Source organism: Camelus ferus, chromosome 3, assembly GCF_009834535.1.
Source record: "Camelus ferus isolate YT-003-E chromosome 3, BCGSAC_Cfer_1.0, whole genome shotgun sequence".
NCBI lineage: Eukaryota > Metazoa > Chordata > Mammalia > Artiodactyla > Camelidae > Camelus > Camelus ferus.
The window spans coordinates 13,003,638-13,075,726 of NC_045698.1; positions in this window are offsets into that span (position 1 = coordinate 13,003,638).

Genomic DNA, 72,089 nt, shown 5'->3' on the forward strand with positions numbered 1-72,089 from the left:
GACAATACTCCTGATCTTTTTTGACAGGGAATTTTGCCAAGCTTTGCAAGACAAAAATGATCTCTATTTGTTTGGGGGAATATCTAAGATGAAAATATCATTGTAATTCCAATGAAAATAAGCTTTCCTGGTGCTCATCTCTCTAACATTGAAAACTTGAGCAATTTTAGTGACCTTCCCGTTGTTAAATCTCACATTCTGAGTAAACGTATGTAGTATTACCCTGCTTATGTCTGTCATGGACACAGTATCACTCTCATCTTTCTGTATTTTTTTAGTGCATGTATGGTCATAGGGAGAGTTTTTCTCATAGAAATAAAAGAATCAAGTGAGTCTGTTCCTATATTTATGGTGTTTCCTCCCACTGTCTACAGTTTAATTATGTGAACGTCCATGAGATGGTTTCCTTGGTAACCAAAAGGAGCTCAGATCTGAGTGGCTATACCATAGGCTCACACTTTCAGGCATCGATTGCTTTTAAAAATTAACTGTTCAGTGGAATATTCAGTAGAACACATGAAAAAACTGAATACCCATTTTGCTATAGAATTAACATCTTGCTAGTGTTTTTCCTTTTGAGCATTTTAGCATCTTGCTCCATGCTAATTAGTTACAATTTGGCGGAAATTGTTATTTATTATAGATGCCATTTGAGAAAGCTATGGTAGTGAGGCAGTTCCCGTTTCCAAATCCATTTACAATTAATTGCAATATTCCATAACTATCATCTGAATAACATCTAACGCTCAGATGTTTAATGATACCAAATCACAGAATAAACAAAACGAAACTCAGTGTGCCATCACACGCCACGCCGCCACAGGCAAAGGCTAAATAAATGTCAGAGGTAATGACAAATTGACTGATTTTAGTAGAATCAAATATGTTGTAAACAGCAGCTGGTTATCATTGTTCATTATGAAATAGTAGCAAAATGTCTTCATTCTGATTTCTAGCTTATCTCTGTGGCCTTATTCCCTGTTAAAACTGTAAACAGTATCTCCTGCTGAATTCACTTCTGTTGAACTGTCATTTCTCTTTTATCCGGCTGTACTCCTGACTCTCCCAGGCCCCTTTTGTCCCACTATGTTTGTTATCTGAAATATTTGATTTTAATGACATTTTCTGTGCAATGCATGTAGCACTCTGGGAAACAATTTGTCACATTTTTAAATGAGGAAATATAGCTTACTACAGGAGCTGACCAAAGGATGAAGAGAGGCTAGTGGGTGGAAACTGATAATAGCCTATTTATGTGAAACTTCTCTGGCATCTTAGTGATCATTTTAATAAATATGTTATTTTTTTTCTATTCAGCCTCAACATTTCTGTGAGATTTAGGTAGTGAGTGATAACACTCTGTCAAGTTCATAGCCTCCTGTTTTTTCTGGATAGTTTCTCTAAAATCTAATCAAATTGACTCTATATCCCTCGCCAGGAAAGCTGGAATGACAGCTCATGTGGTGTTTCTACTGCATCATCAGTTTCTCCTCCCACCTCTATCCTTCCCAGGCAATGCCGTGTTCCTGGCACGCTTTGAGTAGCTCTGTCAAAATGACTGAGTCACTTTGTCCTAGTCTCTTCCTCTATCACTGAATTAAATGCTTAAAGCTCTGCTTTCCTCCTGTAGCACTCACTACTCACATTATCTGCCACTGCCTTTGGAGATTAACCATCGGAAAGTAAAAGATGGAGCAAACTCTCGTTCAACTAAACATCTTTTCTGACTCCAGGTCTTTCACTGCTGATTTTTTTTTTCTTCTTTTCTTTTCTTTCCTTCTTTCCTTCCTTTTCTTTCCTTCTTTCCTTCCTTCTTTCTTTCCTTCCTTTCTTTTTCTTTCTTTCTTTCTTTCTTTCTTTCTTTCTTTCTTTCTTTCTTTCTTTCTTTCTTTCTTTCTTTCTTTCTTTCTTTTCCTTGCTTTGTTTCTTTCTTTCTTGCTTGCTTTCTTTCTTGCTTTCTTTCTTGCTTTCTTTCTTTTCCTTCCTTCCTTCCTTCCTCTCTATCTGGTACATTGAAATTATGCTTAATACTGGCAAAGATACACTCTCACCTTGTACATCCCCTCAAATTTGAAATTCTGTGGAAAAGATGTAGTATTTCACTTATTTACCAAATAATAGCTTTTGAGTTAGTGCATGTAAAAGCAGATTCCTTTTCCTTGATTATGTAAGATCCAAATGCTGAGGCAGATCTCATCTGCTAGGATCTGGCAGAAACTTAGTGGCCAGGTAGTTTCCTTCCTTTTTTTTTTTTTTTTTTTTTTTTTGCTGACATATCAAAAAAATTAAAATACTGGCATATTCTGAGATATATTTCAAGAAGTCTGCAAATTCTATGCATTGAGTTAAAAGGCAGTCACCTAGATGATCCAGACTACTATGACATAATTTCACCTAGAATGGCCTTATCTCTGAATTCTGTCAGTGCTCATGTTGGCAATGGGTTTCAAATGACTGTATATAGCAGAATTAAGGAGAAGGATAGTATTCTTGAAAGCATTTGGCTCAAAGAGACAGAGATTTTTTGTTGTTGTTGCCCTAGGGGAGAAAAAAGAGGAAGAAATAGTTTAAAAGAGGTAACTGAGAACAAGGAGAACAGTTTCCACATTTTCTATCCTTGTGGCATTAAAGACCATGGAAGAAAACAAATCAAACAGAAAATTCAGATTCATACAGTAAAAGACAGTTTTCAGTTAGCATACAAAAATGGTGCAAATAAGATGGGATCAAAGATATAAGGACCTTTACTAGTAATAGTTACCATTTGCATTTGTTTTCTGATTTGATTATCATAATCATCCAACAAGGTAGAAGCCAGGATTGTCTCTATTTTACAAGTGAGGAACGCAAAGCACTAAAACGTTGAATAACTTTCCCAAGGTCACCTATCTAGTAAACATTGTTGCCAGTACTTAAAATCACTCTGTATGACTTCAGATTCTGAGCTGCAAGGCCATCTGTCCCCCAAAATTGAAAGACTGACTTTGATCTGGGAGTATATGCTACCAAAAGAGGGTAGCATTGGGAATGATGACGGATGAATGGAGAGGATAACTTTAGGGCAGCAATCAAAGTACTCAACATGTGAGATCTGATAGTTTGATCCTCAATTAGAGGAGATGAATGCAATTAGTTCTACAACAGTGGTTGAAAATGCATTTCATTGTGGCAAGGATGCTTCTGGAATAGTCACTTTGTAAGTTGCACATATGGGTGACAATCACAGAAACATGGGTAAAATTTGTGTAGAGCGTAGTAGACATTCTAGTTCCACAAATATCTGGTTCTCCCTTCCTCATTGGCCATAGAAAAGAAAGAAAGAAAAAGGAAATATACTTCCAGGATACTTGAAGTTAGGTATAGAGATGATTAATTCTGGCCAAAGAAAAGTGAGAAGAAGTAGGAATGCATGATTCTTCTAAGCTAAGGCAGTTGAAAGTCCTCAAGCAATTCTCCAGGTTTTTTCTTCCAATGTCATGGTGAAAATGGAGGTCTCAATGGTCAACTGACCTAGCGGCAAGAGAGAATTAGTTGAATTGCACGGTGGTTACTAGCGTGAAACGCCGCAGGAAGGACAGTTGCCCTGGAAAGTCACTTCCTCTGGCAGGAGAGTTATGGTGTTAAGTCACTGATACAGTCTAACTGATCTTCAAAACCAGAGAGAGTGAGATGAGGGACCAGATGCAGAGAATAACATGGCAAAGGCATCATGCTTAGAATGAGAAAGTAGACCTTGTCTAAAATTCAGTAGAAAAGATTTTTCTAACTCAATGCTTCTAACTTTATTTCTTCTCGTATTACCTGCAAGTGTAATGTACATTGGAAATCTATTAACACGTGAGTTTTTTGAAGCTTTTTTTCCCCCATGGAACACTTCACATCTCTAGAACTTATAATTCGGGAAAAGCTTTTCTAAATCTCATTTTTAAATGTGTTCAGTTATTTTATTAACTATAACCACTGCTCTTAATTATCCACTCTTATGTCAGCTAGATAAATTTATCCACCCAGAGATGTGGTGAACACTGGTGAGGAAGATATGAGAATAGTTCATTTTTTAAAAAAAATTCTGTCTCAGGAGATTCAAACTACTTCAGGGAGAATTTCAACTCATCCATCCATTAATTCATGCATGTATACTGACTGACTGAGTTACTCGATCACAGAAATAAAAGGATGCTTGAGTAAGTTGCTTCTCAAGGAATTTCAGGGAAAATTGCACTATAATGGTATGGCTTCTGATTTTATATAGTAGGAAGTCCTCCAATGATATAGTGAAAATTATTCCTACCAATAAGTGTGTTTTTGGTTGACAATCATAGTGATTAAATTTATAATTTTAACATCTGTTTATGAATCTCACCAGTACTCAATTTACAGAACCCTACAGAAATAAAAACACACAAGCAAAAGTACCTACTCAGGCAGACATAATAGTTTCTTGCTTATAATAAGTTTATATTGTTTTTAGGAAAAGTTTAACACATGGAAGTTAAATTGTGTTAAATGAGTTGCCTCAAGACCTGTTAGTGAATTCCAAAGAAAGGCCAAGAAAAGGGAATGTGTCTTTCTTCTCTCATGTCAGTCTCACTGCGACTTGACTGTTTGGTAAGAGAGAAGGACTTGCTAACATTCTTAGCCAGAGATGCACAAATGGATTTGAAAGAAATTGCAAGTAGAAATAATCTATTTCTGTGCTCCAAGGAATATTGAATCTCTATTCTCCTGCATTTTTTTCCTGTATATGACTTCTCACATTTTCTGCTCCCCATACCACAAAGATATCTAAAAATTGGTATCTGTCTTTCTGTTTTTTACCTCCTCTGAGTAGTAAAACAAGTTTGAATCTCCCCAGTAAGGCCAGTCCTCTCTCATTATCTCCTCCTTTTTCTCTCTGTTTTTGGCAGTGTAGGATTTGGAGATTCCTGGAAACGTGGTCACGGTTCTGTCTTGGTCTTTAACCTCTAAAATGAACAGGCAACAAATCGTCACGGCTTTGAGACATTCACTGCTGACTGGAATCGCAGGGAAGCATTCAATGATGAATGGAAGATGAGCATTGTTTTGGAGGAGGATAGGCAAATAGGAGGTGGGAGCGTTTTTTAAGATACAGAGCCAGAAGTGAAACTAGGTAATTAAAGTAGACACAGAAGCAGAAAAATGCCTGACACAGTTTTTGGGGCCCTGTAGAGAACAGGGTGAAGAAATATTGAAAAATATAATTTGGAGGTGAAATGCGAGTGAGCTATAAGCATTGTAGTCACTGGAGAACTTTGTGCTGGACAATGAATTTGTACTCCTTTTGGTAGTGTGCACTCCAACTCCTGTACGATTTCACTTCATGTGCATCAAAATTTTTTTCAGGAAAGTTTTTTTATACTCACTCTCTCTATTTTTTTATTTCTCATCCACTTTTCAGCCCACAAGTTCTAGCCTTTCTTCTTATTGTCCCATCAGATGGTCACTTGACCTCAGTGGTCCCAATTCCTCCTATGATGTGATCTCATCCTTATCTCAACCTTTATTATTCTTAAAACACTCTGCCCTCTGGAGTTGTTAGATAGATCCTTGTTTTATCTGCTAATTTAATGATCCTCTCCTTTCTCAAAGTTCTGCAATGGCGCATCTTATGTTACTTGGCTTCTAAGGGTTGAAATTGCTGGCACTGGGTCTAGGATCACATACTCTTTTGTATCTACCTTCTTGCCCATTCTTCTATACACTAAACATTTTTAAATATGTGTCTCAGCTCAGACTTTGGCACTTCTGACTTTAATGTCCGACTTCTTACATTGTGTCTCCATTTTGTTTTACCAATACCTAAACCTACTTATCTCACATTAATCATCATCTTACCCAGACGCTCAAGTTAACATGCAGGAATTACCCTTGATTCCTCATTTTTTAAAGGCCATACTGATTAACCATTTCTTAGTTTTACTTCCAAAAAACATCTTAATTCCACTAAGTGCGTCTATCTCCATGGCCAGGACGTTATTGAAAGCCTGATTATCTTTCAGCCAGGACTTCTGAAATAGCCATCTATGCAGTCTCTTTAGATCCACTCCAGTCCTCCTATAATTCTTCACAAAATGTCTCCAGTTGTGCTTTTAAACATCCATCAGATAGTGTCTTTTTTTTTCTGCTTAAAAGTCTCCATTAGTTTCCCATTAGAATAAATTCAAAGCCCATTTAAATGCCTACCAGGCTCTGTTCAGTCTCCCTCAACCTTCACCTCATAGCATCGCCATGTTTTGCTCTCAGCTTGGGTCATACCCCGGCTTTTCAAATAGTCCCAATCCTTTCCTGCCTCAGATCTCTTGCTGCTCTCTGGGTCTAGAGTCGCACAAGCCCAGTACTATAGCCTCTTATATACTTCCTTTATAGTGCCTATAATTTTCAGAACTTAATTCATGTGAAGCTTACTGCATATGAAACTAACATTTGTTGTTTATTTTCCACATTAAAATGTAAGCTCAAGGAGTGCAGGGACCTCACTAGTCTTTATTTGTCACCTTATTCTTAGAGCCTAGAAAATTGCCTGGCAGATGGTCAAATCAATAGTTCTTGAATGAATGATTAGTTCTTGAACAGGCAATAACTCATAAGGCGGATTGTCGAGCAAAGCATTTTCAAAAAGAACCATCAATTCATAGTTAAAATTTCCAATTTTTCTTTTTTGAGAAGTTAAAGTTAAATAAATGCCAAACTTGTGACTGCTGTTTATATACATTTTTATTTTTGCTTTCAGTTTATTTGGCATTTTATTTTTAAAGCACCATTTTTATTAATATGTTATTCTGTCACTCATCCATTTATTGGATCTTCAGTAATACTGTGGTCAACAGTATTCACAAATGGGTAGAGAGGATAAAAATTTGCATCAGATACGAGGTTGAGAGTCCAATAAATAGTCTGTATTAACTGTTGCTCTTTCCCTAAAAGCAATTAGATATTTATGAGATTTGCTTGAAGCCTGATGAGTATTAATGCTTCTTTTCACTTTTTGTGACTTCTTAAACATGAATTTGAGTACAAGCCTTCTGTGTTAAACAGATAAATAAAACAAATTTTTGAAACTTCGGGAAAAGCATCACTTCAAAATGTAAAATTAAATCCATATATATGTATGTGTGTAAAATGTATACGTACACATACATTACACACATACATATATATGAAGAAATAGGATTCAGGGTTTCAAAGGCTGGTAAAATAGATGACTTTTCAGGTCCTTTCAAATCTTGAAATACAGCAGCTGTTGAATTTTACCTGTTGTCTTAGAGTGATCTGAAATCACTGTGATCAAGTGGACATTTTCACTTGTTTGATTCAATTGATTCTGTTTTACAAGCAGATTGAAATTCAGCAAATCCACTCAACTGTATGGATGCCTGCTGCATGCCAGGCTGGATGCCAGGGAGTCAGGATTCCAAGATGAAGGAAGCATATGTCATGCCCTAGGGCTTTTTATAATCTTGTAAATGAGATTGCCATAGCAAACAAAATATGCACTGTATCTGTAATACGAAAAACATCTAAGGTTCAGACATAATAGCTGAAAAGAAATCTATGGAGAATTTCTTTGCCTGTGTGGTAAGGAAATGTTATCAGAGAAGCTTACTTAATGCAGCAAAACCAGGTAATACTCTAATTGTAACCACTGGGGACTTTCACCCCTCAAGTCAGTTAAAAAACATGCTCCTTTTTACAGTCATATCTATCAGTCTAACTATTATTTTCCCAAGGATCTGGGGTTTTGACTATCATTCCCTTCCTCCTCCACTTCTGTTCAATGTCACCAGTGGATGCAGTCTGTAAACAAGGCTCAGTGGTGTCTTGGAAGCCCCTTTCACACCAGCGATGGATAGGTTAATCTTGCTGTGCCAAAATCCATACCCAGTGCTCTGCGAAGCTGAACAGAAGCAAAGCTTCAGTCTTTTGCTTTAATCCACCGGCATTATTTTGGTCCATGTGACAATACTTCCGGTTGAGTTATCTCTTTACTCTACAGTTCCTTTTTGAGACAAGAGACCTCTTATTATGAGAAATCCATTTGCTTATGTCCAGATAGATTTTCTAACTCTTTCCAGTAATCTCCTTAATGACAACCTTATTCCCAGAATTCTCAGCATCTGTTTTATTCCTAAAATTATGGGATACCAGAATAAAACAGCATTTTCAACTTAACTTAAGCATCTCTACTTCTAGGAAGGTCTGTTTAACACTCTACAGTATCTTGTTTCCATTTGAATGTCACAGAATTTACTGGATTCATTTAAATATCAAGTTCAAGGTAAAGTCCACACATTCTAGGACATTATTTTGATGTATTGGTCATCATGACGTAAACAGTTGAACAGTCCTAACCCTGACTCTTTTCTTGACTTTTTTTTCTTTTCCTCTGATCTGCCTCTAAGTTTCCAACATACCCAAACAGCTGTGTATGTGTCTGTAACAAGACGCATCCCAAAGGAACTGTTTTAGGCATTGTTGGGTAAGAAAAACAGAGTACTATTTAATTACTAATTTAAAATTCACTCTATTAGGTCAAACTACGTTAAATAATTCGTATGTTCAATATATTTTCAGTTTATGAACACAATAATAAGGTTTGAATATAAAAAACAAGTTGTAGTCTTTGTTGTGTTTAAAAGTGATAACTTGACCTTTTGGAAATTTGTAAAACTTCCTGTGTTCATAGACATCAAATAGGTTGTAAGCAAGGTTTTTTGGGATATGTGTTTATCCTGTGTTTTGGTTACCACATCCTAATACCTAATGTGTTCTGAGCACTAATGATGTTTTGAAATTTCCATCAAGATGCCATCTTGTTTGAGCACCTACCTAAGCAAGGAATGGAAACGTGGTGTGAAATAATGGAAAGGACATCAGGTGTGCTGTCGTGAAGGTCTTTGATCTTTTCTGACTACTCAGGGATTCTTAATTATTTGAAGGTTACATATCTTTTAGAGAAGTTAATAAAAATATAGATTCTCTACCCCATATAAATATCTATAGTCTGTGGTAATTTTTTTTTACTTTCTATTATTTAAAAATTTATTGCTTTTTTAAAACTTTTTTTATTGAGTTAAAGTCATTTTACAGTGTTGTGTCAAATTCCAGTGTAGAGCACAATTTTCCGGTTGTACATGAACATACATATATTCATTGTCACATTTTTTTTTTCACTGTGAGCTACCACAAGATCTTGTATGTATTTCCCTGTGCTATACAGTATAATCTTGTTTATCTATTCTGCATATGCTTGTCGGTATCTACAAATTTTGAAATCCCAGTCTTTCCCTTCCCACCCCTTGCCCCTTTGGCAACCACAAGTTTGTATTCTATGTCTATGAGTCTGTTTCTGTTTTGCATTTATGTTTTTTTGTTTTTGTTGTTTTTTTTTGTTTGTTTGTTTTTTTAGATTCCACATACGAGCAATCTCATATGGTATTTTTCTTTCTCTTTCTGGCTTACTTCACTTAGAATGACATAATCCAGGAGCATCCATGTTGCTGCAAATGGCATTATATTGTCAGCTTTTATGGCTGAATAGTATTCCATTGTGTAAATATAACACAGCTTCTTTATCCAGTCATCTGTTGATGGACATTTAGGCTGTTTCCATATCTTGGCTATTGTAAATAGTGCTGCTATGAACATTGGGGTGCAGCTGTCTTTTTGAAGTAGGGTTCCTTCTGGATATATGCCCAGGAGTGGGATTCCTGGGTCATAAGGTAAGTCTATTCCTAGTCTTTTGAGGAATCTCCATTACTGTTTTCCACAGTGGCTGCACCAAACTGCATTCCCACCAGCAGTGTAGGAGGGTTCCCTTTTCTCCACAGCCTCTCCAGCATTTGTCATTTGTGGACTTTTGAATGATGGCCATTCTGACTGATGTGAGGTCATACCTCATTGTAGCTTTGATTTGCATTTCTCTGATAATTAGTGATATTGAGCATTTTTTCATGTGCCTATTGATCATTTGCATTTCTTCCTTGGAGAATTGCTTGTTTAGGTCTTCTGCCCGTTTTTGGATTGGGTTGTTTGTTTTTTTCTTATTAAGTCGTATGAGCTGCCTATATATTCTGGAGATCAAGCCTTTGTCGGTTTCATTTGGAAAAATTTTCTCCCATTTCATAAGTTGTCATTTTTTACTTATGGTTTTCTTTGCTGTGCAGAATTTTGTGAGTTTAACTAGGTCCCATTTGTTTATTTTTGCTTTTATTTCTATTGTTTGGGTAGACTGCCCTAGGAGAACAGTTTTGAGATGTATGTCAGATAATGTTTTGCCTATATTTTCTTCTAAGAGGTTTCTTGTATCTTGTCTGATGTTTAAGTCTTTGATCCATTTTGAGTTTATCTTTGTGTATGGTGTAAGGGAGTGTTCATTGATTTACATGAACATGTCCAGTTTTCCCAACACCATTTGCTGAAGAGACTGTCTTTATTCCATTGTATATTCTTGCCTCCTTTGTCGAAGATTAGTTGACCAAAAGTTTGTGGGTTCTTTTCTGGGCTCTCTATTCTGTTCTATTGGTCCATATGTCTGCTTTTGTACCAATGCCATGCTGTTTTGATGACTGTAGCTCTATAGTATTGTCTGAAGTCTGGGAGAGTTATTCCTCCAGCCTCTTTCTTTCTCTTCAGTAATGCTTTGGCAATTCTAGGTCTTTTGTGGTTCCATATAAATTTTATTATGAGTTGTTCTAGTTCTGTGAAATATGTCCTGGGTAATTTGATAGAGATTGCATTAAATCTGTAGATTGCCTTGGGCAGTGTGACCATTTTAACAGTATTGATTCTTCCAATCCAGGAGCATGGGATATCTTTCCATTTTTTAAAGTCTTCTTTAATTTCCTTAATCAGTGTTTTATAGTTTTCCATGTAAAAGTCTTTCACCTCCTTGGTTAGATTTATTCCTAGGTATTTTATTACTTTGGGTGCTATTTTAAAGCAGATTATTTCTTTACTTTCTTTTTCTGTTGATTCATTGTTAGTGTAAAGAAATGCAACTGATTTTTGAGTGTTAATCTTGTAACCTGCTACCTTGCTGAATTCTTCAATTATTTCTAGTAGTTTTTGTGTGGACCTTTTAGGGTTTACTATATATGGTATCATGCCATCTGCATATAGTGACACTTTTACCTCTTCTTTTCCAATTAGGATCCCTTTTATTTCTCTCTCTTGCCTGATTACTGTGTGTGGCAATTCTTAAGTCATTGTCTCTCAGCTTCAACTCCATTCTCTCCACTCTGCTTGCTGATCCTGGAGCTGGAACTCAGAATTGCATTTCTGCCCTGTCAACAGTCTTTCCATTTGGCTCTGCCAATAAAAGGTATGAGAGGAAGGTCGCAAGGCTGGAGGAGGAAGAGACTTGTTCCTTCCTGTCTGCCTTACATGAGCTTCCTGTCTGCTTGTACTTCATGTGAGCATCACTGCTACATTTCCTCACCCCCAGGGCAACAGTTATTTCCATAGCAGAGGCTGAATTGAATCAGCAATTTTGCCAACAGTTGCAGAATCAGCCTCGCCATTCTTTCCATCCAGGGACACCAATTCAGTCCCTCCTGAGAGATTTGCGTTTCATATCCCAGAGGCCCCTCCTTTAAGTTTCTAAGATTTTTGCCATTGCTCTCTCGTTTCCTGGGCATGTCTGCTGATGGTTGTTTCACATAGTTGCTACCTCCATGATAGATACCTTAGCATTTCCTTTTCCCCCTTTTTACTTAGTCAATGATTTCTTAATTCTCTCCATTTAAGTAGCTGGTGTGGTTTCAGTCAAATTGTCCCTGGCTGATAAATACTTTCACACAAACAAAGATTTTTCTTTAATTCTCAGGAGGTTAACTGATCACAGGTTAAGAAGTGCTTAATCAGTGGATCTCTAAATTTATGTCTGTTCTAAAATTCAGTGATTTTTAAGGATATGTGATCAGGGACATAATAAAGACAGAAAATGATCAATGAAAATATTAGTGAAAATGTGAGAAATAATTGTGAAGATGTAAAACAATCATCAAGACTATTCTGTACCTATTTTGAACCAGGAATGGATTATAAACAGAAGTGATTATTTATAGGGAAGTAGAGGAGAAAAAGGAACATTTGTATGGGATGGAAGTGGGGGAGTAGTCTTGGCATATGGTCCGTAGGAATAGAAGACAGATTTTGACCAGCTGAAGGCAACAGGAAGCAGATGAGTTAAAAAAAAACAAAACACATCTTTACCAAAATATATTTTTTTATAAGTGCATGTACTAGAACTACGAAGAAAATTTTTAAAAATAACCACATACCTGTGGAGTCACTCTTGATATGCCACAGTATTTCTTATCACAGAAATACAGTTGTTCAAATTTAGCACCCAAAAGAGATTTGCGGCAAGATTCTGGCAGTCATTTCTGCACATCCATAACTGTCAGTGGAGTAATTGCATTGTCACTATTAGGAGGTGGTTATCGGCATGTTGCTTTTATAACAGAGGAGCTCCTATTTGTGACATCTCAATTCTCCCACTCCCTTCTTTTTTTCTGACAATAGAAAAAAAGTCACCATACATATCTGGGGTTAGGGGCCAGAGATTGCAAAAAAGCGAAAAACCCAGCCCCTTCCCCTGAGGGTCTGATTTCAAGTAAGGGAGACCTAATCAAATGTAATAAGACTTGAGTAAGCCACGTAAGAAAGTAAAGGGAGAAATGAGTGCTAGCACTCAAGGTGGTCCAGGACACAGTAATGACTGGTCGTTCTCATTGTCTTTCCAAATATGGTCTCCTGTCTGCAGACAAGAGATAAGTCGCATCTTAGAAACATCCTTTCACTGTTGCAACTCATTGCATGAAGTCTATTGTTTCAGACTGTGTAACATTCAATAGGGTAAGAAAAAGAAAAAAAATAATTTGGAACATCTTATTCTGCCCTTTAGTCCAGGACACTGGAGATGGGGCTGAGTGATAAGAAGCCCTGTGGGACCATCCTTAGGGCAACACAATTCAAAGTGACTGCTACTCCCTTAACTGCTACTCCTGTAAAAAAAGAAAAAACACACCAAAAGGAGAAGTGTTTAGAAGGGAAACCTAATCAGTTTATACATTACCCCAAAGAAAATGCTCCACTCCTTCCTATGTGAAATGGAGAAGATAATGAGCTAGTTTTATTATATTAGAGACTGGTTAATTTAATTTAATTTAATTTTGCCCCCAATGATTGGGGAGCAGGCGGTGTCATCACCTTTCTAATCATACTTTGCATCCCTTCCTGTCCCCTTTAGTCAACTCTCTTGAGCCAACAGCGTAGGTCCACGCACAGCAAGGTCCAGGCTGTCAGGTTCAGCGTGGTAGCCTCGGACCTCTTGTAATTATTGAAATTTAAGTTGATTTAATGAAAAGCATTTTTAAAGAAGATTTTAGCTTTTTGCTTCATTGAACTGGCCAATTTTCAAGTGTTCAATAGTCACATGTGACCCGTGGCTGCATCTTAGATAATACAACATTCAGCAGCTTGGTGTTCCAAAGAACGCTTCTATCATTTCAGAAATGTAGAAGTGTAGACTCTAAAGCATCGACCTAATAACTATTCTGTGAAAGTGTCTTTCTTCCATTTTTCATCCTTATTAACCCAGTGTGATAAAAAAAAATTAGTGCTTGTAACAGATAATGTTTTTCCAATTGCCACAGTAGTAATTGTTGTGGAAGAGATGGAAGACTTAATAATGCCTCCAGTAGCATATTCAAAGCATTATAGCTGAAGCGTTACACTGCAGAATGACAGACAACGTGTTTTCCAAAGACTTGAAACAGAAGATTTGGGACTCATTTGCAGGGACTTGCCTTATGAAGTAGCAGTGCCACCAAGTGTTGGGTGAAAGAGGTTAAATCTTTGAAACTCCTATATATAAAATAGATAAACAGCAAGGACCTACTGTATAGCACAGGGAACTATATTCAGCATTCTGTAATAACCTAGAATGAAAAAGAAAAAAATACGCATATATATATATATATGACTGAATCACTATGCTGTACACCAGAAATTAATGCACCATTGTAAATCAACTATGCTTCAATTAAAAATAAGTAAATAAAAATAAAATAAAATAAAATTTGCTAAGCTTTAAAAACAATTTTTGAAAGATATATGATAACATTCTGATTTAAAAGAATTAAGAAAATTAGTCATATTGGCTATTAAGCCTTATAGAATCACAATTCAAAGCCTTATATATCATTATTCATTTATCACTGATTTTAGAACATAGTAAGATTGGATATAGTTACAAATATACTGCACTTATTATCCCTTTTATTCAGATAAAAGAGAGATACAGCATAGCAATTTGGATTGGCTTGATGATTTTCTCCTTTGGTTGGCTCATGTTTAGATACTCTGAAACATACAACCCTCAACTGCAATTCCATGTGACGTGCATCTAAGGATGAATTCTTAAATCAGTGGCATTGCCTGTGATCTTCTACATCTTTCTGGTTCTTTTTCATTTTCCCAGTCCTCACAACCTAACTTCCCTTCCTGCACATTTGCAGATCACAGTCTGTCTCTGTGGAAATTTCCATCCAAATGATGACTTGCATTTTAAGACTGGAAAAACCATAGGCAGAAAAATGGTGGTTTTTATTTCCTGGGTTGTCTTTATCACAGATTGAAGGAGGAAAGTCCAGGGCTTCTCCATCTTTTTTTTTTATAACTGCAGCAAAAGCCTATTTCACTTGTCCTCTGTTGCCATGGTTACAAGCTTTCCCATTCCAACAGGTCAATACAAGCTTTCAGTTTACATAAGGTCATGGGTAATTCATCTCAGCATTGCGCTAACAAAAACCCAGCTCTTCTCTCCTCATGTAAGAGGATAATCTATCAAGCCCCTGAAAGCACAATTAGTTCTGATTTCCATAATTTATTATTCTCAGTCTCATTCTCTTGTTTGTGGCTTTGTGCTAATGTTCAAGTACTTCAAATAAAAGACAGGTTTTGGTACTATAGCAACCTTAACAGTTCCCTATACCACTAAAGCTCTAAATTGGCTATTTTGCTAGCAACACTCCATTTATTTTATAATGAATATATTTAATAAAGCTATTATTTAATTAGGCATCACTTAAAAAGTATAATACAGGTCAAGTGGGAGAAATTTTGGCCAAGTATTAAGACATCTACTGATACATTGTTCTCATTGTTCACCAGCGACAGGTATGTTGTTGGCTTTTAAATGCCCAGTAAGAGCAAATAATGGAAATCAAGATATTAACTTCATTGAAGGTATGGTCAGATGGAATTCTGTTTCTTCGGGGCAGAACAAAAGATTTTGAGCTCGGGTAGTGGCAGGGAATGAATGAGAATCCTTGTAATGAGAGGCAGAGGAAAGATTATCCATTATATATGAGAACAGATTTTATGTGAATAGATTGAAAAAAGCACACATGCATGTACACACATAAGCACACAATATATCCAGCCTTTTCTTAGAAAGGGATGGTTTTCTATTCATATTTTTATTTGCATAAAATATGGATCAGGAAGGTAACAAAAAGGTGAACACTAAGGAGTGGTGAGGACTTTGGTGAACTGAAAGGCCCGATTCATATAAAAGTGTTCCCCCCGACGTTTTTCAACTTTTCGGTAACTGTAAACCGTATAGGTAGTATAACCATACATCCTCATATGCCTGGGACTGTCAGGTTTCATGTCCATGGTCATTTTCTAAAGCATCTTCATTTAGGTGGCAGATCACATGGTCACCCTACAAACACAACATAGAAGTGGAGCTCATTTATATCTGGGTGCCAGTTTGGAATCTCTTGTACTAAGGTTTCCCCAAACAGTGTGCTACATGATGACAGGTTAGTAGAAATCTTGTCCTAAAATGAAAGGAGGTTGTAAAAACAATTTTCAATTAATGGAAGAAATGTGATTTCTCTGATAAAAGGAAGCAGTGTCAATAGCATTGCTTTACTGAGAATTAAATTTTTCAAATGTTCTTACAATTGATAGCATTTGTAAATTTTTCAATGATTTGCCTAAGCTGGTTAAAACAGAGCTTTCACATACATAAAGTGCAAGTATCTTCTGGACACCCCTATGTGTAATTATTCCTGCTTTATCTTCTTGGATTAATTCAGTAACTTTCACACTCTTTTTAGCCATTGAAACTCCTTTTACAATAAATATTAGACAGACTCCCACTGTATAGTAGCAGAGAAGCTGTGACTGAAGTCTAAGAAGGTAGTGGAATGGAGGCATCTGAGCTGTTCTTGTTCTGCATCCCTTTGTCTACTCTGCATCCTTCCACCAAGGTGGCCCTAAGAACACTCTGTAGAACTCTAGCACTCTGAAAACATGATCTCAAAGAAACACCAGTCTAGTGGGAAAAATATGGACTTTAAAGTCAGACTTTGACCAGAATCCTCACTCAACGTTTAGAAATGGTGTGTCCCTGGATGTAGCTTAAACTGGGTTACTCTCTGATAAACTTGAGATGTAGGGACGAAGTACAGAATTCATGATGTAATTAAATAGTATTTCTGATGCCTGTGGACCATTCTCAAGGTTTACCTTTCTGCTGTCTAGATTCTCACCCTGCCTGTGAATCTGAATCACTGGGGATCTTTTTTTAAATAGACATGTCATTTTCTACTCAAAACCTACTGATGGAGGATCCTCAGTGTTTGGACCCATGAATCTGATTGTAAAACTGCCCAGTTGGCCACTGTTAAGAACGACTGCACTGTATTCTCTTATACAAGTATTTTTTACCTCTGTCCAAAGTCTATGCATCCATCATCTCCCACTCTTCCCTTACGCCTGACTTGAAATATTTATCTGTGGATGGTAAATTGGATGACAGCACAATCTCTTATAGCCAAGATGTCCATGTTCCAGCCCTGGTGCTACCAGTGATGAGCTAACACTGGACACTTTACATCTTTGGGCTCCAGTTGCTGTATCTGAAAAATGGGCTTGTGGCAAGCAGCAAATCAACATTTAGACTGGTGCCTAAAACATAGTAAGTAGTTCAAAATATTAATGCTCATTACCAAAATTACTTGGGTATTCTTTTCTCTATCATTTTAAATCCAGCCTTGAACTCATTTTTTCTTTTCTTAAAAACAAAATAAAAAACACAAAAAGTCAAACACCCTTCAATTTGCATAATTTTTAAAAATGAATAGCATTCTCTGAGTAATGCAGATTAAAAATTTTGGAGACATTTTATCCTTCCCTATTTGGCTTTTATGTGCCATAAGAGATGTGCTCTTGAACCTAGCATCTATAGTACAGAAATATCCAATTGACAAGGGCTTTTATCTTTTTATCTTTAATTCCATTCTTCAAATCTCTTTCTGAATAATATTCCTTGGTATCTATTTTATGATTATATCACTTCTTAAATCAAAGAGTATTTAAAATATTTCCAGTGCCTAACAAACAAAATACAGTGTCCTTAGCATGGATTTCAAATATAATCCTGATAAATGATTCAAAGAAGTAGAGGATGCCATGAGTGGAGCAGCCTTGCCATTGGTGGGCAATCTGAAATTGAACATTTTATAAAGTTGTAATTCTTGATACCTTAGGAGAGCATTAACAGGTTTCTTATGTCAGCAATAAGTGAGATGTTTGTCTCTTTGATATGTAATCAGAATTGTTTTTACTTTTATCTACTACTCAAGTTTTGCCTACTCACAAAGTGGGTCTGTTCAGTGCTTCTCCAGTTATCTTGTCAATGGATATGTAGAAGTAGGTGGTGTTTCTAATTCCACTATTCTCTCCCTCTAGCACAATGTCGGATTCATCATAATCTTTGCAAAACTGTTTGTTGAATGAATACATGGATGAATGTAAGAGCAATCGTCACTCTTTATTGAAATTAACAGACATAATTTAACTCTATTCTGTACATTTTTAGGTGAGGGCACTGATGTATTATTCTATATAGCTAGTATAGGAATCATGGCTTTGAGACGTGTTTAGTATTAATGATGCTGAGAAAAATTTTCCCCTTCATTGTACTTTAACTGAATAACTGTTTTGTATACAAAGCATTTAAGGTACAAGTGTAGATACAGATAACAGTCCATGCATTTCTTGATAAGCTGAGGTCTAATTATAAGCCTTTTGCAGGTTAAGTGCATTGAGCATTCTCCATATGAATGTATGTATATGTCTTACACATAAGAAAACAGACTCATACATATACATTTGTAGGTATGTATGAGTGCATGATAGATGTATATAACAACACTAATAAAATTGTAATTAAAATTATTATCATTATGAAGTACATAATAGTTCTAGACTGGACCAAAGGAAAATTATTACTTATTTTCTTCTTATGTTTAAATGCAGAATTCTTACAGATACAAAAATTCTTTTGCTATAAATATGGTTCCAAAATACACAGAAGTCTTCCTCTTATAAAAGTGTACCTAAACTGTACAGAAAACTATGATGTCAGTTAAAAAAAATTGAAGACAACACAAACAATTGAAAAGATATACTGGGCTCATGAACTGGAAGAATTAATATTGTTAAAATGACCATAATCTCCAAGGCAATCTACAGATTCAATGCAATCCCTATCAAAATACCAATGGCATTTTTCACACAACTGAAAAAAGAATTCTAAAATTTGTATGGAAATGTAAAATACCCTTAACAGCCAAAACAATCTTGAGAAAGAAGAACAAAGCTGGAGGTATCATGCTCTCTGATTTCAAACTAGATTACAGGGTATAGCCATCAAAACAGTATGATATGAGCACAAAAACAAATACAGAGATCAATGGAACAGAATAGAGAGCCCAGAAATGAACCCACATTTACATGGTCAATTAATCTACAACAAAGATGGCAAGAATATACAATGGTAGAAAAGATAGCCTCTTCCTACTGCTTTGTTCATTGCAGCATTATTCATAATAACCAGTATGGAAGCAACCTAAGTGCCCATCCATAGATGAATGAATAAAGATGTGAGATAAATATATATGTGTATATATATACAAACACACACACATATATATATCACTTCTTAAATCAAAGAGTATTTAAAATGTATAATATATAATGGAATATTATTCAGCTATATAAAAGAATGGAATCTTGCCATTTGAGACAACATGGATGGGCCTAAAGGGTATTATGCTAAGTAAAATAATTCTAAGACAAATACCTTATGATTTCACTTATATGTGAAATCTAAAATGAATACAAATGAACAAAGATAACAAAATAGAAGCAGAGTCATAGATACAGAGAACAAACAGATAGTTGCCAGAGGGGAGGAGGGAGAGGGGAGGAAAGAAAAAGATGAAGGAGAGGAAGTACAAACTTGCAGTTACAAAATAAATGAGTCACAGGAATGAAATGTGCTTTGTCAATATAGTCAAAAACTGTTTAACAAATTTTATGTGATGTTGCAACTAGACCTACAGTGACCATTTTGAAATATATAGAAATGTCGAATCACAATGTCATGTAACAGGAACTAACGTGGTGTTGTAGGAAGACTATACTTCAAAACAAACAAGCAAGCAAACAAACTCGTAGGAAAAGAGATCAGATTTGTGGTTACCAGAGGCAGGGGTGGAGTGGGGGGGATTGGATGAAGGTGGTCAAAAGGTACAAAATTCCACTTATACGTTAAGTAAGTACTAGAGATGTAATATAAAACATGGTTAATATAATTAACACTGCTGCATGTTATATAGGAAAGTTGTTAAGAGAATAAATCCTAAGAGTTCTTATCAGCGGAAAAAAATTTTTTTTCTTTTATTTTATATTTATGAGATGATGGATGTTCACTAAATTTATTGTAGTCACAATTTCATGATGTAAGTCAAATCATTATTCTGAACACCTTAAATTGATACAGTGTTTTCAATAAAATTTCAATAAAACTGAAAGAAAACAAATTAAAAAAAAAGAAAAGCTAAAAATGATACTAAATAGAAGTTCAATAATGAAAAGGGCAATTGAAAGTTTTAATATGTATAACTCGGATTAGTATTCTAACTTAAACATGCAAGATTAGACTTGCTAAATAATACTTTTCCTCTACTTGAGCTGTAAGGCAAAGCATTTTAATGTTAATCTATCATTTTTAACCAGCTTTACTTTTGGGATATTTAAAAATTTCTAACATGTTTGTTTTCCCTTGTGTTCTTTTTGCTCTTCAATCCTTTATTTTTCTTCCAATTATATTAGCCAGATGGCTTACAAGGATCCAGTTCTCAACCTTATGATGCCTTCAGTTGCTCACTTGATCCAAATTTCTGATATTTAAGGGAAAAAAATCTAGTAAGAATAAAGATCAGATAATTATGTTTCACATTTAAATTAGTTATTTCTAAATACTTAACAAGCCACATATAAAAATAAGTATCAAATAATTGACTAATATTGGAGTTAAAATTTTATTTAGGGTCAAATGTCTTCAAGTGGACTTAAATTTAATGAATCATTATATATCCAGAAGTCAATATAAACTTTTTTTCTTAGATTGATTTTGTTGTAAATGTAAGCATAATCAGAGTAGATGTTGGCCTAAACTCCTAATCAATTCTTCCTATAAAATTGCTTGATTAATCAATCCAATCCCACTGATATTATTAGGTTTCTCTTACATTTATTAAATAGAAACATAGCCTCTATCTGAGTTATCAATTCTGAGATATTGATTATCTTGTCTCACCTATAACACATTAATTAATGTGCTTTTAAAAAAATATGTGTTAATATTTTCCAAGGCAGGGTTATTGACACACATTTCATTTTCATTATGTCTTTCTTTGAAACTGTTTCTTTAATTGAACCTTAGATAGTTCATGAAATTTTTAAATAATGGATTTTGCTTATAATTTCATTAGCTATTATTAGCATGGGGATATGATATATTACATTATTCAAGTTTCTGATTTAGAATCATGAATATGTATTTACTTAGTCAAAACTCCTTTCATATAACATATAAATTTTATAGTTTTAACTTCTTTTGTTGCACTTATTTCTTGTAATAGTTATGTTAACATTTTTAATGTATATTTTTATTGAAGTATAGTCAGTTTACAATGTTACACTGAAGTCAGACTCATCTCTCCTCCTGACTGCTGCCTGATTCTTGGACCAATGTGGAGTTCAGTCATTAGACAACAGGGAATTGCCTGTTAAGTAAGCAATCAGTCCCTGTCAACACTTGTCTCTTTGTCTAGCATTTCTGGGCAGAATTTATGCAATTCATGAAAAATAGAGCCCTCAGATTTTTCCAAGATCTTACTATATTTGACAAAATTGATTTGGTTTTCTTTTAATATGAATGGTATGAGTGCTATAAGATGGAACAAAGTACAAAATAATATGCAGAAAAAATACATATGCATATTTGTTTACACAGGAAACAAGCCCATGAATACAAAAACGGTGGGGTAGGAGGGCTGTTAGTTCAGATGTAATTAACATAATCTCATCTCTTGCCCCATGAGGTGCTCCCTACGTCTTTTGAATGGATTGAGTTGGAGGATAGGAATTCTACTTGCAATAGACTTACAGGAGAGGCTGTGTATTATTTTCCAAGGCAACAGTCTTAGGTCGGATTTCCCTCAAGCAGGCCCTGAAACACGGATTTATGTGAAAGTATTTACTGAGACATTTCCAGAAAAAACAGTAGGGGAATGGAGAAGTGGAAGCACACATTGGAAAGAAGTCAAACAAGGGAGTGTTTTCAAGCTGAGTCCCACAGAGGGAAGTTCTGGCTCAATCCCGCTGGAGAAATCTGGATTAAAGTCCAGTATCAGAGATGTCTAGACCAGGGAAGGGTAACTAGGGTTCCTAGCCCACTACACTCCCCAGTTTTAATAAAAAATGTGCTGGCAGGAGGAAGGCACACGCTCCCAGTCACTGTGCTTCTCGGTTCACCTCGGAAAAGTGACATCCGAGGACAACTTTGCCATAAAGAGATCCGGGTGCCAGCTTTGGGAAGTGGTACACACCAGAGAGAAAATACTAAGGTTAACAAAGCACATGTGGGATTAGTACTAACAGATTTGAGCAGCAACTGGCGGTCACAGGATGAGGATTACCCTTCCCTTTAAGACGGTGGTCTGGGACGGAACGCACAGTACCTCCGAGTACACCTGCGCTCGGTCTCCTTCCCATTCCACACCATGCCGTCACCGTTGTACCTTGTACGCACGTCTAATATCATTCCTATATTTATTGTGTTACATAGCACCCTTAAAAATACTTGTTTATATTTATGTCTGTTTCTGCTGCCGGCTTGTAAAATGTCTTCATGCAAAGATGGTGTCTTAATGATTTGGAATCTCATTTCTAGAAAAATGTATCATGCATAGCAAATCTCAGAAAACGTGTATCGAAAGAAGGCGTAATTATGAATCAATAAATTAATAAACTAACGACTGAAATGTAACTTTAGAAAACCTGCCTGAGATAAACCAAGTTATGGCTTTATAAAAAAATTTTGCCATAGCTGGTCTCAAATTTCAGTGATTTCATAATTTACCCAGCTAACACTAGCATATACCCCATATGAAAAATACTCTGCTTGGTGGAACAATTTCAGATCTGTTGGGATAAAAAAGCATTAACATGTTGACATATATTTATTTTTATCTTTATAATACTTTGTAGTAAAATTTTCCATATTATTTGTTCACATTATTGAATCACCTTTTCACCTTATTGAATTTCACTGTGTCTATATGCTTTTATTTCCTTTTAAAAAATATTTTGAATGTCTTAATATTGTTATGGTGTTGTACATAACACAAACTGAAAACAACTTATTCAAATTATGAATCAAAGAAGTCAGACAAGATTAACCAGAGACAGAAGATTTCACATAAGAGACAAAGACAAACATACAGAGTTAACTCTCACTCCTGCTCTATACTCGTCCTCTCTCAGAATAAGTAAAAGAATAACTTTGGCTCCCATCAGACAGTAGATAATAAACAAAACCATCAGGCAGTAATTTGAAAAAATTATTTGGGAAATTTTAGATTTTTAGAGAGTCTTCCAATTTATATATATATATTATATATATATTTTATATATATATATTATATTATATATATATATATTCTTTTTTAAAATGAATGTTAGTAATTAGTTAAGATGAGTGCTTTGGTTGAACTCAAGGTCTAAAGAAAGAAGAAAATATTCATACTTATATGGCTATTATAACTTGGGGGCCAAAAGCTGACAAATACAGCCTTTATTCATCATCACTTGTGAACAATTCTAAGGTCACGTGAAGTTTTTGAAAAGCAATTCCATCCTTACCCCCAAATTTTTTTTTCTCCCAGATGCACAAATTATTTAATATTAAGAAATATATTAACGGATTTTATTAAGGATAATAGTTATAAGAGAAAATAAAACATGTAACCATCCTAACATATGATTAAAAGACACTTTTGTGAAAGATACATAAAAAATATTAATGGTGGTTTTCTTTTGTGGATAAAGTGATTTTTACTTATACATTTTTTGTTGACCTGCTATATGTCTTGTTTTTTAACAAAGATTTTCATTACTGTTAGTAGCAGAATAAAAATAATGATATAAGAAAAATATCCTACAAAGAGCTACTTATTTGAATCTTGCTCTTAAACACAGGCTGGTTCAGGTGAGGCTTAGAGCCACCAGGGGCCACATAAAGTTGCTAGAACTTTAGGTGAACCAAAGAGGGGTATCCTGTAAGTCCGTCCAAGGTAGCATTGCAAAATTTAAGGACCAAAATCAATACAAAGAAGTAAGCTAGTCAATTTATAAATGATTTGCCCTGCCATCCCCATTCATCTTGCTCATTTTTTAGTCTTCAATATCACTTGTAAAGAAAGAAAATATTGCTGACCACTCTATCCATTATATGGTTTTCAATAAGCAGTTGGAACCACGCAGCTTTGCTTTTTGTCATTTGTAGCATTAACCACAGTTTGACATTTATTTATTAAAAATTGGATGAATGTTAGACGGAAAAAGTGAATGGATAAATACATAGATGAAGTCAAAATAGAGGGCCATGGGAAAAATGGATGGAACGGGAATAAAAAGAGAAACTGGTGTCTGAGACAGACATAGTTATGAGAAACAGTTCAACATAACATTCATTACTGAAAGAATAAAACAATAAACCTTGGGGAACTTCTCTTCAGTAGAATCCCGTGAATTTTATATAAAAATTTGGCAGCTTATAAGAACTCATCAAGCTGGAAAGAAAATCAAGCAACAGTATATACTTCAAGTCATTTGGTTAAGGCACAGGATAAGATCAAGGTAGAAATTGCTGGATGTCTAAAAAGCTGCAATATAATTAGTTGATATGTTCTTGTTGATGACTGTTGCCTCTGAAAGCTTAATGTTTTAAAAAATGACTAAAGCTAAGATCAAGTATCTTCCAGAACATAAAGTAAATTTATTATTAGATTTCCTAATAAATCAAACCTATTATTTAACCATATGTTTGATGAAATATTCCTTTCTATTCCTTCTTAGGAGTGGTATCACAAATTGTTGGTGAATATAATTGAAAGAATTGTCCATGTATTAGTTGGATCGTGATGTTTTTCTTCTTTAGTTAATGTGTTAAATTATCTAAGATGTAAGTCTTACCTTGAATTCCTGGGGTAACTCCAACTTTGCCTTTATGCTTGATCTGCTTTCTTAATTGTTAGTTCCTTTTAAAATAGGCTCAATTCTAAGTCTGATATTATAAAAACTAGTAGCGTAAAAACACAAATTTAGTAAACATATTACTTATAAAGGCTTTCCGACAGACTACAAATCATGTGTAAAGAACCACCCACCAATCAACTATTGATGAAATAAAAAGGGGTCATGTGCAACTTTCATGAAGAGTATCACCACCACAAAGCTAGATTCTGGGGAATGGCTTTTTGGGGGAGATATGGTTTTTTATATTTGTTTTGGTAATGCAGAATTAAAACAAAATAAAAATAACCATGATGAGCTTAAATTGTTTACATTTTATGTGAGAAAGAACATTTTTTACTGACTTTTGCTCTGACTTGCAACTTCTCACAAAAGCAATGTGAGCATTTACACTTTAAGACAAGAATGCCACCAAAGCTCTTCCAAGGAACGTGTAAGCTTTTTTTCTGAGTAATATAAGTAACAATTGCTGAACAGATTCTCCACTACTAATTGTAATGACAGTTAATTTATTTCCTCTTTTGTCTGGACCTAAAGTTGTATAATTCATACTAATAGCACATAATGAAATCTACACCAATACTCTCTGAAGGAGTGGTACTATCCGGGGAACGGCTTTGACTAGAAAATCTAGGTGGTACTTCAGCATCCCATTATCCTAGTCAGTATCCTCAAATACATATCACGTTGTAAATGCTTACTAATTTTTCAATTTTGTAAAATGCAAAAGTGAAATAACCTAAGAACAGACAAGAAAAGGGTAAAAGAGTTTTTCTATGCAAGTCATACATAAGAAAATGGCTACCAGCAGGAAAACCTTATTCATCACATTTTTGTGTGAGTTTAAACAACGTATATTAAGTCTTTCTTTTTTTAAAGAATAACCCTTTAATGGGAGAATCAAAGACAAATGATTTTACTTGTTTGAAAACCTACTTTTGTCCATTTGTAAAGAAGAGAAAAATTTATGAATTTTTAGACACCAGTATTTGTATAATTTTACAGGCATTCAACATTTTTCACTCTTACACTGTAAATTTATTTTAATGCAAATTAGTTAATATATCAGCTCTGAAACCATATCCGTTATTTGAAACATCCCTTTCCCCTAGTTCTTTCTTTAAAATCTTATGCCACTTCTGTTGCCTGAGCTTAATTTAAAATCTGTGCTTGTTCGTCCTCCCAATATTGTACAGCCAATTCCTAACCCCCTGGGTTTTTACCATTCTTCCCCCAACCCCGACCCCAGTCTTCTACGTTATTTTCTCCAGGAGTGAATACATTGATGGAAAGGCTTTCCTTTAATTATTGACCTTGAACTGTGGAATGCATTAGAGAATGAGAGAAAAGCTTATTCGTCTGAAATGTTGCCCAGCTGTCATTTTCTGTAGGCTAAATTAATGAGCATTGTTGTTTAGACACCTGGGTTATAGTTCCTGCTCTACAGCCAACTAGCTGAGTGACATTGATCCAAGCCCCCTTGGGACCTCAGTGCCTTCATCTCTAACATTAAAGATTTGTACTAAATTATCTCTAAGATCCTTAAATTTTTAATGGTTTTAATTATCAACTTCATTCATTTTTTAACTTCCCCTCTTTTGTCTGCCTTGGGGATGTTGACACCTCCATTTCTGTGTAAATATCCTGTAGGATAATAAATAAAACTCAAATTTATAATTTTTGCTGCTCAGGGAGCTATGGTAAATAGCACTGAGTGTGGAGAATATTGAAATTAATGAGTAAAGTAGACTTTGCATTATCTATGGATTTCATTTATTAAAGCTAATTCCTGCTTGTAATGCCAGATCTTGACTGTAAAGTTACTGTACTATATTAGATACATGTAATTGCTCAGTTTATGATGAATGCCTTACCGTAAAACTAAATTAGCAATATGAGGATTGAGGTCTTTGTTTGTGATTTAGGCATTTATGAAAAAAACAATAAAACCTTTATCTCACCTCTCCATATAGGTGCTGCCTTTGTATTTTGCTTTGTGTACTTATGTTAGCAATTACCATATTACATGACAGTTGTCCAATTTCCTCTTATCTCCCTTGACTAGATTGAAATCCTCAATGGTAGGAACTATGTCTTATAAATCTTTGTTTCCTCAATGTCTAGGGGAGTGTCTAGTTGAAACTGGGAGCTTAAGACATGTTTTTTGAATGGGTGAATGAAAATCCACTTCATAAAATAATTCAATTACACAATCCTAGTCTTATTTCAAATATACAGTGAAAATACACATGCATGTCAGCTTGATTTTTTATGGTCTGTTCCATCAACAGAATACTCAAGTGGAACGTTATTATTATTGTTGGTGGTGGTGGTGGTTAATCTGTAGCAGTGGAGAATACGACTATTAGTTCAAATTTGTTCTTCTGTTTTGATTTGTGGTTAAGGGACCAGAAGTTTTACCCACCATTGTTTCTGTATCATCAGAGCAATGCCAATTCAATGAAATAGGGAAATAACACATCGATACTGCTATGAGAATAGTTCTGACTTTGGAGACCCCATGGATGCATCTTGAGAAGCTTCAGGGGTTGAGAGCTGCTTGTCAAGTCATTAATCAAAGGTCACATGCATAGTAAAAGCGGTACTTAAGAATATAAACTTGGCTTTATATGCCAGCCCTGTGTCTTAATTACTGTGTGGACATAGGCAAATTTCTCCAAGATTCAAATTCTAATTTGCCAAATGAGAATGAGTGTTAAATCTATGTGTAGTGAATGTATGTCATATATTTGGCTCCAGAAATCTTTTTATTAACTGAGATATGATTGACATAAACATTGTATTAGTTTAGGGGTACAACACAATGATCTGATATCTGAAGGCTAGAGGTGTCCACAATCATACAGGTTGCCTGATAGATAGTGTGCGCCAGATTCCTTGCTGATGAGTCTGGGACGTGGGGGCATCCAGGTAGTCCTCATTCTGGAACTCCCTGGCCAGTATGAAGAAACTCCAGGATCCCTGGAGATCAGGCTTCCTCTAGGAAGAGCAGGTGGGGCTGCAGCTCCTGGGACCTGACTGTGTCATTCTCTGAGTTCAGCATATCCCAGCCCATCCTCTCCCTGCCCTTCCATCAGGACCTGCACTAACTCCCCCCACACACCCAAGGTTTCACATAGTGCACCCTGCGGGCTCCAACTGTCCCCTGTTTGCCTTCCTGGGAAATCCCACACACCACCTACCTGAATCAGGTACGAGCTCTGTTCCCTAAGGTTAAAGGGGAAAGAAAGGGAAAGAAAGAAAGAAAACAAAAACTGAGAGCTTGACTTCTTATTGTGATGAAGAAACAGAAGTCTCCTTGGGGAACACAGAATGCCTTTCTATAGTAGCTGGAAATGCTAGATTTTTTTTCCCCACTTACTCAGTCTCCCTTTCAACTAGACCAGTGGCATCTAATGTATACATTTCTGATCAGTTTACCTGTTCCAGATTTCAACTGTGCAGATAGTGATGGGGGAAAGGAATTGGAAGCCTCACTCTGGGACAGGAGACGTAGTGCTGGGATAAGGCTGCAAGGTAGAGTTCCCGACACAGAGGTGAAGGACTTGGCTCTTGTAAATAGTGCTGTTGTGAACACTGGGGTGTGTGGGTCTCTTCCAATTAGAGTTTCCTCCGGATATATGTCCAGGAGTGGGATTGCTGGATCATATGATGAACCTAGTTTTAGTTTTTTAAGGAAACTCTATGCTGCTTTCCATATTGGCTGCCCCAAACTACATTCCCACCAAGAGTGTAAGAGGGTTCCCTTTTCTCCACATCGTCTATACTAAAAAAAAAATATGAAAAGGAATATAAATATACATGTATATGTAAATACATATAAAACTGAAGAACTATGCTGTACACTAGAAACTAACATTGTAAATTGACTAATTTTAAAAACTAAAAGTGGAATTAACAGAAAAAAAGGGAAGGACTTTTATGTTGATGTGGGTAGAAGTTGCAAATATACTGAAGTTGCTGATGTAAAATTGTATAACTGCAGCTTCTAATGCTCGACTACATCAGTTCTTTCTTCATCAGTGAGCTCTGCTCATAATTTAGGGAATTATTCTTGGAAGTTCAGGCCTTGAGTCTGCTCTCCAGCTCTCCCAGCAATTCAGAAAGCTACTGGGTGTCCTTAAACAGTGTCTGCATCTGCTGCTTGTAATCACATCCTGGGGAGTAAGACATCTCAGACAGTTGTGAACTTAAATGAGATAAACTGTGGAAGAAATCCGGGAGAATTTCTGATTCGTAGATAAATGAACAAATCCATGTTGGGGACCTAAAGCTGGGCCTCTTTATTCCTTTGCTGCCCTTTATTTTTTCCAACACGCCATACTGCTCCTACCAGGACAAATGGCAAAGTGGGTAAAGAATGATGAATCCTTATTCTGTTTGTATCTAGTTGTCTACTATACAGAATAATCTCAAACCACAGGCATCCATTTAGCAGTACGTGGACCTTTATAACTTAAATTCTCTAGAACAGGGAGAAGACTAGATGTTAAATATTACAGTAAGTCCTGGTGACAATGACTAATGGCTCAAAGGAAAGAGCATAATTCTTTGTTCACTGGCAAGAAGATAAGTTCTTTCTCTCTCTCTCTCTCTTTTTGGAAAATGGATATAAATAAAAGTCTAGCCGTTTCTACTATAAAAGCAAAGAAATGCAGGCTATAGAGCACAGAAAAGAGAAATATGGCCAAAAATGAAAACAGATGAAAGAAATGATTAAGGAGGAAAAAACAGAAAAGCGCCAAAAAATGGAAAAATGTTATTTATCTGCCCTTAGTCCACGAATGTATATTTGGATCCTCCAGGAGTGCTGGCCCTTGCCAGTGGGCACGTCTAGTTTCCCATGTGTAGGAGGTCCTTGAATTCTGTACTTTTGACCTTCAAACAGCCTGAATATTAGGATAATGAACATTGACTCTCAAAATGTATTCAGTACGCCTACTTAGACTACTTTGATCCGTCCTCTGTGGACCTGCTCTAACAGTTAACAGTTCCACATGGAAGTTCTGCCATCTTGGAATAGTGAGGTTTCTGTAAGCCTATATTTCAATATTTCTTTGCAGATCATTTCTTACTGGTTTCTTTGTAGCCTCGTGATTCTGCAAAGTCCCTCAAAGACATCCAAGGGGGCCACGGAGAGAAGATGACAGAGGTTCCATTTATGTCCATAGTATATGTTGTCTCTCCAGATCATGTTTGGATTGAAGAATGCGTTCTACTAAAAGGTTGGAATAGTGTCTTATCATATTCTCTTCATTATTTTATGAAAATCAAGGAGTGACAAAACAGCAAAAATTAAAAAAGTGACCCACAAATTGATGTCCACTGAGAAAATCTGGGAATCACTGAAACTGAAAAAAAAAAAAAAAAAAAAACCAAGATTTTATTCTCAGCAAAATGATCAATAGATATAAACTGTTGAATGGTTTTTAACTGTCAAGGAAATATCTCAAATTAAAGAATGTGTTCAAATACTGGGAATGTTTTGGCAATATTGAGCATTAAATTTCAAGTGTGATTAGAGCCTTACTGGTATTTTTTAACCTCCTTGAGAACATAAATTATTTCCATAACTTGTGAGTCTTTTTGGACTTTTGGACTTTGAAATTAGTTTGTGTTTCCAGAAAGAAGCCATGTAAGAAAACGGACAACACACACTGCTGATTTCTCCCTCTTTGGTGTGTACCACTGAATACACCCTATAGTCTACTGTTCTGAGACGCTGTGGCATTATCTTATTCATTTTTATATTCCATTTAAAATCTAATGAGTGCTTAGACCATGGATAGCATTCAACAAATGTTCTTACAGTGACATACATTTAAAGGTAAGACAGATCATGAAAGGATCACATACTAAATAAACATTCTAATAATGAAGTTGTCCCCAAAGAAGCATTAACCAAAAATTCTATTCTGTTCATTTAAAAAAAAATTTGAGTGGGGGAGGTAGTTAGGTTTATTTACTTATTTATGTATATTTTAATGGAGGTACAAGGTATTGAACTCAGGACCTCCTGCATAGTAAGCATGTGCTCTACCACTGAGCTATACCCTCCCCCCACCAAAAACTCTAAATATGTGAAGTCACTGTGCTAAGACCTTTGACCTTTGGTGGCTGGAATAGATGTTAGTGGGGAAAAGTGAACAATTGGGAAGCAAGAGGTTTGGTTTGGGAATACAGATTTTGAATTTAGGTAGGATTGAGTGCAAATCCTCCTTGTTATCTCTTAAACTTTGGACAATTTCCATAAAATTGCTAAATCTCTCTTTTTCAAATTGTAAAATGTGAATAATGAGATGTGTCTATATCAGAGACTGATATATTTCCTTTTTAAAAGAGCTGATTTAAAATTTAGGTATTTGTGCTCCTAAATTATTCCATAATTTAATTTCATGATTACATTATAATTAAATTTATTAAATTAACTTAAAAGTGTACATAAATTTGATAACAAAAGTAGTGGAGGGAAATATCAACTAAAAAGTAAGAGTCTCCTTTGCTTTGCTCAAACCTAGCCCCAAAACCCAATCTTTGAGGTGTTCCAATTTTAAACATTTCTGTCATATTTTTTTCCTAGTGGTTCTCTTCCTAAGCGTAAATTTTATGCTTATGTCTCTATTTCATGATTTATCAAGTTTCAACAATAACTATGAACTCACCTATGAAATATGAGGACTCTGGTTCACATAAACTGACTTCTGCCTCATCCTTCACTCTCTGTTAGTTCGCATGTTTACTTTTAGTTATTCTCTTGGTTATATTTATTGATCTACTTATGTACTTGATTCTTTATTTTCTTTATTCATCAACATTAGACTTTATGTCCTGACTCGCCCCCATGTTAGATGAAGTATTCCTGTGTCATCTCCTTTTCTCCTTCTTCAGACTCCTAAGTCCCATACCATTATTTTTATACTGCCAAGCTTTAAAATACTCTTTTCTACAACTATAGCCTGCTATGGTTGTCAATTTATAGATTAAGCACGGAAGACGGATGCAGGTTGGACACATTGTACTTCTTATAGTATAGAAACTTCCATTTTGTAACATGCTTTGTTCTTCATTAGATAATGAGTTTATTGAGATCAGAAATCATCTACACTTATTTCAGTGAATATCCTCACTATCTGGCACAGTTACTGGTTTGTGCAAAGCACTGAAAGACTTGACTGGGATGGCAGTCAGTATCGACAAGGTGAGCAGTAGGGCACAAGGCCCTGATCGGCGGATGACTTAGTACTTTAATCCCAGATGCATTGGCAAAAATAAAGCTGGGAACTGGCCTTTAGAGAACTGGGTTATTCAGTGGCTTGTTGAGTCAGAGAAATGTTAACAGGCAATAAAGCAGACCAAGTGACTGGAACGCGTGTGGTAGATGGTTCAAAGGGGAAGTTTACTTCCAAGGAAAGGGAGAGAGAGGACAGCACCCAGCGTTGGATGCCAGGTGGGAACAGACACAGTAGCAGTGCAGGCAGATGCTGGTCTCCAGTCCAGCTGAACCACTACTCTCATTCTGCTGCTCATCTGCGGGAGTGACTGGAAGCTTAGGAAAGGCAAGCTGTTGATGAGAAAGTGATGCTTTCTTCTCTTTCAGATAGAAAACTGTTCTATTTTAGTGCTGATGCTTTCCCGCAACCTGCATAAATAGCAAGATCTCATTTAAAATATTACTTTAATATAAAAATTGTTGCAGTGCTAAATGAGCATAATTATGTGAAGTTTTAATTTTATTTTAAGAGGTTCCTACTCTTTCTCTAAAACTTCAGTAAATTCCCACATAGATAAAAGTAATAATAGATTGAGAATTATTTCAATTCCATTTTTATTGTCTTTCATTGAGAAATGAGAAAAATTATCTTTCTACTACTCATTGTTGTATACCTGTTGTCAATATATTATGAATGTCACAATATTGTGATGTAAGTTACACGTTTGTCTTTATAAAGTGTTAGAAAATGTATTAAAACTCAGTATTTTCTTAGACAAAATAAACTTTAAAAACATGAATATCAGTATGTGTCTATGACAATATATAAATAAAACAATTTTTCTCCAAATAACAGTTATCAAGAGATATTGAATATACCTTTTTGTGAGTGTCTTGTATACAACAAATTAAGCTTATAAGATCGTATACTTCATCACAAGTTTGAAAACAGGACTTCTTCATATCAGCTACTTACATACCCTGATATCAAAGTCCTCTGTTCCTGCCTGATCTTGCTCTACTCAACTGGAAGACCAAAATCTGAAGACTCAGAATTTTCTGTTTTCATTTAATTATTTCCTCATATGTTTGATTGAAAAATAATTTATTACATGCTGGCTAGATCACCAGGATTTGGTTCCTCTTATTCTGTTTTTTAACATCTGCTTTCTTCTCCAAGTATTGGCATCCCAAATCCCCCAGTTCACATATTTTAAGTTTGGCAAACCCAGACAGAAAAAAAATAAATGCAGCTCTCTGAAGGATTTCAACATGTTTGGGCATCGTGTCTCACTGGCTGGCTTAGCTCAATGGGCCTGCCCCTCAGTCCAGTGCTGGGACAGTGCAGTAGCATATGGCCAAGAGGCCTGTAGGAGAGAATATACGATCGCCCACTCTAGGGTCACAGGTCCAGACTGGTGTCCAGAAGGTAGGCTTGACCATGTCTAAAGCACTTGCGTTCAGTACAGGGAAAGTTGTTCCTTAAAGGAAAGTCAAGATGCTGCTACCAGAAGGAAGTGAATGGATCTTGGACCATGTCCCAAACTCACAGACGTCCGCTGCACTGCATATGTACCCTGGAGTTAGAATTTGGCTCTCAACCCTTTATTAATACAAGCTTTAATAATACAGAATCGATGGTAATACAGACATATTCTCTACGAAAGAACACATATAAATAGCATAAAAATAATTTCAGATGAAAGCATATATTAGTCAAATATTTATATTATTTTAAACATTTTCAAAGCAGGTGATAAAATTGATTAGCCAATCACAAATAAATCTATTCATCAATCTTATTTATTCATCAAACCATATAAACTTAAACCCCCTTTACTAGGCAATACTTTTTACCTGAAATAAGTTGTGCTTAATATATGAAGATTTTTCAGATATAAAATTTGAAAGCTAATAAAATTCATTAAGTAGTTTCTGTGATTTGGACTATTGGTTAAAGACACAGACTACATCCAAATCCAGACTTTATCACCTGCCAGCTGTGTGACCTTGAGGAAGTTACTTAACCTCTCTGTTCTTTACTTCCCTAACTTGTGAAATGAGGCTAATTTATAACTGCTCCTGCCTCATAAAAATATTGTGAGAATTAGTAAAAAGTAATATATTTAAAGTGCTTAAAATGGTATCTAGGACCTAGCAAATGCTAGATCAGTTTTAGACTTATAATTACTGTTTTGATAGAAATATATACTGAGCACATTTTCATTCTTGGGCTCCATAAGCTTTATAAATATTTTGATAAAAATTCTAGGAAATTTACATCTTCTTTTCATCAATTATTTAGCAAAGTAAAGCAATTTTCCAGAATTCAGGCATCTTTTAAGTGGCAAAGCCAGAATTAAAAGCCAATATTCTCTAACGCCAAAGTTTGTGGTCATACCAATTATAATATTCTGCCTTTGAAGTAAGTAATATAGCGTGACAATCTCTATCAAGTCCCCTGGGATACAAAGACATATTCCAGCCCTCTTAGTATTACATTCCCAATCTAAGTTTTCACAGAATTTTTTTTTCTGAAACAGTAAAAATAATTCCAAAATTAAAAAGTGATATCTGAAAAATATCATACACAAAATCTAAAACCTGTGTGTGTGATAAAGCATCATACCGTTAAAAGCACATTGAAATGTTATACCGGTGTTCACCTCTAGGTGGTGGAGGCATTTCTTCTTTGTAAATGTGTTTTTCCAATCCTAAGAGGAAGAAACAGATAATTGAAAGAGAATCGAGTGGGAGGAGAGCAAGGCCATGGAGGTGTGGGACCAGCCCTAGTGCTGGAATGCTGATGCGTGGAGCCATGGTGAGCTTTCCCCCCGGGAGTCTAATTCCCTAAGAATTAGCCAGAGTCAAGGATATGAGTCAGATTCTTAGGGTCCCAACACATCATGTTAGAAAAGAAAAACTTTGCTTATTTAATGTAAAAGCATCCTCTGTTGTCATTGTTTGAAGCTTTCTCCTTTCAGAGCTTCCAAATCCTCCCCTGGGTAGTTGAGGTGCTAGCTCATATACAGGAAATGTTTTAAATGAAAGAGTGCTGTGAATTTCTGTTGCCAGGATATGTAAATCACACACACGCTCTCTCACACACACACATACTCAGTGGTGGGGTGGAGAGTGGACAGCTTGGCAGATCAGAACAGCTTGTATGGGGGTGGCCTCACATTTCAAGTCAAGGCTGCTCAAGTGGGGAAGATGACAAATGGGGAAAACAGATTGTGAAATCTAAGCTCAAGGGAGAAGAATTTTTCAGTAAGGGAATAAAATCAAATATCCAGCTTATGGTTTCCGGCTTGGAAAGAACATTAAAGATGATCTCTTCCAATATTTTCATTTCAAAAATTAGAGAATAGGATAAAGTTAAGTGACCTCTTCAAGGTCACACTGAAAAGAAAGAACTAAACTTTAGGTTTGTAGCACTAAGAGTCTCCCCTCTACTAACGCATTTGGCCCCACTGAGTTTAAATGTGAAACAAACGCAATTCTGTTGGAGAGTGATACGTATTTAGTTCAGTAGTTGGGATTAGATAGAAGAATTTTCCCATAAAACATTTCTGTAATAAAAGAGAGAATACGTAAATTCTTAGATTCTTATCAGAAAGAATATAGCTTTCTAAAATGATGATGTCTATCATTATTTGTACTTTTGTCTGTCCTGGTGGCAGCCAAATGTGAGTCAGTGTTGCTTTCTTATAAAGTAAGCAATTCTAAAATCAAGAATATTTTGTCTAATTTAGAATAGAATTCAAGAATCCTCCAGTTGAGCAAAAGAGATATTTCTCTCTTTCCAGTGTAGATACACTACAATGTTAGTAAATGCTAGTAGCACTGGTGGATATGGTACTGTTCGTAGATGTTGCAGTGTTAGTAGACACTGTGGTGTCAGCAAATAGCATTGTGTTAGATACTGTAGTGTTGGTAGATATCACAGTGGTGGTAATTACGGTAATCTTGGTAGATACAGTGTTGTTAATAGGTATGGTAGGTACAGTATTGTCAGCAGATAGACCAGTGTCGGTAGAAATGGTAGCATTTATAATACCACAGTGTTGTCTAGCCTCCTTACTTCCTGGTATGTGTATATCTTGAGAGCAGACCCCAATACAATCTCCCTCTCAAAGTCTGTTTCCAGTGATGCCATTCTAAGGCCACTGATCCTAGGAATGGTTCTAAGAAGTTGACGATAAAGTGGGATTTTACTGATGCAACACCTACATTACTGACAGCAGACTGAAAATGAATAATTGCATGACATGCTGTAATTATGCAATTGTTAAAATGTTCACCCATAGAGAACTGGGGTAGGGTACTGTCAAAGAGGATGCTTTAGCTTGTGTACTATCTCTGGTCCTGGAGAAGAAGGAGGGAAACTGTAACTATAAGACTCTGGAATAGGGTACCTGTTTTGGGGGTCACTGATTCCTTGAAAAGAGACATGGTAGGCAGAATTTCTAAAATGGTCCCCCAGACATGTACAAGAACCTATGGATATGAACAGATACCACTCTCATCATTATGCCATATTATACTGCACAGCTGACTCTAAGACGGAGGGTCATCTGACAATTCAGATGATACAATTACATGAGCCCTTAAAAGCAGCTTCTGATGGTAAAAGAAGTCATGGAGATTTGAGACTGGATAGGACTCGATGTGCCATTGCCCGCTTGGAAGATGGACAGGACCATGAGAAAAGGAGGGGAGGCAGTCTTACAGAGCTAAGAGTCTCCTAGCTGATGGCCAGGAAGGAAATAAGAATGTTAATCCTACAATCACAAGGAGCTGAAATTTGCCAAAAGTTTGCATGAGCTTTGAAAACAGATTTTTATTCCCCTAGAGCCTGTAGGTATGAGACTAGCCCAGCTCACATAGTGATTTTGTCACTGTGAGGCCCTAAGACCACTGGACACTGGACCTACAGAGCTGGCTGTTGTCTTAAGTTGCAAAGTTTGTGATAATTTGCTCCAGGAGTGACAGGAAACTAATGCAAGAGATAGCAAGAGGATCAGGGTGTTTAACCATCAATTTACTTTAGGTAAATGTGCCCGCTTTCTCCATATTTTTCATAACCAGTGAATCAGACACACAAACTCACAGATTCCTGTGTCTGTAACTCAAGAGTTATTTTCTCCATTTGTTATTACAGATAATTTTTCAAGCAGAAAATTTCCATAAATGTTAAATTCTACTTCTTCTGTAGCTCCCCTCCCCACCCACAGCTAGACTGGATCAATAAGTATACTGTGAATTGGACCCAAGTGAAATTTTCCTGCATCAAGATTTCAGATTTTTAGCTCAAAATTCCATCTCTCTGTCTCTTTTCCAGAATGTACTGTGCTTCTTGGTAGGTATTACAGTGCAAAATAGGAACATTGTTCCCTAGAGTTGCTGGATGTGTGTTCTATTGCTTTCATAAACTTGACAGAGATAACCATACCTACAGAATGATAAAATTCTGCTTTTAAGTTATTTGAGCATCAGGGGCATATTCTGATATGTGTCCAGGGTCTGTTTGGTGTAGCTAACTCCTTAAGCGTTCCAGAGACAGATGTCTGAAGATCATTTCCAAGCCCTGTCACATAGCCTGCATCTTAATGACACATTTGAATGAGGAGCCATATGTAAATTCTGCACCAGTTAAAGGACTATGACTTGAAATGAAAGTGAATAAATGGTCTAACACAGCAGAAAGAATTAAGATTTCATTATGAAGTCTGTTAAACCCTATATATAGGAGGAAGTCTATTTTTCTTTCTGTTTTCAAGGAATCAGACTATCTTTAAAAAAACTTTACTGTATGTGAAGTGTATCAGTTAGACATTTCTAGCCCTTCTATGACTTTTTTCTTTGGCTTATTTGTTTCATACATTAAAAAAAATCCTTTGTGGCCTGTGCTTTAGAATTCACTGGTCATACTCAGGCCAATCAATGCCTTTTGCTGTGATAGCGTTGCTCCTGATCCTCACAATATGCAGGGCCACTCTCTGTTAGAGCAGTGTTTGACGAGTTAAAAATAAGTGTTCAGAATTAAATGCAAAAGCGTTACTTCTAATCATACGCAAATTGCTACTGGAGTGTCAGAGATGACTTCTTACCAATATCAGGGAATTCTAGCTAAGGTTATTAAAAGAAGATCTACCATGATTTTTTTTTTAAACTGTTTGACTTACATTACAGAAGAACTATACTATTAATTGGGACATTTTAAACATTTTGATAGGGTGCAAAATCTGCTTTCTGAGTAAATTTAAGGTTTTATTTCCTGCACCAAAGTCCTGTGGACATAAAACTTCATTTAAATGTTCCACCTCTATATATGTACATATTTTTCAGTATCTTTGTAATATGGTTTTGTAATATTATGTATAGCTGTTCAATAAACATTTTCTTTTTCAGACTTCTATCCTCAACCTTGATTAAAAAAAAAACAAAATTAGAAAAGGCATATTTTCACTAAGAGGGTTAAATTAAAAATATCTTCCTTTTTAGATTTTAATATTTTCCTCCATATGGATTATCTCCACACTTATTCCCAGTAAGAGAAAATATCATATTTAATCCTTGTAGCTTGGTTTTTCCACGTTGAAATGCATACCACTGTTACAATCTCACTTTCCTTTAGGCACAAATAGACTGTTACTAATTATGATACAAAATCTGTTTAATCAACATTAGAAATATCAGTTATACAGAAGACACCAAGTAAAAATCAACTAACTTTTCCTTTTTCCATTTAGGCTCACACTAAATAAATATCTCATTTTGGAAATATTATACTCTAAGAAAACTTTCTTAGAGTTTTGTTTTTTTTTTTAATGTCATTTAAGCATGATGGTTTGAAGTAGATTGCCATATAGGCTCAAAGTTTCAGTTTTTTGTTACCCTTATTTAACCTGATGAATCTATGGGGTCAGTCTTTTTCATTCGTATTACTCTAGCTATGCATTAATTTTCACAGGGAGGACTTAAGCAACAGGTGGGATTATAAGAAGTTCTCTAGGACTCCCATCCTTTAGGGTCCACCTCCTATAGCCCCATATGAGTGTGGACTAGTACTGTGACGATGGTGGAAATCACTCCCATATCAACAACATAATATGGCTATGGTTAAGACATATTTAAAGATGTAATTAAGGTCTCTAATCAGTAGATTTTAAAGTTAATCAAAGGAAACATAATCCTGGGTCTGAGGTCAGAAACATCTTGCTCCTCCTGGCCTTGAAGAAGCAATCAACCATGAGTTCCAGAGCTGCTTGTGAGTGAATTCTGCCATCAACCCTTTGAGCTTGGGATCAGCCTCTGGCCTCGAAAGCAACTTGATGGCAGCTGTTTGAGACCCCGTGCAGGGGACTCAACTAAGCTGTGCCTGAACTCCTAACCCATGAAAAATGTGAAATAAGTGGGGTTTGTTTTAAACTGTCAAACTTTTGGTAACTTGTTACACAGGAACAGAAAACTAACATACTCCGTGTCCCTCCTCTTACTTCGGATAACAGAATTCCACTTTACAATATGGAAATCATTTTGTATGATTTGAGCGGGGCTGATCTTAAGTTGATCCTTAACAGCACACCCTACACCTCTGAGTATAATGACAGGTTCAGAGAAAAATGAACTAAGTTTGATCAGTCAGCACCTTTCTAGGCCTTTTGTGTCAACCTTGGTAAAAAGAAATTTCTCTTCCCAACATATTTAGTATCATGTGATCATTAGTTGTCAATATCCATATGGTCTATCTTCCTTATTCGTAGAGCCTGTTGGTGTACATGGTTGGTTGGCTAACTGAATACCCCTTCCCAAGCTCTTTTTCCTTTAGAAAGGCTGAACGATAGCTGCTTTCGTGATGTTTCTTATCATTATGTAAGTGTATGTGACATGGTTCTAGCCAACCAGATGTTAATGTATAATTGCTAGGAGGCTTCTGGGAAAGCTTTTATATTTTCCTTAAAAAGAAGTCATGTCACTGGACTCGTTTTCCCTCCCATTCTTTAGTTCTAGAATATAGATCTAATATCCAGGCTCAGCTCCCATCTTGAGGTCATGTCCTGACATTCTGAGCCAGTGGTTTATTGCCTTTTACTTTCTTATCACATGAGATGTCGTATGTATGTTATGTATTGAACTACTGCAGGTGAATATGCTTTTACTTGCATCTGAAAGTCTTTATGTATGATGGAAGGACCATATGAAATATAGAAAGAGGCAGAGTGTTACTGACATCATCAAAGCCCTGTTATCTGGCTGTGTGCAAAATCAGCTTTATCCCGGGGCTTTTCAGTTTAATGAGCCTCCCACTTCCTATTTTGTTTAACTTGTATTAGTTTCTATTCATTCAATTGCAATTACAGAATCCCAATGAACACAGAAGTTGCTAGGTGGAACTGCTTTTGTTTTGTTTTTTGTTTGCTCGTTTGTTTTGTTTTTGGCAGGGTGGGCAATGGAAGAGGCAGACACTAAGAATGACACTCTGAAATGTAGGAAATTTTCTGAGCTGAGTATTAGTGTGGGGTGCTAATACATTTCTCATTCCTACCTAGGAAATTATTCATTCTTATTATGTGGTGCCAAAGTACTTGATTTAGATAAATCCTGATTCAGGCCGTGGTTGTTTACCAAGGCTAGAGCTTTAAGGAACAAAGTGGAAAATTTTCAGAGTTTTGTAAATTTTGCCTACTTCATTTTGCAGTTAGCTCCTGCCGTAAAAGGACATGCTTCAAACCAAGGAGGATGTCAAAGTAAATCATTCATAAATAGCTTTCTGCTGCACTTAAGATTCAGGGACACCAAGACTTACTTTTATTTATGGTAATTCCAATTTCAAGAGGATGAACAAGTACATTTATTACCTTACAAAAACAAATCTCAAAATTTGGGAAGCAGTGTGAATTTAAGAAAATCTTAGTAAATTAAGAGCTGAATGTTTTATATCACCTGATATTAATTTTAATATCATAAATTTATGTATTTACTCTTATAACTTATTTGATTATCAAAATATTTTCAAATCATATATAACAATTCATATAAAAGCATCTTTGGTAAGCATAACAAAATAGAAACTACAAAATTCATTAAGATAGAGGAAGTTTATCAGCTTTTGATTAGGTGTCAAGAAATTAAGGAACTATGATTTTCGTACAAATGAACCAAAGGAAACAAAGAATGTGCTAATTTCTTTCACCCACAATCAGGCTGGGACCGACACTGTATTTCATTGCCTGCTGTTCTGCTGTTCACATTCTAGAATGTCCGAGATGGAAATGACTATGCACTGAACAGAATGGGAGAAGTCAAATTCTCTGCTTTACACTAAAGAGTGTTTAAGCACATTATCAAATCCAGCCAACCACCTAATTTTGTGCGTAAAATTTTATTGGAACACATCCACACCCATTCTTTCCATGTGGTCCATAGACCACTTCAGTCCTATTATGGCGGAACTGAACGGCTGTGACAGAGATCATCTGGACCCTACAGACAAAAATATTTACTCTCTGGCCCTTTAAAAAACACCTGACAACCCCTAAACTAGAGGAATGCCACACACTCTATCAAAACAGAGCAAACTGCCCACTTTGTGAGAAGTCAAGAGCCTGAAAGCAGGAGCAGATTATCCTGCCCTATTTCCATGGCTCGTGTGAAACAGAATCCAAGAAGCAGATAAACCAAGCATCAGGAGAACAGAAAGAAAGATCACCCACCATTCTTTTAAGAGACAGAAATCTTAAGGCTGGGATCCAAACTCAAGGACCATAACTCGCAAGTTATCTTTTTAATCTTCCTTACTGAAACATGAAGTCTCAAGTATATAAAATGCTAGTCAACCCATTTGGGTTTTAATTACCAAAGGGAAAAGCACTGAAGATGTGAGACAGAGTTGCTGGTGATATTCCAACCCCTAGGGCAATTCTTAGGCCTCCAAACCACTCCAAAAGTAAGTGGGATGTTTTACTGGTTCTGAGTCTGGGAAGGAAATTCTTGCCAAAGTCACTCTGAGATGTGAGAATAGAAGTCAATAAAAAGGAAAGTGGAATTTCTCTCCCAAGTTCCCTCATCCCTTTTCCTGTACTTCCTGTGTGCGGTAGGGAGGTGGGCTCTCGCTCCACTGATGGAAATTTTTAGACCAATGGCCACAGAGAGAATTTACCCTTTCCTTGTTTTACATAAATGTGTTTATTAAAGCAGTCTATCTTCCATTAATATTTCTATTTAGAATTGGGGGTGTTCATGACTTGGGATCATTAGCAGCCATACTTAACTATATTTTACAAATCTATTTAAAAACTATTTGCCCATAAATATTGAGGATGTCTGCTAATTGGATTTCTTTTAGATTATGGGTTTATGTAGAACTTTGTGGTCTTTTATTCATTTGTCCAGCAAACATTGGTCACCTCTTTTGTGCCAGGCACTGTTCTGGGCAACTCTGAATGTCAATGAACAAAATGAACATCTCTCTGAGTGGAGCTTCTTACACTCTATTGAGGTGATGTGGATAATAGACAACAAACTTAGTAAATAACTAAAGCTTAAATATTAGAAATTGGAAAGTACTGGGAAAAATGGAAAAGAAATTGGAAAAAAACATGATAAGAAGACTGGAATGTTAAGTGTCCAGTACGTTTTTAAATAGCATGATCAGATTAGACCCCACTGGGCAGGTAACACTTGAGCAAACACTTAAAGGACCAGCCATGAAAGCAGGGCTGTCTGCTCCATTACCATGGCTGCAGTGACACCTTAGTGGAAACCCTACCAATGCTATTTCAGCATTTCAATTTTAGTTCTGAAGGGTTTCATAGGACTATCTCTCTTAAGGTTGTTTGAAAAGCTGCTATTGTATTTCTCATGACACTTTAACAATGATGGGAAGAAATCTAAATTAGTGCCTTCATTTTTTTTTTGGAAGAGGAATGTATAATGTGTTGTATGGGAAACCAAAGGAATGATTTTATGTATCTTGACATAACTGAGCTTTGAAGATTTTCCACTATTGAAAAATATGTAGTTTTTGATAATGCAAAGTATAACTGAGATGTAGAAAACCCATCTGAAGGACCCATTATTTCTTAATTAATAAAAAGGGAGACTGGAATCCATTTGTCTGACTTTTGTATATTTATCAAAGTTAATGCTGTAGAAGTATTAATTAACATACTTATATACCAGACTTGAGTAAATTTGGCAGCTCACTACAGTTGACACTGGGCTTTTAGTTATTTAATGGGGCAATTGTAACTGGGAGTCCAGTTCCAATATTCTGGCATGGAGAGAGTGATGCTTCTGATCTAACTATACCAGGACAAACAGAAATGACATATTCAGTGGAATGAAGGCTGTTGATGGCTTAGTTATGCCCTATAGGAAACAAATGCACGGGAATAGGGTATTATTGATAAACTCTGCACTATATCCTCTATGGTTGCTTGTAGGTGTAAACTGCTTATATTCATACTGATATAAATTATTCGAATCCTCATTTGTTTGGAGAAGATGAGAAATGCTTGTAAATATTTGAGTGCTTTCCTCCTCCACCACCACCCAAAATTCTTGGGGATGTGAAACATATTTTTATCCCTTCAGTGAGAACCAATATCTATTTTCTGTATATGTTGATTTAGTTATGTGGATTAGCCAAGTTTGCATTACTCAAATGATGGTAAGATTATTCATATGCATAGCAAAATGGAGATAGATTATTAAGATGAAAACAAAGGTAAGTGGTATTTCTGACTGTCGTTGTGTAAAACTCAAGCATCTGAAACTTCCATGGACTTTAATAAGTTTTTGCTTTCACTGTTTTAGACACAGTACGTGTTTAAAACATAGATGGACAAGGCTGCCATGTTACACAACTTGATGGTGATGGGGAGCACCATAAAAATCATAGTAAATGCAAATGCATGATGGAATTGTGCAGTTTACAACACATGTGACTATATGTGATGATCTATGTCCAACTTATTACCATAAGTGCATCTACACCCTCCTAAAGTTGTTCCAAATTTTTGCTTTTGATTTCCATTGCCTTGGTTTACATCGTTGATTATAAATTGGAGAATTTTCATTTTAATTTTTGGCTTATAGTCAAAAGTGTCTTTTTTATGAAAAAAAAAACTTTGGGCTTGTTATAATTTATATCCCTTCTACTGGTTTCAGAAATATTAGTAAGAATTTGACACACAAATAAGAAGAAAATTAGAATGCCTTGGTTACAAATTAAAACAATGTGTAGCCTGGATATTTTATCATTAGCTTCCTGACTGTTTAGACACAAATTGGGTAGTAAATAAATGAAAAGTGATTTCAAAAGGAAAAAGAAAGTTAAATGCAGTTAGGTACGTGTGTGCATGTTATTTTAACAGAAAATGTAATAGCCTATATTATTTTAAGTTTAAATTGGTCTTTAGATGGCAAAGTGCAGAAAAATTTAATTACCCACGTATAAGCAGAATGTAAATTACAAATTCATGGAAAAGAAACTGAAACGGTTTCACCCCATTCCCCACTCCACCCCTTGTGTAACCCTGGACATGCGTTTGTGCATGTCCGCAGAACACATGTGACAGATGGGGAGGCAAAAATTGATGAATGCTGGTAATAACAGAAATGGAAGGCCGTACTCCCTTGGGTTGCCCCCGCCTCCCTTAAGAACCCAGAATGAGTCATACTCATTGTATCTGTTTGCATTTGTAATTCCCTAGATAAAATGTTGTAGTTCTGTCTTTCTTGCTATGGTGAAATCATGCAATAGCTGTGTGTATATATACTTGTATGTACATTATATATGATAAAATCTTTATATATACATAATATTCTATTATACATATTATGAAACATTTATACAATTTTTTTACTTGCAAGAAAAGTCTGTTACCTAAATCCTGCAGCTAGCCTTGGGATTTCAGTCATAAAACCTAATTATTTCTTTCTGAATAATTATTTCTTTCCAAGCATATAGAGCACATTTGACCCTACCGTCATGCTTATATCACCAGATGGCTCATAAATAAATCATTATAGGGTTCAAGATTCTGGGCTTTTAAATATTAGGTTATTTCATTTGCCCTACATTTTTACTTCTTGGGTGTGACTTTGAGAAGATAAACTCATGTAATATTAATGAAAGTTTAAAATTTATAAATCTCCGTTAAAAGTAACACAATGTACTGGATAAATTATTGTACATGTTACTCTTCAATAGAGATCTTATACATTGTAATTTGAAATCACAGACATTAAAATAATTACATGCTTTATGAAAATATGTGGATTCTTATTTGAACGTTTTTGTCATTTTCTTTGCATTTGTATTTCCTCATGTAAATCTCTATCTTGTACATAATTGAAAACTTGTAAAAAGTAGAATATAGAAAGACAATAAATTTTCATCACTTCTTCATTATAATACATATTATTTCAAACACCAACACAGAGTTAATTTCTACAGACATCTTTACAAAGCTCTTTTGTACAGTAAGTAAATAATATATTCAATAAAAGTCTGATATTCTGCCAGATTTGTTTGTAACTCCTTAAATTCACATGTGATTTGCTTGACACTGAGGGTACTTTTTTCAAATCAGTGGAGCGGGGTTGTGTTCAAATTATGTCTTGATTATTATTTTGGGTCTGTGACCTTTGGCAAATTAAATATTTCCTTTAGTTTATGCTTTTTCATATGTTAAATGGAAGTACTAAAACCTAAAGTCTGTGCTCTGAGTTTTAAACAAGTTCATTTATAAGGCTGGTATAGCACCCGTTGCATAGTTGTAAATATTTATTCCTTCCCTGCTGTCTCTATAAAGTAGGACTATTGGATTTAATTTACGGAGTTGTTGTTTATAATAAGATTATCTATAAAGGTAATTAAAACTGTGCCTTGTGCTAAATAAATGATACTTTCTCCTGCTCTTTCTTTTATATTTTCCGGGTAAAACCTCTCTCATTTTTAAAATTCAGCTAGGATACTGTTCCCTCCCACAAATTCTCCCTAGGTTAACATCTTTAGTTAAAGAATTACATATTCCTTTTTTTGTACTCACATAGAAGTGCACATGAATTTCTGTGAGAATATTAGGTATATTATACTATATGTATCTGTTTATACATTCATATATATATATATATTCATTCATATATATGCTTTCACTTTAACATTTTATATAACATTTCTTTTTTTCCTTGTATTTGAATGTTCTCAGAACTAGCCTTAATTCCTAGGTTTTAAATCCATTTCTCTTTCTTATTTCAGAGATGGATAGTATAATAGATTTTTTTCTCCTAAAAGAGTACTATGGAATCCATAAGATCTTGATGTTCAACAAACATCTTTTTCTGTAAGACATATCAAATTGCACAATGTAAAATTTCCTGTGGTTAGCAATACAGAAAGTCTAGATATAATCAAGTTATTCATCATAGTATTTCCTGAATTCACCCTATATTCTGATATAAAATAAGACACCATGGAGCTTATATACTAGTATATAAAATTTGCTTAGTCAAATTATCATATATGTGAAAGATAAGTACCACAAAGTAAAGGTATGTGATATTGTACCATGAAAAGGAGGACTTGATCTAATTAAGGCAGTATAAGGGAGCTTTTGAAGGAAGTGAGGACTGAACTAAGTTTGAAGCATTAGCAGTACTTTGTGAGATGGAATAGAAGAAAAGAGACTTTATAGGCAGATGTAACAGTTTGTACAAAATTCTGCAGTGGAGAAATAGATAACAAATACAGGGTGATGCTTGTATCTTCTGTTCTGGTGGGATGTGCTTGTTCTCTCAACCATCTTTCTCAGAGTGTGGGGGAGAGTTTCAGAGGCTTCAGCTTAGTTTTTTTCTAATGAGAAACTTCCATCCTACAGGCCAAAAACCAACATAGGAATTCTGCCAAATCCCCAGTAAGTCCATTCCAACAATTAATTGGCAGGGAGAGATATTGCCACTGGGGACATCCATAATCCCGGTAAACCACGTTGAGTGGACGAACATCAGGACTTTATTACTTGTCCTCCGTATGTCCCCACTTTAATAGGGGGTTCGTGATGAGGCTGTGAATCCCGGAGAATCTATGTCACCTTCTATCCATGTTCGGTTGTCCTTAAAATATCTTTCCCCCTCTGTACTATTATTCTAGCTAGTCACCATAGATCCATTTGGGAAAAGACTGGGCCATTAGTACACATACTTGCTCTAGTGTTGCAGGGTCCTTTGCCCAGGGACATGACACTCCTTTACATAATGGGCTTTAGTTCTAAAAATTGGTCGAGGTTCAGAAACTAGGCAAAGGATCATAACATTACAATGGCAACTGTAATCAGCTTCCTGGTCATCTTTTCCACCTCTCCATTGCTACTGGGGTGCTCATTTCTATACAGAATCTCCCACCATCAGACCACCTCCCAGTGATACGTTTCCCTACCACCAGTGGACCCTTATGACTTTAGGTACCTGGTGGACTTCCTGGCCTTACACAGAATAAAAACTCTATCATGTCCAAGTCCCTAAACCTTTTGACCATTTATTTCTTCTATTGTTGCCCATAATAGTTCAGACACTTCTTTTTAAACATTTTTTATTGATTTATAATCATTTTACAATATTGTGTCAAGTTCCAGTGCAGAGCACAATTTTTCAGTTATACATTAACATATATATATATATTCATTGTCACATTTTCTTTCTCTGTGAACTACCATAAGATCTTGTATATATTTCCCTGTGCTATAAAGTCAGACACTTTTATTTCACTAAGTTTTGGTTATCACTTTCTTTAAGCTTCTTCAACCCATCCTGGTAGCATATTTACTCTATCTCTCAGGGTTCTCGTCAAGATTTTAGATGCTGCATCCCAGAAGAATGTTATTGATTCGGTAAACTCTTTCTTGTCCAACTTTACTTTCCACCCCTAATTGATCCAGCACCCTTAAGATTCAGTCCTGTACACACTAGCCAGTCTCCTCTGACACGTCTTGCTTAGGTCCTGTAGCTCCTTCTGCATATATTTTCTTTTTTCCCTAGAAATGTCTAGACCTTCTCAACCCCGGGTATGTCATGAACATATGAAGAAATGTGGGGGCAAATATTGAGGGAAGTCTTGTTTTCTTGCAAGGAAGTGTCTTCTGCATCATTTTCAGAGACAAGAGCACTCACTATCCCTCAGTAGGTGGGTTTGGTGGATGCACGGTTTTCAAGGGCATTCATTCTGACATCACCAAACTCTGTACGAGGGTCCCAGTCTTTCTATCACAGTCTTGCCTTCAACATAGTGCACCTGCCTAGTTTGAGAATTTGTCCTTATTTAGAGCTTTTATGGTTAACTTCTATGGCTTTTCTTTAGCTTTCTTTGCTTTCCAGCTTCAGAAGATGAGATATGCTGAAAGGAGGACCTCTGATTTTCACACTTGTCTTTATCAAAGCATAATTAATCACCCTGAACACGAACCGTCCAATTCCACTGTATTATGCTTACTCTTTCCACTCTATTTGTCACTACAGTTACTAGGGCAATTCAGCCACAGGTATACAACCCCAGTTCACCACTAATAAAAGCTGAACAGTTACACTTCAGTCTGCCAGGGACTCGTGCTCCACATGTGACCAGTGATGAGGTCCTCATTGCCAGCTGGGTAGTGCCAATGCTGAGTAATCCAGCTCTAATATCCCATTGTAACATCTACTTTCTTGGACCGAATCTGGTACAAACTATTGCAGGTCAGACTCCCTTGAGACGTGGATTACTGAGTACAGGAAACTTATGCGGTAGTATTCTCAGCTTTAATACTTCTTGAGGAAAGGAAAGAAAGCAGGGTGTGGCAGAAGGAGAATTAAGACTTCAATGCCATCACAATAAAGTCGTGCATCACCCACAGTAAACTCCAAAATTGGATTCACCCTTTACAGGGCTCTGGAGTTTGGGAGAAGGGACAAGGCTTTACTGTCTCACACTGGCTGATCATTACAAGTGGGCTGCCCCCTGGAGGAAGGAATAAGCTTGGGCGTGACACCCTTTTCAACAGAGGGCAAGTCCTGGAGAAGAGGGACAGCTGAGGACAGTCTGCAGCAGCAGTCCCAGTGTCTGAAGTGGTAGTCCTTCAGTCCTGAAGAAGGATCTGTGCAGTGTAGCTAAGAGACAATAGCTCAGGACACACTGTAAGAGGATAATGGAACCAAATGATGAGCTCAGCCTCTACCGGTCCAGAAGCAAGAATATTCATTACATCTGGACCAATATTTTTCACTAGATTAAAAGTAAAAGTAAAGAGTATTTGGGTATGTATTCATTTTTCTTATATCTAAATCTCATAGTGCCGTATTCAACAAATTGTTTTATTGATTTCACATTAAATCAAATTATAATATCCTCAAACTATCGTATATGTGTAATGTACACAATACATACTATATATGCAATACAAAATATTATATAATTCAAAACATCATGTGGGTAAGTTGACCCTGCCTGTTGCAGTAAATATTTTGCAACTCAAATTTGGCAAAACAGATGAGCAATAAATGGAGGATTTTATGAGTCTTATTATTGCCTGATAATATCTCAAATTGAAAGAAAAACAAAACAAAATTATTAAGTAATTACAGGAAAAGAGATTGATCTCTTTTCATATCTCTTGTCAAAGAAAAAGGAAAATGAAAGAAGAAAACTGTTTTTTCTTTCTTTAAGATTTTTGCAGTGGGAATAAACAGAGACTTTCTGGCTCTATATAAGATATCACCTTCTTATAATCCAACTATTATAAAATATTCTGATAGTATACAAAGAGAATGATTTTAATTAAGTTCTTCAGCTGAATTTGTTGCTTTGGATCCTAGGAGATTGGAAAAAGAACTTGAATCTTAAGGCTCTATCGTAATTGAATGTTGACCTTCGCAAAGAGAATGAAGGTGAAATGTGGTTCATATTCTTTCATCAAAATTGAAAAATCAAATTTGCCTCTCCTCTCTAGAGTAGCATGAAATTCTATAAAATAGACACAAGAAGTCAAGCAGAACTGGAACCTAGTATTTCATTACACTAACCAATGCAAAGTAAGATTATATTTAAGGATCAAAAGCAGAAGAAGGCGTGCATGGCTGCTGTCTGTGGATGATCAGTTGCTGAGAGCACTGAAGATGACTTGAGATTGCTGTGTGAACGTGGCCGGGAAATGCTAGGAACGTACATTTTACCATGGCTAGATATATGTCTGAAATTTTTTTCAGAAATGTGAGTTTATATTCAGAATTCATATTTTTATCTCTACACATATTTCTATTTTAGAAATAAAGTTAGGTAGGTTTTGGAATGGTGACAGTTCAATGTATTATTCTTCGGCTAGAGACTATGTGTTGTTCAAATAGATTCTGCTACCTAAACTACGAAAATGCATTGGCAAGCCATGGCAGGAACATGGCAAAGAGATGGAATGGGAGAGTGGAGACCATCTGAAGCCTGAACGTAGATATAACCTCAAGTGGAATTTCCTGTTGAATTTAGAGATGGTTCATTGCTTCAGCCTGTATATTGTTTATGTGAAACTGGAGCTAAATAAACCAGTCCACGACCTGATTTATCTGCCAAGTGGATTGAGCATTTATTCTCTCTGCCTCAAAAGCTGGTCATTTCAGTAGAGCCTTGCAGATGGTACATCCACTTCCCCGAAACTGAGCCACTTTAGGGCAGCTTGCCAACCTTTCCTGTTATTTAAAGTTCACCCTCAAAGTACACACAGCCACGTGTCCCTTTCTCAGCCAATACGCCGCAGTATCGATGTGCTGTCTATTTGTCTTTCAGGCCACCAGAGCAGAGTTGGAGGCTTCGTCACCAACCATTTCTCTGAAGCTCACTATGAGAAAATTACAGGGTCAAGAAATCTACTTATATTTTTGAGAAATGACTTTATACCAGAAACCGAGAGAATATTTGTGAACGCATTTGACAGTAAATATAGGATGAGAGTTTGTTGACATTTTTCTAAAATAGTGTATATGTTCAAGTGCAACATTAAAAAAGTAGCTTTTGCTTCACCCAGATGCTTTGAGGTGGAATACTATTTTTTTATTATAAAACAGAGCTATGTTTCCTAAAACATAAGCAAGTAAGGCGTATTTGCACTGATGTCAAACACTTGAAAGCATTTGGTGCTTTGATGATATTTTATTTTATTATATGGAGAGTGAGAATATATTGTGTAGAGTAGAACACGACTGCTTTTTTAAGTAGAGGAAGAAATTTATGTGATATTCGAGAACGTAAGTCTAATTACATTTATATGGTTCTCATTTTCAAAACCTCCAACTCTTGAAATTCTAAAGTCAGTGTTTCATTCCTATATTGAAATGAGTAATATTTTTTGCTGAAATATTATCAAATATGTATTTCTATAGTTTAGGAATGAGTACTTTTCTCAAGCTGCTTCAATGCGAGTAACTTGGTATTAACAAATACTTTGAAAAGGTATTTAAATATGAGATACTCATATCAGGGAGCTAGGTTGGGCCATCAATATAAAGGACCAGATAGTGACCAGACAGCCTACTACTGGAAATATTAAAGCTTATTGTTCACTGGTATAATGATAGCAACAAGAAAATGAGTTTAACTACTGAATAAATTTAATCAGCCTCCAAAGGTATCAGCCTGACAGAATAGTACTCCTTTCTACATGTAAATACTATGTATTCAACTCTCATCTATTCATGATGACTAGTAGTCAGTCAAAATTTATGAGACACATAGAAAAGCAGAACAAATGGCCCTTTCTCAAAGCATATAGGAAATGGCATAACAAGATTCAGAAAAGATACAGATATTGAAGCTATTAGGGGGATTTTTAAAATAGCAACCATTGATATGTTAAAGGATCTAGTAGAAATGGTAGACAGCATGCACACATGGATGGTGAATTTCAGCCAGGACAGGAAACGCTAAAAATGCTAGAACAAAAAGATATAATATCAGAGATGAAAAATTCCTTTAAAAAGCTTTAAAAAATGCTGAACTTGAAAATAGTTCACTAGAAATTATCCAAAATCAAGTGCTGAGGAAGAAAATGAAAAACCAGTAAAACATACAAAATATATGAGACGATATTAACATTTCTAATGTGGAAGTAACTGAAGTCCAAGAAAAATAAGGGAGAAAGAATGTATGAGAAGAACAAGGGAGGCTTTGAAGAAATAATGACACGGACTTTCCACAATTAGTGAAAGACAACAACTAAAGGTCCAACAACCTGAGGAAACCCCAAGCAATATGTGCAAAAACTTAACGTTAATCCAATTTACATCTTGTACAAAAACCAATAACTCAGAATACATTATAGCTCTAAATGTACAGTCTGAAGCTATGCAACATACAAAATGAAATTATTATGACTAAATAATAAGAAAAGTATCCCATTTTAAAAAAGGAGCAGAGAATTTGAGCATACTCTCTCCTAAGATATGAATGAAAAATAAACACACAAAGTAATGCTCAACATTATTAGCCATTAGGAAAATATAAACCCTATCAAATAGCATACACATACACTAAAACCACCACAATTAAGAAATCAGATCACAAAAAGGCTGGCCAGCAGGCAAAACAACTGGAACTCTCTCAACTTGAAAATATAAAATAATACATCTACTTTGGAAAACAGCTTGTCAATTTCTCATGAATTTAAACCTTCACCCTATTGTATGACCTTAAAATATCTCTTCTAGCTATTTATCCAAGAGAAATGAAAACAAATGTCCACACAAAAATCTGCATGCAACTCAGTATCGGAACTTTATTATTGTGTATGGGAGCCCAAGCTGAAGACAACTTAAGTGACCATCAGCTATTGAGTGGATCAACAAATCATGGCACCTCTGTGCATTGGAATGCTCAGCAATTAAAAAAAATAATGAACTACAGGTAGATATATGCAACAGCAGGGATGAGTCTCAAAAGATTACTGCTAAGTAAAAGAATACTTAAAATATACACACTGAACAATTCCATTTACACAGCATTAAAGAAAGACAAAACAGTAGAAGCAGAAATCAGACAACTCTTTTCCAGGAGCTAAGGTTGGGAGTAGGAGAACGACTGAAAGAGGCACCAGGAATCTTTTTGTGATGATGGAAATGTTCTGTAACTTAATGGTGGTAGTAGTTACGTAACTGTATATATTTGTCAAAACTTGTCAAATTATACATTTAAAAGGAAAGGAGTTGACTGTATTTAAGTTGTAACTCAATACACTGGACTTAATAAGTGAACCGAGTGAATATTTATGGCTTTCATTCTGAGCAAAATTGTAATGTACTTCCAATGTAGTTGCACTGAACCTTATTTGTAAGACAGAAAAAATAATAATCTACATCAGTTACACAATAATAGCTACTTATAGAGGAGGAGGTAAGGGGTCTAAAGAAGAAAACTTAGAGCACTTAAATTTTCTATGACATTTTATTTACCAAGAAAACATCAGCAAGAAATGTACTAAATTTGTAATTTTTTGACTACAGATAAATGTATTAGATGATTCACTACACTTCTTCCTACTGTATTTTCTTTTTCCCAAGAAATGAAGTGGAATTTAGTTTGGTCTTGTGACCAGGAAGATTCTAACAATATGATCTCTTTTCTGATAGATTGGACACAAAATAGAAGTAAAACAAAACAACAAAGAATATATTTCTGGTTTTGAGCCTCATTCTCTTTTTCCCAGATGTGCTTTATTTTAGCTTAGATTTAACTAAACTTTTTTAAAAAGAGGAGCAAATAATGATACATACTGACCACCTGCTCACAAACCTGTTTCCTTTGCTGCCTGGCTACACATCTGTGTTATATGTTCCAGTCTCCATAGATGTGGATGTATTCACGTAATGATTTTCCAGAACCGCAGGGGTTCACACTACTAAGCCTAGTCCATGTAGACATCTCTGAGTTCTCATCTTCTATGCTATTTTACCCTCTTCCATATTAATTTAGCCAAGCTCTGTGACCTTGTGTACAGGGTTGAATAACATACCTCAAAATTTATGTCCATCCACAACCTGTTAACATGACCTTATTTGGAAATAAGGTCTTTGCCGATGTAAACAAGTTAAGATGACATCCTAGTGGATAACGGTGGTCCATTAGTCCAACAGAACTGGTGTCTTTATGTAAGGACTGTAATTCTTATAAGAAGAGGGAAATTTGGACACAAACATATACAGGGAGAATAGCATGTGATGACAGAGGCAGAGATTGGAGCAGCGTACTTACAGACAAAGAACTCCTAAGACTGCAAGGAACCACCCAAAGGTAGAAAGGGGCAAGGAAAGATCCTTCCTTAGAGTTTTCAGAGAGAAAGCAATGGCCTTGCCAATACCTTGGTTTGAGACTTCTAACCTCTAGAAATTTGAGGGAATAAACTGAGGTTGCTTCAAAGCCACCCAGTGTGTGGTAATCTGTTACCGCAGCCTTGGGGAACGAATGTATTTTGGGAACTACATGTTAAAGACAGCAGCCCCAAAAGACATAAGGAAACTGGGCCTTCAAATTAGTGCTTCCAAGACAGCAGATCCTAATAAGAAACTACATTTTAGATTTCATGTATGTAGAGGAGAAATGGAATTTACTGTTAAGCTACTGAAATTGGTGGCTTTGTTTGTTTGTTTCAGGAGCTACTGCAGGTCTAAATAATATGTTTAAGCTCAGGAAAAGACAGTGCTATGGAAATCAACGTCATTCTCCGTGAGAATATGTTCCCTCCCCACCCCAATTATCCCAATAGGCAGGTAAGCTGAGGGCATGAATATTTCCCGGCACCAAACATTCCTTAATTCCTATTTGAAAGTCAACAAAATATACAATTTTTAAAAAAATCTTATCTTAAATCTCCATATGCTAAAAGCTTGGAATAGTTCTGTTAAATACATCTATAAGTCTTGGATTGAAGGAAATAGTTGATCTGTGCATGCGAGAAAAAGAGAAACAGACAGACGGAGAGATTCAGATAATGTGGCGGGATCCTTGTAGATTTCTCAAGACACAGTCATCTCCTGGTTACACCCTCCACATCCTCTAACTCAGAAGAACAAGGGCTGCTCTGGGTTACGGGGCTGGGGGCTGGGAGCAGTGGCATAAAGACAGACCGAGAAGCCCACCTCTTAGTCTACCCGAAGGGTTTACAAATCAATGGCGTGAGTAATGCGTCTGCAGTTTTGACAGAGCCATACATTTCCTCCTAAGCACACAAAATGCAGAAATATCATCACCCAGCTTCTTTCAATCAGAAATGAAATTAACCTTCATGAAAAATGTGGATAGAAAACTGTACACTTGCTAATAATACCCGACTGAACCTCCGGAGAACTAGAGTTTGGCACTGAGGATCATTGCACTTTTTAAGACAAATAGGAGAACAATGGCAGCACAACATAGGGTTCATGCTCTTGTTCAATCAAAACTAGCAGGGGACGTGGTCAGGTTCGAATTAGGTGATACCGAAGCAACCCCCTTACGTATGTGCTGTGTGTTTTGCTGTCTCCTCCTCTCCTAAATAATTGCACATGTGTGTGTGCTGTGACTGTTAACTTATATCTGGAAAATAAACAGAGAATAAAGTTTAAAATAACCTGAAGCATATCATATCCAGAAGTTATTTTAATTCCCACAGACCCTTTATCAATTTTAGGATTAATAGGCAAAGATCACTCAAATTTTTATCAAAGCCCTTCAAGCAATATTATCAGTGTATTAATGTCATTAAATATTGCAAAAGTCATTCAAAACTTTTGGGCTGAAATTGCTGATAATTATATGCTATTCATAAGGCTCTCTCTGAGACAGGGACCCAAATCATACCTTCAACAGCTCTTTATAATGAACCATGAATCTTCTGATAGCTAAATATAAGACATTAGTCATCTTTGTATGATCCTTCTCTCCTTACCTAAATCTTTTTAGCCATCACATTTACACTTTTCTACTTTCAACGTGTTTTTGTTTTGCTTTGATTTGTTTGGTTTGCAATGATTTTCTCTTCTCCACTTCTATGCTACCTTGAGGCTTCCTCTAATACACCTCGGTTCACTGAAATCATGTCCAACTGCCGACTTATCTTTACTACTGTTTCAGCTAAATTTTGTTCTATGGATTACAGTGCTGCGAGATCAATCTTCCTTAAGCAAAGTTCTAACCACTTCCATTGCCTATTTCATTAGATCTATATTCCCATAGTCTTAATTTTCCAGAATCTTACATGTCCTGGCACCATCCACCTTCCCAGAATGACAACTGGCTGAACTTTCACATCATTTATGCAATCTATACAAACTGGAGTTAAAAATTTTTCATTGGTAGTTTCTCCAATTTTCTAGCCCCTGAATTTTTGCCCATGTAAATACTCTTTTTCCCCCATCTGAAAGACTTCTCCTCCTTCACAAATTTACCTATCAAAACCCTATTTATTCTTTAAAAAGTAATTCAAATTTACTTCCTTCATGATATATACTTGGGTCTTTGCAATGCTGTTCGAATTATGCCTTGTACTTAATTACCAGTATACTTTTCCATCACCCTAGGAGTGTGTATTCCCTGTAAGCCTTGAATAGAAACTGTTTATATTTATGTATATCTTTCAGAAACTATCACAGAGTCAAGCATATGAAACTTTCCAAACAGTAACTATTTATTTGAATGTAATTTAGACAACTTCCCATTTCAAATTCAAAACTGCTCATGCTTCAAATAAAGTCTTTGACAAATAGAAAATGTGGATTACATTTATTTTGTAACACTATCTCTCAACCCATTAGAGCACAGAAATATATCACTAGAAGCATAACAAGAAACAACTGGGGATTAATTATGAAATATTCTTATCTCCTACAAGTAGTTAGCAGGGAAAAAAAATGTCTTCAGGAAACAGCTATAATTTGAAACACTTAAACCCTTTCCACTGAATGGAGTAACTTTATCCTATGCTTTTCTGAAAATCTCATTGCCAATTTCCTTGCATATTTCTAAGTGTAACCATTAGAAGACTTAGGAAACCACTGTAATTCATGATAGGCTAAAAGCTAGCCTTGCTTCTCATAATAGTATTGTCACATTTTTGAGATAAAGAGAAACATTTTGTGTTAAAGACATTTGCTCTATTATCTTAAAAGATGCAGATTTTCTTCATTTTACACTAATTTTTAGTCTTAATTTCATCAAAACAATTACATTTGTATTGTTTGCAAACACACAGGCCCCCTAATAAAAGCTTGGTGTTTACATTTAAGGTTAGAACAAAGAGGACCTCATCAATTGTTGTCAACAGACTGATGGACTGAAGGAACTCTGGCTAGTACCAAGCATCTGACTCAGACAGATTTTATATTTCCATTATTCTTATGTTCATGTAAGCACATTGTATTAGGGAAGAACAAATTTGACTCCATATTAAATCTGTCCCTTTGGCTCTAACCCTGTGCTACGTTTCCTGTGCTTCATCATTCTGGTTCTGCACCCTTTTGTAACAGAATGTTGCCAATAGTCTGAAATGTACAGGAGAGCTCATTCTTATGGTCAGAACCTTTAAGGGTATAGCACTTTTTCATTCATATAAAGAAAAAAATTGCAGAATAGAAAATAATATTTGTCTTCTTGGAGGTTTACAGGGACACCATGACCTGACCTACATGGACAGCTGCAAGAACAAAGGATTCCGACACCAAGAAGTTTGTAACAACCAACCACACCCCCTCTCCTTTTTAGTATAAAAGGAGCCTGAATTCAGACTTGGGGAAAAATGGTTTTCCAGGACATTAGTCTGCCATCTACTCCATCTGCTGGCTTTCCAAATAAAGTCATTATTCCTTGCCCCGACACCTCATCTGCTGATTTATTGGCCTGTCATGCAGCAAGCAGAATGAGTTTGGACTCGATAACAACATTTGGTAAATCATCAGCATTCATCTTCATTTCTGAATATTCCTTTCCAAAATTCATGCATTTCCTTCTACTTGAATATTCCTCACTACATATGAATATTTAAAGCTTTCTCCATTCTTCACAAAATCTTTCTTCCTCCCATCAACCTCAGCCAAAATTTCCTCAGAAACTACCACACTACCTTGGTACAAGTCAAGACACTAACTTTCAAATAAAATATTAAGGAAAAGTCTGATACTCTTGGCATTACCCATTGGTCCTATAATGTATCTCATTAAGTAGAATGCCCCCCTCCACCCCGCCCCAATTCAAAACAGTTGAATGGCTCTAGAAGCTTCAGGTGCAAAGCGAGCCAGATGGTTAAACCTTATTAGACTGGGACGCTATCAAATTGAGTGCCATGTGTGCTTGCGATCAGGGAACACTATTTCTCACTATTATATCTCTTGTTCCACTTGAAAAAATTTCTCTTCTCAATCCCTTGGAATCTTCTTAATTGAAGATTTCAGCCGCAAAGGGGGGGAAATGTTTCTACTTGGTAAACAACAGTGATTTTATTGACTTGAGAGTTAGCATTGCAACCTGGCCAAGGTAAGCCCCTAATTCACCTACATGGAAAAAAAAGTGGGTTATGGTGAAGATTTGGGTGAATAATTCTGCCTGTCAAAGAGAAAAAGCATTGTTGATGCAAAATGGAGTTTATGCATCCACGTGCTGGCGGGACCTACATGTGATTAAAATCCTCAGAAATGGAAGTGAGGACACAAGCAAAGTAACAAAACCACAGTAAGTAGCAAAACTCAAGTAGCTGTGTTTCTTACAAAAGTTCAAGGGGCGGATCACATAGTAGCAAAGACATAGATAACTGTTTACAGCCCTCTTAGCAGCTGCAGTTACACATTCTGCATACAAAGAAAGTAGTTAACTTTTTGCTTTAGCTCAGAGGTGACAGAATACAGACAGGATTTCATGAGTTCAAAGAAACAGATTAATAGGTCAAAAATTTTAGATTTGGAAGTGAATTCAGTAACTGATGGGATTGGGACTGTCTCTCCCAAGTGAAGCTATATGATTTTGTTAATATAAGAGACAGTTGGATTCTGATAGGCAGGGCATTTCTCTGAGAAGCACAAATATGAGATATAGGTATGTGTATGCAGGATAATCAGAGGCTATCCTCCAAGTAGATCTTTGAGGTAAATTCAACTTGAGTATATACTGTACCACCTTTCTACCTCTATGGATCATGCCTTTGTTTGAGTTTTCATGGGAATTGGTCCTTATTTTCCCCTAGGGAATCCAAAGATGCTAGATTTCTGCCTTCCATGCACGAGTTTTGCATGCATTATAACATGGTCGCTTACCTGAGCAATCCCATCTGGGATGTTTAATCCAATCTGAGTGATACAGAGAAGCAAAATTTGGTTTATAATTCATTGCCATAGCAACAGCATCCTGTGTTTCCAGTATTGGTTTCAGCAGTTCCTTCTAGGACTCAGTGGGGGCAATACTACCATGACTGAATGATTATATATATATCTATATATCCATATGTACAATATCCATATAAAATATTGTATGTATTATAGTTATATGTATTATATATTCACATGAATCTAAAAGTACATTTTCAAAGTGTGGTAGATAACATCAAGGACTTAAATTAGTACACAGGTTAAAACAGTTAAAACCAATTCATGCATTATACTGTTAAAATTGGACAGATCCATTAACTCTGCTTTATTATTTGTAAAATAATATGCTGTCTTATGAGATGGCTGGAGTTCATTCCCTATTCAATCCACCGTTTGATGAAACAACAGTGTTTGAAGTGGTTTTCCATCCATGTTGATCCTTAGCTGAAAATAAAATGTGATTAGAAATTCTTTTGACAGAAGAATTTATTAGCTTTAAAGTTAATAAAATTTCTAATGTGAATGGTTACTTTCTGTCTGAGTAGTTTGCTATAATAAACTGAGTATTAGATTGACAGTAGTTAATGGCATTCATTCCAGGGAAAGGAATCTTTACCGGCAACGTTGAGAAACTAACTTCCTTGAAATGTACCTGGAAATCTTCCCAGACTTTGGTATCCATCTATCATCCAACAAGACTCTAGAAGATGCATTTTGCTTACACTGCTTTTTTCATAAATTTGAAAGAAAATAAATGTGCATCATCTGCTATGTTACAGAAGACAACTAATGCACATATATTTTGAATTTATGTTTAACTTAAGATATTGGGGGGGGCACTGTTTTATTGTAGAAAACAGTGGCATAAAATGAGGACAAATATATGAGGGTGTTGTCCATTTATGCTCTGTTTAAAGATAAGCTTTATGCCAGTACATTTATTAAAGAGATTAAGTTTTCTCAGCTGCATGACAAGACAGGGTTGGCTGAGGTTGGTAACTTCTATGTCAGAAGTAAGCTGTCTTCAGGTAGGATAAATGGATCACTTGAAAAAATATAAAAGCTGAACATGACTTGCTTTTGGCAGCAGCAGAAGACAATTTATCAGGGATAAACGCCTGTTTAAGTAAGGTTTCTCAAGAAGATTGACTTGTACCTGTCTCACATTCTCTAAAGATATTTAGAGATTGAGGTCTTCACTTTGGTATGCTTAGTGGTATAATTAGGTTCTGGAGTTGGGCCTTAGGTTGTTTTAAACATTGTAAAACTTTGTATATTTAGTAGAGATACTGTATGGATTGAGGATTATTATGAGCCGAATTTTGCCACGACCCTCATCCATATTTTGAAGTCCTAAAACCTAGTATCTCAATATGTGATTTTATTTGCACATAGAGTCTTTACAGAAGTAATTCAGCTGAAGAGAGGTCCTTAGGGTAAACCCTAATCCAATCTGACTTTGCCCTAGAAGAGGAAATTAGGGTGCAGAAACCTACAGAAAGAGACCATGTGAAGACACTAGGAGAAGAAAGTCATCTACAAACCAAAGAGAGAAGGCTTAGAAGAAACCCTGCCAAGATCTTGATCTGGGACTTCTGGCCTTCAGAATCGTGAGAAAATAAATCCCTGTCTTTAAGCCACCCGGACTGCAGCACTTTGTTATGGCAAACCTAGGGAACTAACACAGGAATACAGAGCATCTGATTTCTAGTGTCAGCTGTCTACTTACTGGTTATTTTAAATTTGATAGTTAATTTAATCACTCTGAGCCTCAGCTTTCCCATATGTTGAAAAAAAAAAGAAAATTTAGACCACTTTGTCCATGCTTTTTTGCTTTGTGGTGAGACAGTAGGTCAAGATGGTAAATTTTTTTAAAACTTATTTCTCATCTAAATTTCTATTTTCAGGGTAATATTCAACTGTGATTTCAAAATAAAAATATATTGAGGCACACAAGCACTCAGAAAGTATATTATCTAGGTACTACATTTTTCTGAAAATTGAATTAAGGACATAACGACAACATAAAAAGGCAAAGATGGACAACACAAAATACAGGAAAAGCTGGTAAACTGGGTTGCCTTCAAAGGATGATAAGTGCAAATCAGTCTTGATAATATGAGGACTTAATACATTTTGTATTAAACATTTTAAATATAGAAGACATATATTATGTTTAAAAGAAAGTAACATTTTGGAAAAAAATTTCTGGATAATTTTATCCGAAATTTTGTTTTGGGAATACAAGATTAGGAAAGAATAATCTTAATTTATGTTCGAATCTCACTATTTCTTATTTTCACCAGAAACTTTTACTACCAATTTTTATTTTTAACTCCTTTGTGGTTATACTCTGTACTGTATTTGGAGCTATTCATTGGTCTTTGGATATCTTCAAATATTTCCATGAACAATAAGAATATGGTCAACTAAATAAGTCTTTTCAATCACACATGCTACTAAGCTACTTTTTAATGTCTCTCTGCTTCATAAACTTCTTAAGAGTTAACTATATTCACTGTCTCCAAGACTGTAATAACAAATAGGCCAACACATTAATACAAATGTAGAATTACTGAAATCTCATTAGAGATCAGAAAATACACATTGAAACATTAACTAGATGACAGTTTTGTGTTAGATTTCAAAGGAAAAGATTTAATAGCACATGATGTTGGCAAGAGTAACGGGATAGCATACACACTTTTGATGGGAATGTAAATTTATTTGACTTTTCAGGAGGCAGTTAGAAACTCTTTTTTGAACTTATAAATGCACACACTTTTGACTAACAATTATATTTCTGTAAATTTATCCTGCAGTAGTGCTAGCATTAATGACTGAAGATTTATGTGCACTGATGTTCACTAACATGTGTAACAGCAAAAACCAAACCAAATCAAACCACACCTGGAAATATCACAAATATGCATAAATAAATAAATTTGATATGTCCGAGTATTTGCACAAAATGCTGTGATTAACAAAAGTAAAACAAACCTTCATGTTTTCACTTAGAATTTTTTAAACTATTGTTAAGTTATAAAAGCCAGGTGCAGAACAATATGTAGAGCATGATCTTTTTTGCATGGGTAAAAATTGTGTGTTTGTGTGTATGTATGAAAGAGAGAAAATAAAAGCTAAGAAAGATATTGTGTGCCAATATGCACAAAAAATGCCTGGGAATATGTAATCCTCCTAAACAATTTAACATCTTCTGAATTGAATAAGAGTGAAATATAAGGATATAATTGTTATTAAGTTATTTATTGTTTAGAGTTGTTAAAATTTATTGTTTTACTTTTCTAATATAGAATTAAAAATTTTTTGAAAAGAAATATTTCAAGTGCATGAATAATATAAAGATACTTTAACAAAATCCATTAACTTTATATATATATGATATATAATATTGTTTGAAATGCAGTGCAATTTCATTGCCTTAAAATATATATATATTTTTATATATTTGTGTGTGTATATATATGTATATATGTATATATACATATATATAAAAAGGAAAAAGAAAAGTTTTGAACCAGATTAAACAGAAAGGGAAATTTATTGAAAGGGTTCCTGGACCACTCATGGTGTTGAAGGAACAACTGAACAGCTGAGCTTTGGGGCTGGCGCTGGAAAAACCTGGAACTGGTAGCAGAGGTGCTTTTCTTCTCCTCTGTCTGTGTGGCCTCCTCATTCTCTCAAGCAGACTTTCCCCAGGATGTTATACATGACTTGTAGTGGCTTTTAGTAAAGCATCATTGAAAGATAACATTCTCATTGTCTCTAGCAATGAAAGAAAGAAAGAAAGAAAGAAAGAAAGAAAGAAAGAAAGAAAGAAAGAAAGAAAGAAAGAAAGAAAGAAAGAAGAAAGAAAGAGGGAAAGAAGAAAGAGGGAAAGAAGAAGGAAAGCAAGCAAAAGCCCTTCCCAGGGGTGGTCTCTGATTGGCTCTGCTGCATCTTCTGCCCTCCCTCGGATCCTTCCCTGTGGCTACTCGGTGGGTAGTCTATGTGACAGGTTTGACTTGGGTACTGTGCCCATCTCTGGCCCAGGCAATCTGTGCTCTTATAAGGAGACAGGAGCATCCATGTGTTTAAATAATATACACACTAATTTTCTTTTTCTTATTGATCCTCCCATGCCCCACCTCCCATTGTACAACTTAATGATACAGCCATAAACATTCTTTACCCATGATCACTGGATCAGCTTGTGACCAGGCTCAGAGTCCTAGCATAGCCACAGGCGGAAAAAGCCTCTCTTAACTGAAGTCATGGGGTAGAAGCTATGATGATGAGACATTATCACCCCTTGCTAGGGGAGAGGCATGGGACAGATCCTCAGAAGGAACCAACACCCTGATTTCAGACTTCTATCCTCCGGAACTGAGAGACAAAAATATTCTGTTGTTTAAGTCACTCAGTTTCCTGGTACTTTGTTATGGCAGCCTTAGCAAAAGAATACATGCCCCGCTCTCTGTTTCCCTGTAAAACAGGATGCCCTCTGCCCTGAGCTTGCCCAGGTCACCCGGGGTGGGGGTGCGTTCCAGAAGGTCTGAGCACCTCTACTCCCACCAGTCGAGGTATGCGATTGAGAGCCGGTTGTTTTTGCTTCCTCAGCCTGTTTTGGTCAGTTCATTTGCTACTGCAAATAATTTATATACACCAGATTAAATATATAAGTATAAAAAGAGAAAAAAAGAGTTGTTATTTCTGGGAAAACTAAATGCTTTGGAAAGATTGATACAATAAATCACACACAAAAATACCCTTGAATTATGTGTATATAAATTAACTAAAATATTAAAGTAAAATAAATATGTGTCTAAAAGCCGTCTGAGCTCAGATTAATAGCATATTTAAATCTGTACTTTACTTCAAAGAAATTGGAAATTTTAGACAGCTACAAACTTGGATTTGGGTGATGTTAAAAAATTGATGAAGAAATCGTATCAGTCAACTTGTGCTCAAAAAAGTCCATTTAGTTTAAAGCAAAATATTGAAGACATATGTATGTATCTTTTTCTAAGTAATCTCTTTAACTAGTTTGTTCATTAACTGTGGGCTTCATCAGGTTGAATAACTGTCCCTGATCATCCTTGGGAGGGACAAGCTTGGGCTCAAACATCTTTCACTTGAGCAGCATTTTAGTCAGGAAGCAACCAACACATAGCTGATAGACATTTGAAGAGTCATTAAACAGCTTTTTGTGTGTATGCGAATACATGCCTGAGGTTTCAAGGACCAGCATGTTACAGTCTGATGACGCTGCTTTTGCATGTCGCAAATAGCTCTTTTACCAGTCCTGAATGTCTGATATTTCAGTGTCTACTTTTCCATCTCGATTTTCACATTCTAGGGTCTGTCACCTGTAATGTACCAGTTCTACTGACAGTTTTTCTATCAATCTGGACTCTTGATTTTTAAAGCACACAACTCGATCTAAGCAGAAGAAGGAAATTAACTGGGAAGACGCTAGTGTTTTTCACTGAAAGGAAAATGTGGGAAGTACACTCAGGTGTAGAAACGATCAGGACAAAATAGCTCAGAGACCACAGACACTGTAACCAGTGGTGTGAGCGTGACTCCAACTTTCATCTTTGCCTCTTTGGTATTGGCTTTATTCTCTGCAATGGAAAATTGTTATTTTGCACGCAAATTGATCAGTTCCACAGAAATAGTAGAATAAGAAAACAAGCGGTTTACTTAGCTTCAAGGACAAGGTGCAGAAATGAAGCTTTGTTCAGCCTCTTCACTTCCTTGAGGAAATACTGGCCAGGGGACTTGCAAGAGCTCCAAGGACCCTCAACGGGCCAGGAGGGTCACTGACCCTGAGGACACTTGGTCAGCCCAGAAAATCTGCAAAGTCACTCACTAGCTTCCTCCTCTATAGCAGGTCCTTGTATATAAAGCATAGAAAGGGAACATCAAATTAGTAGGTCACACCTTTGCACGTTTTATAGGGTTCATTCCACAGGACAGAGCGCACAATCACAAATGTATATAATGTATATGTACCTCAGAAGAGAAGTCCCAAGAGGGCTTATGATCAGTTTCCCCTTTATGAAAGAGAACCTTCGACACCAATCACTACAATACCATTGGAAACTTGGGATTTGCCGGTTTCCCATTTTGCCTCTTGGAAAATAGATTTCTTTGCGCCAAAATTCTGAGAAAGGTTGCTGATGGACTAGTTTGGTTTGCATGCTTACTCTTAGATGAGTCATTCTTTCCATAGAGATCAGAGTTGTGCATGAAGATAACTTTTCTTTCCCCCAAGACCATAAGTAAAATGGATAATGGGAAAGGAGTAGCTTCGGAAAAACAAAAGGGCAGATTTCTCAATAGAAGGGAGGGAGTCTAGGCGAAAATACCAAGACCAGCTACAGAAGATAGGCTGAAAAGAAACACTGAGAGCTCAAAACACGTAGAAAAAGCATAAGAAAATAATAGCTATGGACAGAAATTTTACTTATGCATGAAAAGACTCATTTAGGTTTATATAAGCACAACACTTTAAGTTAGGGTCTTCCAAAGTCATGTATATTTTCTATGAACATCTCAATTAATGAACTGTTTAATTCCCTTTTTCCCCCTAGTTGGCTTAAAAAATATTGTCCATGAAGCTATTATTTATTAACTACAGGAGAATTTGACATATCTTATTGCTTTTGTCCTCCTAAAAAGATGAAATAAATTCCCTTGTATTTTTTTACTGTGCATTGTGGATGAAAAGAGTTTTTAACTTATCTACTGAACTGATGTAAACATGAGTTTGTTTTCTCAACATTTTTGCATGAATATTTACAGTAAAAAGAAATAATCCCCTTTAAAGCTTGGATTGAACTATAGCCATCAGATGCTAACCTCACTTAGAAACCATAAATAGTAGTCATTTCATTTAGGAGAGATTCTGGGACACTGTCACAAAAAGTTACACATATATCTGTAAATCTTTATAATCATCATAAACTCATAAAACAATTTTTTTTTAAAAAAGAAGAATGTTTTTAAAGATACTTAACAGTTTTGAAAACTAATGGCATTTAGATAGCTGTTAATTTTAAAACTCATAGCTGTTTGATTTTCTTCTTAAACAGGTGGTAAAAGCCCCTTGCCTAGGGCAAAAATAGCAGAGAAAAAATTCATCAAAATACCGTCTTCAGCTGGTTTTGAAGCACTAGTGACAGTTTCGGCGTTGCTTGTGGGCTTGAAGTTCACAGTTGCTCAATCCCTACTAAGTTGATAAAGGCTAGGAGAAAAGATGTGAAAAGAAATGAGTCGAAGTGTAAAAGCATTTTATTTAGGTCATTTAAAAATATTAAAGTTGTCTGTCAACCTGAATTTTTAACCTATTTCTGTTGGCATCTTGGGACAAAAAAAAAAAAAAAAAAAGGGAAACCACATAAAGACAACTAAAGTCATCTGAACATAGAGCCTCACCTGTATTTCAGAGGCTGGCGGATCCAACGCTTTCACCTTCAGTCTCTCTCAAAGGGGAAGGGCTAAAGAGGGCAGATAAAACTACCAATGATAAGATATTATCATTTCTGGTTTTCTGGAAGCAGGGATCCAAACTCCAACTTAATTGGAATTTTTCATGAAATTCTTTCAAGACTCATACGGGATTAATCCATTTTGATTTCTAATCTGGCCAGATTTCCCAAGTCCTGACTTCAGGTGATGAAAAAATTCCTGCCAGTGTTGATTACATGGAAGTGGAGAAGAAAAAGAGAAGCCATTCGCTTTGTGTGTGTGAGGAAAGACAATGTCTCATCAATAAAATCAGAAATAGATGCAACCTTTGCAGAAAAGAAGACGGACAAGCAGGGTGTTTGAGTAACACGGTATTGCTGGAACTCAGGGCAGTGGAAGAACAGCTACCAGGTTTCCAGGAGGTTGGGTTGGAGCCTTTTCAACAGGGTGTCCAGGCAGAACTTTTTGCCTTGTTTTCTGGGCTAAGTGAGCATCTTGGATAATTCCGAATCATAATATTTATTCCTCTGAGTTGGAATCATAGGTTTGTTTATTTTTTTCTTCAATTATACTGTCAGCTGGTTAAATCCAGGAACTGCATCTTCTAATTTTCTTATCCTAAGGGCATGGTAGGACCCCCTGCCTTTTTGATTGTGTTTTTCATTTGTCAATAACAGCAAGGCCAAAAGATAGAGAGGATTAATGAGTCAAGATCTATAAAGTGTTTAGAAGAAGGCTGGAATCATAGACTCAATGAATGTTAGCAATTATGATCATTATGCACTATGATCATCAGGTAGTCATTATTTTTATGACAGATGAAAGATTGCCAGAATGACTTTCTTGATTCCAAAATTATGTTGAGTGCAATGGTGGTTCACTTACGAAACTGTGTTTGTGTGAAATAAAGAGACCTGGGAAAGGATTAATTGTCCAATTCATATTACTAATTGTTCATTCATATAACTTTCTATTTTAAGCCTTGTGAGGAAATGATATTTCCATAAAAATTTTAAATCTCACAAATATTTACTTATATAATCTTGTAACTATACAGAATAGGTTAATCATGTTTCAGATGTTCCAACAGGACTTTCATGATTAGAAATCTTACTTGTAAGAAGATTAGTATGTCCTCTCCTACACTTACACTTCTCAGTAATATTCAGATATTATCTTCAAACTGCTTGGGTGTACATAATCAGTTCTAATTTTTAAAATTGCTTAATTCACCTTATCGTAATTATTTTCATACATGTATGAAATGCAGTCACATTCAAAAGATAGAGAATATTATGTAATCACGTTATCTACTATGCTTTTCAGTGCCAACGCAAGGTTTGCCTAAATTATCCTAACAATTTGGCAGAATGCTTTAATTTATTCAGTTTCCATATTTTTATTTATTAAGCATTGTTTATTTATTCAATAATCTGAATTAATTCCTATGATGTAAAATCCACTGAGTTTAATACATAGCATAAAATTAACAATAATTAACTGATTAACTATAAGGATTTTACACAAGAGGATGGAAGAAATGAGACTGTAGGAAAAAAGGCATACATGTATAAAATGTTAAGCAATATGAGAAGTAACTGAGCCAAAATTAATTAAATATATCAATAAATGAAGTAGTAAAGGGCAAAAATGAAATAGCGTAGGTAAAATGTACTGTTAAGTCATAAAATCTGGGCTTTCTAAGTTTATTTTTATGGAAGAGGAAGGAATATAAAAAGCAAATTCATTCAAATTATAAAAAACATGTTTAAGGGCATCCTAGTCATTTTTTATCTGACAAATTGCTAAGAAATTTTATATAAATTGATTTAATAGTTAATAGCTATACTGTTTTTTTGTGAGGATTTTCCCCAGAAAGTTACTGAAGTTTAAGATACATGACTTGTTTACGATCACAAATCTTTGAAGTTCGTGGAGGTAGCATCCAAATATCAGATCCTAATATTTCAAAGTCTATATCCAGCTTTTACCACCTTGAAATCTCAGCTGAGATGTGAGGAAATAGCAAAATGTGAAAAGTTAGAGTAAAGGAAACAGAGTATTCCAAGGAAAGCAGAATAAGGACTTGAGCCACGTGCAGAATCAAAACACACACACACACAGACACGCACAAGCAGACACACAGACAGACAATAGGTACACACTCTGCTAGGACCTGGGATGCAAAAAGGCAGAGCAGAATTCAAGGAGTGATTGAGGGAAAAATACTTAAAAATTATAAGATCAATTTCTACAGGTCAAGAAGTCTAGAGGCCCCCTTCAAGAATCACAACCCCTGTGAAAAAGAAGATTCTATGGGTCTACATAGTCAAAAAACTAATCAAATAAACTTGAGGTCAGACCACAGTGCTCCATGTCAACACAGGGAGATCTGAAATCTGTAAATGAGGCAATTTCAGGGAGTATCAGTGATTGGAAGGCAAGTCGAGGTCTGGTCAAGGGTTCGGTTTAGACCACGGGACTGAGTAACAGTCTCAGAGCACTGGCATCATGAATAAAACAGGAAATTATTTAGAAGCTGTGTGGATAATCTCCATTTCCCTAGGCTCCTGGAAATATGAAGGACGTTTATCATAAAAGCACTCCCAGCTTCTCATCACACCTCTCACTCTTTCCTCACTACGGAGTGAAGACAACTGTCTTATCTGATCAGTGACTTAATCTAGTTTGGAAGAAATACCTGAGCATGCTCTGCCCAGACCTTCCTTTTTCAGAGTCAGTGGAAATTCCAGAGGAATTCTTTTTTTCCTCTGTATCCAATGACCTACGATTTCACGTGGTCCAAAAGTAAAGCATGAGTGAATTCATTTCTCTACAGAAGCAAAGCTACTTTCTCTGATGCATGTGTGATAAATAGAGCTGGCATTTTGATCTCCATCAGATCCTGTTTCTCAGAGGTTTTGAATTTGGGGAAGAGGGATATAAATTATTTTCTCCATACAACTCCAACCGAGGAACTTATATAAGAATGAGTATCGGCCCAGAGCCAAGACTATGTTGTAGATAGAAGTGATCATTGCCTGGAAAATATTGATATGTTACATGTTACAGAATTCTTTACAAAAATCTGTACCTATGTATTTATTTTATGGGTTGTACATTGATTGCAAAACAATCATAGGAGGCAAGCTGGATAGGAACAGAAATTTCCTGAGTAAGATAACATTTTTGACAAACATGTCATTCATTTTTTTTTAAAAAGTATTTCCTCTTTAGGCAATATATTGAAAACAAGAAGGAGGGTACATCTCAGTGGTAGAGTGCATGCTTAGCATACACGAGGTCCTGGGTTCAATCCCTAGGCCCTCCACTAAATAAATAAATAAATAAATAAACCTAATTACCTACCTCCACCAAAAAAAAAAAAAAAAACAAAAAAAACAAACAAACAAACAAAAAACCGGATTATTCCTACTCTACTGTGGAGTTTTTGAGAAATGAAACAACAGAGGCACATAGAAATAAAATTTCTACTTAATTTTGAGAAAGGTGATTGGAGAAAAAGATATGGACCTATATCCATAAGCAATTGGCCGCTAGTCCTTCACCTCTGAATTAGACAGATTTGTCCACCCAGTTATTAGCAAACTGAACAGCCTGAAAGTTTCCCTAGGGAGACAGTCTCACACTTCTAAGAAGACACATTCTTGCTGCAGGTAGGTCAACCTGAAAAGATAGAATCTGGATGAAATATGCTCAAGGTTTTCTCTTCAAATCCAATCAGATATCACTCTTCCCATGTGAATGAGAAGGTACAGGACTGAGCCAAACAGGGAAGGTTCTCCCTACACATTTTTTGTTCCTTTTTTTGGTTGTTTTCTCCTGTGATCCAGAGTGAAAGTTCTCTATCATCTATAGACACATGAAGACAGGTAATGTGTTCCCTACCAATAGCCAGTAAGTCAATGGGTGACTTTGAGTTAGTGCTTCTCATCCACCTAATTTTTGTCAAGTTCTGTATCCTTCACATATCTGAAAGCTAACTGTTTTCAATTAAACAATTCCTTTACCTTATAGTCATATATATGTTCTTATTCACACATTTTAGTGTTTTTGACCACATGTTCACAACTCCACGTTTCATTTCAGGAACATTCATGGCTAGAAAGTGTTCTAGTTTGCAAGGCTAATTCATAAGTCTAAAATTTTAGTCTAAAAACAGAAGTGTAAAAAATTTTTTTTAAATTTAAAAGTGATCAAAGACTACATCTCATTGCAGATGAACTTGATTTACAACTTCAAATTTAAACATGTTGTAAATTATAGGAATAGATAAAAGAGAATGGGAAGAGTTCTTTGCCTCCAAAATCAGAATTATAATGAATTCACTTACAGCACTTTTCTGTGTAAGTGAAAATGTGTACAAAGTATGAATTTAGAATCTAATTTTTAAATGAGTTATTTGACCTAAATTTCAATCATAGCCTTAAAGGTCATTTGAAAATGTGACAAGCAAATACATTGATCTTAAAAGAAAAGTTATGGCTATTAAATGATGTTGCAAAAGATATACAACTTACCAAATTTTTTACAATGTCAAGATTTGTAATGACATTTCTTTTTCTGATCTAAAGGAGACTTAACTTCATCCAAAGTGAGCAGAAAAATCGTAGTAGTCATAATTATGTAGCTTGCTGTATCTTTAATATGGAAGGACATGCCTTATTTGACAAGTCTATACCAGATGGAATGCATTTTTTTTTTATAAAAAAAGCTTAAAATGCTAATCTACAGTCTTGAAAAAAAAGGCTGATATTTTGGTTTGAGACTAACACACCAGGAGATTGCCAAAAGAAATAATTGAATCTTTATCCTTCAGCATATCAACAGTTTCATATATCTCCATTTTCAACTCATTTAAAATTCAATTTTGGCAAGTCAAATAATTGAAATCGACTACGTTGAGGAATGTCTATGTTAATTTAGCATCATCAAGCACAATGTCAGGTTCCAACCATAGTCTCTGACTCCAAGTCTACTATTCCTTCCAGAAATCCAGACCAGTGATTAAAGGCAGATACCAACTCTGCAAGCATAAGTTGACTAAGGTTGAAATAGAAAGCCGTACTTAAGAAAAATCTACTAATATCAGAAGATTTTTAGGTAGTTTTCTTAGACGCAATTAAAAACGAAATCACCATTATAGGTAGAAGTGGGTTGTGATCTTTGAAGGAATTGGTCAGTTTTATTTCAGTCTTCCTTAAATAGTTTAATTCCAGAGTAAGAAATGTAAGTAGGAATAGATAAGGATAGCAAAATAATTATCCATTGGTCTGCTACTCTGTCTCCTCTAGTCCCTCCCCCA